Genomic DNA, 72089 nt, shown 5'->3' with positions numbered 1-72089 from the left:
CCAGGGCTGCTTCCAGTGTGCCAAGGATCAGATACCAGCTGCTCCTCCTGGCTCGCTCAGCCCAGGTTCTCAGCGAAGGGCATCACTCGCTACTCATCAAGCCCTGGGATGGTCACTGTGCAGGAAGAAAGGGACCCAAGGTCTTGGCGGAGGGCAGTGGTATCTCTGTGCTTGGAAGCAAGCAGGCTGGTAGGTAGGGAAGGCTGAGCACTGCTGCTTCCTACAGGTCCAGGAGAAATGCCCACTCCATCCGGGAAGACTCGCAGTTAAGGGGCTGGGAAAGGCTTGAGCGAGCAGCGGAGGCAAGCCAGGATTAAAAAGGTAAGGCTCCTCTTGTGTCTGACCTTCCTTAACCCGTGGCAGGAATGTCGGGTAAATACAGGAAAAGAGAAGATGGAGGAGAGGAGTCGTTCCCTGGCTTTCCGTGACCTTGAAGATGAGAGGACGAGATGAAAGAAGCTGCAGCTGCTAAGAAGGATGAAGTTAGACCCCGGCAGTGTGCAGAGACAGCAGCTGGACCCTCTGGAACATTTCTGCTCCGATGAGCAGGGTCTTCTCTTTTGCAGAAATCTCGCTCTTCCAAATAGTGTTGGAGTCAGGCCTGCCAAGGGGTAGAGGCTCTGATGGCCTCCCCCGCCCACCGCCAACTCTTCTAGCTGTCTGCCATGGTGGAAAGGGAAATTTTATGAGCTCTTCATTCCTCAGGTCCCATGGGGCTCTTGCCTTGCTCGAGACCATCTCTGATACACACATATATCTTAAAAAGAAAAAGAAAGAGAGAGAAAAGCTATTTTATTTCATTGCCAAACTATCCACTTTAAATACCCTTTTTATTACAGTATCTGCATAGTAATACTAATAATAGATCTTGTTGGCAGCTCTAATGAGGCTGGAGAATATAAGGTTTCCAATAAAGTTAATTGTTGCCTTTAATATTCTCATACATTTATACATGGTAAATCTTTAAAGGAGAAAAAACACTCCATTTCATTCCTGTTAAGCAGCCGGTCCTAGACTGGATGGAGACCAACTACAGTAGCAATGTGGGCTGGGAGTTTGACTCTCAGGGAACTTGGATCGTGATCTCCAAACTTCTTTGGAGCCGGAAGAGCATGCAATTTGAGACAGCAAGATCTGGATTTCCAGGTGGGATTGGTTGCTTTCTAACTTTGTAGCTAGGTACATTGCTTAACTTCTATCAACAGCATGCTGCGTTGCACACCTGTAATCCCAGTTACTTGGGAGGCTGAGGCATGAAGATCACAGGTTCGAGGTCAGCCTCAGCAACTTAGACCCTGTTTCAATAAACAAATAAAATTAAAAAATTAAAAATTAAAAATTAAATACAGTCAAATAAAAAATAAAAAGGGTTGTGGATGCAGCTTATGGGGAAAACACCCCTGGGTTTGATCTCTAGAATTGGAAAGAAATTAACCTTTATCACCCTCGGTTTCTTAGTCTAAAAGGTGGGACACATGATAAACGTAGCTCGACTTTAGTGCTCCCCATATTAGTGTTCCATATGAGGAAACTGTCGCTATGCTGAACTACTTAAGCATGATATTTTATCCTCCTGCTATGTGTATCATTAACTGTGAAGTACATCAGTACTACAATCACTATTTGAACTTGAGAGCTGACTAAAAACCTCCTCCTGTCAATCAGCTTCTCAAGGTCACAGGGTGGAATGTGATGATGGAGGTTGGAACCCTGGATTCCCAGTCCCCAGCCACATCCTGTGTCCGTCAGTTTTTAGACAGGCTCTGATCTCACATTCAGGACTCCAGGCTGAGCGCTTCCTCAATCGCCTTGCGTTCTGTCCACCTTTTGACCAGACCCAGGTCTACCACCTGGCCCTGGACCCATCTTGATTACAGTACTGGTGGAAGGGAGAGCTACTTCCCCCAATCTTGGGACAGACACTTATGATTCCTGTCCAGCCTCTCTCAGTGGTCATCAATTTTCTTTGTTTTCACTTTTTCTTGAAGAAAATATCATGATTTTTGCAGTCACAGAACAAAGAAGAATGTAGGTTTCACCATTTATTCTATTGCCAATTTCATGTATTTTTGACAGTTCCATCACATTTCTGACATTTACAATGTTTTTCTCCCAGGGGGGTAAGTAGAAGGAGATGTTTATCCCCAGGCCCCTCCCCCATGGTCCAGGAACGGGAGAGATGAACCGAGATGCCCCAGGTTAGGGACAGGCTTATGTGACCTTGTGTTTCAGCAAATGGATCACAAACAATGCAACCCCCACTCCCGACCTTCCCCACCCAGCCAGGGTTCTCCTCTACACATCAACGCCTCTCCCGCTGGCAAGTGGTAAGAAATACTATGTGACAGGATGGTTGCCATGGCAACCCTCATTTCCAGTTAAACAACCGGGCACTGATGAAAGGAGTCTCGTTTGCTTCGGTTAAAGGGTTTGTAGGGAAGGGTGTGGGGCTTGTTTCTTCCTCCCTCTTGTCTTCTTCTCACTCCTTGTTTTTCCATCTCTTTTTAGGAACAAGGCAGGGGCTCCGCCTGGCCAGGGGCCACCCTGGCCCTAGGGAATGGGAAGTGTAGTTTCAGGCTGGACCAGAGGCAGCCAGGATGGGGGCCCAGGTCTGCAAGCCCAGAATGTGCCTCTTCTCTTTGCAGCTGTGATTTTCTTCTCAGCCCCTCCTGCCTCGGGTCCCCAGGTCCCCTGCTCTCCCAGAGAAAGGAAATGTTGGGGGAAGAAATGGGCTGGCGGAGGACCCTGTGTCCCAACAGGTGGTTGGGTAATTAAGTGAGCTTTATGCACACAACACTGTTTTGCCCGATGTAATTGCAGTTTCCATATAAATAATTCACGGGAAATTATTAGAGTGAGGACATCGCCCGCCTCCTCATAATTTGCTTAACCGAAATAGGCTCTTTCATCATCCGCGTTGATTTGCCTTAAGACCATGCACTCAGCATCCTTCATAGGCCTGCTCCTCTGAAAACGAGAATGCAGAATTTAATTAAGTTATGCAAATCGGGCGTCCCCTGCCTGGGGAGAGGCAGGGTGTTTGCCCACACGGCTGTGGGGTGGTGCAGAGGAGGTGAGGAGGGGCCGGCATGTGCCCCAGGGGGTGGGCAGCTGTTTGGGGCGGGGAGAAGGAGCTCCCCCAGAGAAAGAGCATCACTTGGGGGCTGGGCTCCGTGGATGGGGTACAGCAGACTCAGAACTTGAACTCCGGGGTCTGCCTCCTGACTCACCAGCTGTGTAACTTGGGGGAAGCACTTAACCGCCTGAACTTTGGCTTCTTTCTCTGTAAAATGAGGGTAACAAAGACACCGATCAGGAGTTGATGTGAGGGATACATGAGAGGCTCTGTAGAAAGCACTTCATATGCTCCTGGCCATAGGGCTTCATAAACACCTGTTTTGACTATTATTACTGGTATTCTTATTATGATTGCTGTTGCTATTCTTATTAAATATTTTGGGTTCTCAGCTTGTGGCTTCCATTGTTCTTCAAGGAAATGTTGGGCTGAGTCCATCTTGTCCTTCTGCTTCAGGGAGGATTAAGTTTATGTCTCCCTTGATTTTTGGAAGGAATTGTCAAGTCTGAGGAGAAAACCTGGCATTTCGGAGCCAGGTAGATCAAGCTTCCAATTCCATCCCACTGCATGCAGCCTGCAATTGTGGGCAAGTTGCTGCCTTGGTGAGCCTCGAGGGCCCCTCAGGCACTATGGAGAGTATTCCTGTCCCTCTTGGGTTTTGCGAGGATTAGGAGAAACTTTCACTGAGCTCCTGGCACCTAGAGTTTATGCTCTACAAATGGCCAAATGAATCTGCAGGACTGGAGACTCTGCCCGCTCAGTGCGTCCGGGCAGGGTCTGCCTGTGCCTCCTCATCTCCACCCTCTCTTTTTCTTCTTGGTGGTCATTTCTCCCCTCCCTCTGGGCCCCTTTCTTTCTTGCCTCTGTTAAAGGATCAAAGGAACCAATAAACTCATCCACTCTAAGGAAAGTAACTGATGGCCTTAAAAGCTCTACTCTTCCTGAGGGAATTGCCATTTATCTCAAGGAAATAAAAGGTTTAATTGTTCTAAATCCAAAGGTTTGGTGCTCTAATGGGGGTACTCTATAAACCACTCATAAAGCAGAGAGGTGCTCCCCGAATCTTTACTAAGAAGTTCCAACTTCTTTGCATTACTTGACCCCTCACACCTACACTCTCCCTCTTGCAAATATACAAGCTCTGTCACAGAGGGAGGTGTTTCATTCACTAAACAAATATTTATTGATCATCAAGAATTGGGTTTATAGTGATGAGCAAGACAGACACAGTCCTCTCCTAATTGAATTGAAAAGCCAGTGGAGGTGACAGTTATAAAACAAAAGGCAGCATTTCTAATTCCTATATTCAATAAAGACTATAAAAGAAAAGATCAGGGGGCCTGAAGAACAAAGGGCCTGAATTTAAATGGGGGTGGGTACTCAAGGTGTCTAAGAGAAGGAAAGGTAGGAGTGAACTTGGTGAAGTGTGAGAAGAAGGGCATTACTGCAGAGGGAAGCACGTGTTCAAAGGCCTGGAGGCAGGAAGAAGCCTGGTGTGTTTGGAGGTGAGATGATTCACCTGTGACCTGATTGGTTTATTCGAGTTTGAATGGACTAATTGAGTGGTAACAGTAGGTAGTTGGGGCATGATTAGAGTAGGTGGTCATTAGGGGTGTGTCCTAGAAGGGTTCATCCTCCCGGTACCCCCTACCCTCTTCCTCTCTTTATGCTTCTTGGCTTCCGTGGATCCAGTAGTGGATCCTCTACCACACCCTTTTGCCATCATGTTCTGCTTCACCTTGAGCCCAGAGCAATGGAGTTAGCCTATCATGGACTGAAACTGTGAGCCCCAAATAAACTTCCTCTTCTTATTTATTCTTGTTGGGTATTGTGGTTTCAGTGATAAAAAGCTAACATAGAAATGGAACTGAGAAGTGGGGCTGGTGCTGACTAACCTGATGATGTGATTCAGAAGCTTTTGGAGCTGTTTGAGGGAAGAGTTTGGAAAAGTTTAGGGTTGCAAGCTGGAAAAGCTTTAGAAAGTTGTAAGCAGAGCTTGATGGACAATTCTGGTTGGAGCTCAGAAGGCAAGAATGCCTATAGGAATGTGGATTGGGCTCATTACAGAAATAAGGACTCTGTTGGGAATTAGATAAGAGGCCACTCATTTTCTTTTCTGGCAAAGAACTTGCCTACATTTTGCCCATACCCTGAGACTTTATATAAGGCTTAGTTTAAGGGTGATGATCTAATTAATCTGATGGAAAATATGTCAAGTCAATATAGTATTCAGTTAGTGGCATGAATGCTGCTGGTAGTTTTTAGCTAGGTATACTGTGAGAATTAAGAGTAGAAAGGATTTAAGGATTTAAAAAATTTAGTTTGACCAGAAAAGTTCTTGTAAAACTGAGGCCAAGAAAGGTGGTTTGTTGAAGAGATTAAGACCCCCAAAGAGAGGCTAAGTACTTTGCACAGAGACAGTAGGAAAGGTGACTTGAGGACATCTCAGGAATTTGCAAGAGCACACAAACTGTATGCTCTCAAGGCATAGAAGGGAAAATTCCTTTGAGAAGAGACCATGGGTGCTCTACTTGCACAGCAGAGTCTAGAAAATTTTTCCTCTGTATTTAGCCACAAAGGCACCCAGAGGCCAGTGAAGCCATGATTCCAGGGAGTTCAGCTACTGTATGAGTTGGTAGCAGACCTTAGCATCATCCACAGGTGAGGGTTCTCCAGGAATGCAGATTGCTAAAATTAAGGGGTCATGGAGGCTTCTACCAAGATTACAAAGGAAGGTCTGGGAGGCCAAGGCAAAGTGTAGCAGGGTCAGAATCCCTGCAGAATGCCCCATAGAGGGTAATGTGTAAAGCTGCAGAGACAAGCCTGAAGCTGGAATGGAGACCCCCTAGAATTAAGAGAGATACAAGAAATGTGGACTCTCTGTTCAGAAAAGCTGCTCACCCTGGAGACAGTCAAGCTAAAGGAGAACACATGTGTGCTGCAACTGCAAGACTAAACAGCAGGGATGCCCAATCCCTTTGGAGAGGAAATGATCAGACCATGTGTCCCAGATGTTGTATGTGGAGTTATGGATGTAGTTAGGGAATCTGTTTGTCCTGCTGGGTTTTGTTCTTGTTTCTGTTCCATCCCTTCTGTCTATACCCTATTCCTCCCATTTGAAATGGGAATATTTAATCTGTGCTGCTATATATTGGATATATAACTTACTTTGGATTTTTACAGGAGTTCATAGCTAAGAATTTGCTTTGAGTCTCAGAGGAGACTTTGAACTTGGACTTTTGGACCATGCTGGAACTGCTAGGACTATGGGACTCTTGGAGGTGGACTAAATACATTTTGCATTGTGAGATAGACATGAACTTTTGGGGACCAGGGGTGAAATGTTAGGATTTGGATATGAGGTGTTCTCCAAAATGTCCTGTGTTACTGCAGGAATGTTCAGAGGTGAAATGATTGGATGGTGGGAGCTATAGCCTAATCAGTCCCTCTCAGTTTGAATGAATTGGGTGGTAACTACAGGCAGAGGGTGCATGGCTGGAGGAGACCGGTCTCTGGGGGTGTGCCCTGGAAGGATTCATCTTCCTTGTGACTCCTTCCCCCTTCCCCTCTCTTTGCTTCCTGGCTTCCATGAATCTAACAGCACTCCTCTACCATACCCTTGCACCATGAAGTCCTGCCTCATCTTGGACCCACAGCAATGGAGTTGGCCTACCATGGACTGAAACTATGAAACCCAAATAAACTCTTCCTCCTCTGAGTTGTTCTTTTCAGGTATTTTGGTTGCAGCGATGAAAGACTTTCTTACACACCTACTTTAGGGGAAGAAAGAAACAGGCCTATTGGAAAGAAGAAGAACTGGGGGAAATTTCAAGTTCATTGTCAGAAAAGCCAATTTGGTTCTGGTTCTGTTAATTGCTAAATTAGTGATTTGAGACTAGGGTCCTCATCTACAATGGGGTGCACTATATATTTCCTATTGGCCTCCCCAACTTTCTCTACCCTGCTCTAGACCCCAGGAGGCCGACCTGTAGGACTGTGTGTTATCTTTCCATCACTTTGACAAAATACCTGAGAAAAATCGACTTAAAAGGAGGAAAATGGGGCTGGGTATATAGCTCAGTTCGTAGAGTGCTTGCCTCTCATGCACAAGGCCCAATCCCAAGCACCGAAGGTTCGATTCCCAGTCCCCCCCCCAAAAAAAAGAAAAAGAAAGGAGGAAAATATTTATTTTGGTTCATGGATTCAGAGGTTTGAGTCCATGGTTGCTTGTCCCTGTTGCTTTGGGCCTGCGACACAGGAAAGCATCATGGTGTCAGGAGTGCATGGTGGAGGAAGACTGTTAACTTCCTGGTTTCTGGGAATTGAAGAGATAGGAGGGGGTCAGTGTCCCATATCCCCCTCAAGGGCATATCCCCAATGACCTAGCTTCCTTCCAACAGGCCCAACCTCCTAAAAGTTTTACCGTCTCACAACAGAACCATCATCTGGGGATCAAGCCTATAACACTTGGCATTTGGGGATTATTTAAGATCCAAACCATAACAGACTACATTAATTGGATTCTTTCCTTCTGCCTGGCTAATTGGAAGAACCAGTATAGAGATTGTCTGGCAGGAGAAGAATGAGGTTAAGTTACTTATTTCTTCTGCTCTCTTCCTGCTGGACTGTGGGTTTTCTACTCCAATCTTGTGTTCCATTCCTGTAGATCCTGATTCCAGGTTCTGACAGCTTCTCCCCCAGATACCATTAGCCTAAGAAAGGCACTGGCTCCTGGCTATCGCTGGACTTACAGTGCTTTCAAAGTTGCACCTCTCTTGTTACTTCCCTTCAATCCTGCCCATATCTTTAAAAAGAGTTCCCCTGGTGAGTGTGATAGTTAATTTTAGGTATCAACTTGATTGGGTCATGATGTGCCCAGATAGCTATCCAAACATGGTTCTGGTGTTTCTGGATGAAATTAACATTTAAATCAGTAAACTAGTAAAGCAGATTGCCTACTCTCTAATGTCATGGGTCTCATCCAATCAATTGAAGATCTGAATAGAACAAAACTGCTAAAGAAGAGGGAACTTCTGCCCAACTGTCTTGAACTGGGACATGAGACATCTGCTGTCAGATTGGAACTATACCATTAGTTCTTCTGGGTCCTCAGCTTGCCAACTGCAGATCTCAGGGCATCCAGCTTCTATAACTGTGAGCCAATATCTAACGCACCTCCTCAATGTATAAAGCACTGATTGGTTCTATTTCTTGGAATACTACAGTGCTCAACAAATGTTTGCTGCCTGTTGCATGACTTCACCATCTCTCAGGTACCTCCTAATTGTGACACTCCTCAATTTAATAAGCAGGCAATGGAAAGAGAGCACGGTAACGCGAAGGAAGTACAGGAAAGCAACTTGCTGCTCTGGGGATGGACAGAGTTCCAGTGTCCTTTCATTTTCCAAATCAATCTCTCTCGGTCTCTTTCTCTTTCTTTCTTTTTCTGTCTGTCTCTCCCCCTCACCCTCCATCATTCCCAGGGCATGACTGGGAAGTTAAATTCAAAGAGAGGGGAGAGATAAAATAATCATCTTCCCTGCTGCTACCATATATCTTCCTGCAACTTTTACCTTTTATTTTCATTTTATTAAAACATAATCGGCATACAATAAACTGAACATATTTAAAATGTACCATTTGATGAGTTTTGACATATGTATATGCAAGATAATGAACATATCCATCATCCCCTAAAGTTTCTTTGTGCCCCTTTGAAATCCCTCTTGCATCCCACCCCCAATCCCTAGGCAACCACTGATCAGCTTTCTGTCACTATAGATTCATTTGCATTTCCTACAATTATATAAAAGGAAGCATACAGTCTGCACTCTTTCTGCCTGCCTTCTTTCACTCAGCATAATTATTTTGAGATCCATCTGTGTTGTAGTATATATCAATAGTTCATTCCTTTTCATTTCTGATAGTATTTCATTTTGAGAATATATCACAGTTTGTTTATCCCTTCACCAATTGATGGACATTTGGGATGTTTCCATTTTGGGTCTATTACAAATAATGCTGCTGTGAACATTTGTGTAGAAGTCTTGCTATGGATACACACTTTCACTTCTCTTGAGTAAATTCCTGAGAGAGAAATGACTGGATCATGTACTAGGTGGTTGTTTCAAGTTTTGAGAAGTTGCCATACTGCTTTCCAAGTTAGTTGTACCATTTTATATTCCCCGAGAATGTATGAGAATTCCAACTGATTCATACCCTTGGCAACATTTACTGTGTTCAGACTTCTGGATTTTAGCCATTGCAAGAGATGTACAGTATCTCACTGTGGTTTTAATTTGCAATCCCCTGATGTATAATGATGTTGAATATCTTTTCATATGCTTCTTTTTTATCTGTATATCTTCTTTGGTGAAGTCAAACCTTTTACTCATTTTAAATTGAGTTATTTATGTTCTTATTTTTGAGTTTTGAGAGGTACTTATATATTATAGATACAAATCCTTCATTAAATGTATGATTTGGAAATAGTTTCTCTCAATCTGTGGCTTCTACTTTCTTTCTCTTAGCTGTGTCTTTGAAGAGCAGTAGTTTAAAATGCTGATGAAGTCCAATTTACCAACTTGCTCTTTTATACAGTGGTAGCTAATAAATCTTTTCCTAACCCAAGATTATGAAGATGTTCTTTTATGGTTTCTTCTAGAAGTTTTAAGGTTTTAGATTTTACCTTTAATTCTACATACCCTTCTCAGTTAATTTTTGTATATGGTATATGGAATAGATTAAAAATTTGTGTTTTAGCATGTGGATATTGAGTTGGTCTAATACTTTCAGCTGAGAAAATACAACTTCCTCCACTGAATTGCCCTTAAAATTTATCTGAAATCAGTGTGTGTGTGTGTGTGTAACATATTTTGGTCTAGTTTTGAACTTGATCCTCCTACATGGATCTATTTATTTAGTCTTTATACCTATGTCTCACTATTTTGATCAGTACTATTTTGATCAGTACTCTTAGAAGCAGGTAGTGTTAATCCTCCAACTTTGCTCTTCTTTTTCAAGGTTTTGTGGCCTATTTAAGGTTTCTTGTATTTTCATAAAAATTTTTAGAATCAGTTTGTCAATTTCTACTAGAAAGCATGTTGAGGTGTTGGTTACTAGAACACCAAATCTACTAATGGGTTTGGAAAGAATTGGCATTTTAACAATATTGAATCTCCTCACCTGTGAACAGGGTATACATTTCTATTTATTTAAGTGTCTAAAATTTCCCTTGGCAATATTTCAAGCTCTTTGGTGTACTTGTCTTTTAAAATTTTTGGAATATTTTGCTTTAAATATTTCATATTATTGATGCTATTTTAAATATAGTTTCCTTAATTTCTGTTTTTGACTATTCATTGTTAGCACACAAAAATCACTGATTTTTTGCATGTGTATTTTATGTATCTTAACCTTGATAAACCTATTTATTAGTTCTAGTAGTTTTAAAAATTTTATTGGATTTTTATATGAACAATCATGTCGTCTATGAATAAAGACAGTTTTCTGGGGGCTGGAGTTGTGGCTCAGGGGTAGAGCACTTGCCTGGCATGTGTGAGGCCCTGGGTTTGATCCTCAGCACCACATATAAATAAATGAATTAAATAAAAGACCCATTGACAACTGAAAAAAAAAAAAAAAAAGACAGTTTTTCTCCTTCCTTTCCAATATTGATTCTTTTTCTTTTATGTTTACTCCTAATACTGGCTGTGATTTTCAGCATGATATTAAACTGAAGAGGAAATCCTGTGTTATTGTTAATCTTGGTGCTGTATGTGGGGGAAGCATGAATCTTTTTTAGAGTTACTCTTTATCAGGTTGAGGAAGTTTTCGTCTATTCTTACTTTGGTGTGAATTTTTGTCTTGAATAGATGTTGAATTTTTGTCAAATACTTTACTGGCATCTCTTTATAGCATATAGTTTTTCTTTTTAATATCTGTTCCTACACTGAATTAGATTGACAGATTTTGAGTGTTAAACCAACCTTACATTCCTAAATTCAATCCTACTTAGTCAAAATTATTACCTTCTTTCATATTTTCTCCTATTATAAGATTCAACTTCCTAAAATTTTGTTTAGAATACGTTCATGTGTGATGTTGTTCCATAGCTTTCTTTTATGTACTATCTTTGTCTGGTTCCAGTGTATGGACAGCACTGTCCTAGTTGAGTAGATTGAGAAGTACTTACTTTCCTTTAGTTAACTAAGATGATCAGTAAAAATGAATAGTGTGTAAAATTTAGTACTGTTTTTCTTTAAATATTTGGTGGGGATTACCAATGAACCAACCTGGTCCTGACGTTTTATTTGTTAAAAGATTTTTTAACATTAAATTTAATTTATTTAATAGATGTAAATCTTTTCAGGTCATTTATTTCTTCTTCAGTGAGAGTTAGTAGTTTGTATTTTTTAGCTTAGTTTTCTGAGTTGAGCATCTATTGCCATATAGTTGTTTAGGATATACCCTTATTATGGTTCAATGTGGAATCTGTATAGTTGCAATGTTTCTCATTTTTTATATTGATAATTTGTGTTTTTTTTTTTTCATTTATACTGATCAGCTTGGTTAAAGATGTACTGATTTTATTGATAATCTCAAAATAGCAAATTTGGTTTCATTGATTTCCTATATTAGTTTTTTCTGTTTTTCATTTTATTGATTTCAGTTCTGATATTTATGAGTAGGTTTCATTCTACTGTTTACTTTACTTTGCTCTTAGTTTCCAAGCTTCTTAAGGCAGAAGTTGAATTATCTGATTTGATGATTTCCCCATTTCTTCTTTTCTAACATAGGCATTTAGTACTATAAAACCCTCTTTCCTCCACCAAGTACTGCTTTAGTGGCTTCCCACAATTTTGATTAGGTTATGTCTTTTTTTTTTTTTTTTTATTTAGCTAAAAATATTTTCCAATTTTCATTTTGAGTTCTTCATGATCCATGAGTTATTTAGAAGTATGTTATTTATTTCCCAAGTATTTGGAGATTTTCCAGAAATACTTCTGTTATTAATTTCCAATTTCATCAAGTTAAATTGAGAAAACATTTAGTCTTGCTTGAACCCTTTTATATTTACTGAGACTTGTTTGCCATAGAAAATATGTTCCATCTTGTGAGATATTCTTTGTGCACTTGAAACAATTTGCATTATGCTATTGTTGAATGGAGAGGTCTGTAGTATTAATTAGGTCAATTTGTTTGATACTGCTATTCAAATCTTATATGATTTTTTGCCTACTTATTATAATGGTTACTAAGTCATGCACTGCATAACTTAGTAACAACATAACAACATTTTGGTCAGTGATGGACCATGGATTGATGGTGGTCTCATAAGATTGTAACGAAGCTAAAAAGTACCCAGTGATATTGTAGCATTGTAAAGTTGTAATGCAATGCATTAATCATGCATTTGTGGTGATTCTAGTGTAAATAAACCTACTGTGCTGCCAGGTGCATAAAAGTATAACATATACTTATATACAGTATATAATACTTACTAATGAAAATAAATGACTAAGTTACTGGCTTATGTATTTGTTACACTGTACTTTTCCTCATTATTTTAGAGTGCACTACTTGTGCTTACATAAAAATAATTTACTGTAAAACAGTATTCTGTGTTATGCTGGCAGCAGTTTCAAACATCCCTTCTTTATAGACTCTTGATTGGATGAAGCAGCCACATGGATTGATTGACCTGTATCATCTAGGTTTGTGTAAGTACACACTGTGATAGTCATACAAAGACAAAATTACCTAAGGAGGCATTTTTCAGAATATGTACTTGTCATTAAGAATCACATGAATGTATTTTAATCTTTTACTGTAATTACGGATTTGTCCACTACCCCTTGTAGTTTTGTTGGGTTTTGCTTTATGTCATTTGAAACTTTCTTGTTAGGTACATAAATATTTAGGGATGCATGTCCTCTTAATAAATTAACATGCTTTTCATTATGAAAGAACAGAAAATCCCTGGTAATATTTTTTTGCACTGAAGTTTGCTTTGTCTGATGCAATACAACCACTCTGGCTGTCTTTCTTTCTTTTTTACAGCTTTATTGAGACATGTTACCCAGTGTAAATTGACCCATTTCAAGTGTACAGTTCAGTGGTCTTCAGTATATTTAGAATTGTGCAACTATCACCGTGATCCAATGTTAGAACATTTTCATTATCCTCAAAGAAAACCTCATATCCATTAGCAGCCACCCCCATTCCTTTTTTCTCCCACCTTCAACCCTAAGCAACCATGTGTATGTTTTATAGATGTGCCTATTCTGGACATTTTATATAAATAGAGTCATATAGAATGTGGTCATTGTATTTGGTGTCTCGGAAACTATTTATTTATTTATTTATTTATTTATTTTGGTGGCAGGGATGGAACCCAGGGGTGCTTAACCACTGATCCACATCCCCAGCCCTTTTTTATATTTTATTTAGAGACAGGATCTTGCTGAGTTACTTGGGGCCTTCCTTAGTTCCTGAGGCTGGCTTTGAACTTTCAATTCTTCTGCCTCACCAGAAGGGATTATAGGGGTGCACCACAGCACTCAGCTTAGAACTATTTTTAAGGAGAATTTTATTTTGACATAATTACAATTATCTACAGATTCATGTACATTTTCAAGAAATAGTACAGAGAAGTCACGTGTATGCTTACATCAGTTTCTCCCAATTCGAATGTGCTATCATAGCTTGTGCATCCACACAAAAATAAAACAGTTTCATTGCCACAGGATACCTCATTTTTTTTTTTTTTTTACAATCACACCCACTTCCCTCTTATCCCACCTCCTTCTTAGCCTTTGACAACCACTAATCTCTTCTCCATTTCTATAATTTTGTCATTTCAAGAGTGCTACGTGAATAGCATCATGCAGTATGTGGCCTTTGGGACCGCCAGTTATTCACCCATCATGATTCTCTGGAGATGCACACAGGTCGTTGCATGGAGGAATGGTTTTGTTCCTTTTTATGGCTGAGTAGTGTTCCATGGTATGGATCTGCCGAGGTTATTTAACCATTCGTTTGGTGGAAGACATCTTATTGTTTCTGTGCTGTAACTACTATGATTATGGTTGCTATCAGCATTGAAGTGCAGATTTTTATGTAAATAAAAGTTTTCATTTCTCTGAGATAAATACTCAAGGGTCCAATTGCTGAGTTGTATGGTAGTGGTAAGCTAGCTTGAAAAAAACACAGAACAGCTTGAAAACAGGTTTCCAGAGTCTCTGTGCTGTTGGACACACCCACCAGCAATGTGTAGTCATCTGGTTTCTCTACATTCTCACCACCATTTGATATTGTCTCTATCTTTTCCATTTTAGCCATTTTTAACAATTTTAGCTATTTCGATGAGTATATAGTGATATTTCACTATAGTTTTAATTTGCATTTCCTAAAAGGGTAATGATGTTGGACATTTTTTCATGTGCTTGTTTTCCATCTGGGTATCCTCAATGGTGAAATGCCTCTCCATGTCTTTTGCCCATTTTCTAATTGGATTTTTTTAAAAACTGTTAAGTTTTGGGAGTTCTTCATGTATTCTAGATAGGGTCCTTTGTTGCATATGTACTTTATAGATAGAGTCTTCCTCTGTAGCTTTTCTTCTCAGTCATTTCACAAAGTCTTCTAAAGAGCAAAAGTTTTTTTGTTTTAATTAAATTTAATTCATCAATGTTTCCTTTTTCGATCTTGTTTTGGTATCAGGTTTAAGAACTCTGCCTAGCCTTAGATGCTCTCCCTCTTTTTTTTTTTCCCCTAAATATTTTGTAGTTTTACATTTCACATTTAAGTCCGTGATCCATTTCAATTACTTTCTGTATAAGGTGTAAGATTTAGGTCAAGGTTCTCTTTGTTTGCCTATGGATGTCCAATGACTCCAACACCATTTGTTGAAAAGGCTATTTTTCCTCCATTGAATTGCTTTTGCACCTTTGTCATAAATCAATTCAGCATATTTGTGTGGATCTATTTCTGGATTCTCTATTCTGTTCCATTCATCTTTGTGTCTATCTCAGACAATATCACACAGACTTGATTATTATAGTTCTATTAGTCTAGAAATCAAGTAGGCTGATTCTTTCCTCTTCCTCTTTTTTTAAAACTAAAGCTATTTTAGTTCATTTATCTTTCAACATAAATTTTAGGATAGTCTTCTCTGTACCTGTAAAAATATCAGTGGGATTGTGATAGAAATTCTGTTAAAGCAATGTATTAATTTGGGGAGAATTAATATCTTTATTCATTTTTGTTGCACTTTTAAATCCATGAACACAGATGTCTTTCCATTTACTTAGATCTAGTTAATTGATTTCATCAACACTAGTAGTTTTTAACATGTAATGACTGTACATGTTTTGTTTGATTTACAACTAAGTACTTTTTATAAGTGATTTTTAATGGCATTGTATTTTTAATTTTGATTCCCATGTGTTAATTTCTAGCATATAGAAATATAGTTGACTTGTTTATCTTACATAATATAATCTTACTAAGGTTATTAATTCTGAGAGTTTTTTTGTAGAATCTTTGGGATTTATACATAGTTCCTCATGTCATTGATAAATAGAGAATTTTTTTTCTTTATTTTCCAAATGCGTATGTATTTCAATTCCTTTTCTTGCCTTATTACACTGGCTAAGAACTTCCAATTATATGTTGATTGAGAGTGATGGGAGTGGAGAGCCTTTTCTTATATTCAATTTTAGGGGGAAAGCATTCACTTGCCTACAATTTAGTATAATGCTACTGGTTAATTATAGGACTTTTTTGTACTTTTTTATATAGTTAAGGAAGTTCCCCACATTCCAATTTCTATGAGATTTTTAGAAATTAAATGACATGAAATTTCGTCAAATGCTTTTTCTGCCTTGATTGCTGTGATCGCATGATTTTTACTTCTTTAGACTTTATCATGGTGGAAAATCTATGGAAAGCATGTCATTATATTAAAAGTAAAGTACAATTCAGAGCAAAGAAAATTACTAGAGATAGAAAATTCATGATATAATGATAATAGAGTTAATCTTTTAAGAAGACACTTAGCAATTCTAAAAGGATGTGACCCAAACAACAAGGAAAGCTGCTCAGCTCCTAGTGACCAGGAAGCAGAGAGTGTAGGGGAAGGGACCAGGGACTAGATATACCCTCCCAGTGACCTTCTTGCTTTAACTAGACCCCACCACATACTGTGTTGGAACCTCGTAATAATGGCATCAAATTATTAATCCATCAGTGGGTAAGCCTGTTGATGAAGCCCTTATGATCCAATTACTTCCAAAGAGAACCACCTCTAAACATTGCTGCCTTGGAATCAAGACTTCAACACACCAGAAATTCCAGATCCAAACCCTAACAATTTTACAGGTCTCTAAGATTCCATTCATTTTTTTTTTTTGTCTATAGTTTTGATTTTTAAAATGATTCCATTTTATCTTTCTTATTTTATTTACTGAAAAATTATTTTATCTTTATTGGTTATTTTAGGACTTATAACACCTTTATCTCATCATAGTTTACTATCAAGAAACATTATATCATTCAAAATATGGTATAAGAATGTAACAGTAGTAGAGCTTCTTTTCTTCCATATTTTGTGTTATTAAAGTCAGACATTTTTACCTATGTTTCAAATTTCATACTCTATTGCTATTATTTTTGTTTAATCAATTATTTTACACAGATATTTAAGCAGAAGGGAAGAAACTGTACATATTTATCTCATGGTTCTCAGTTCTGGATTCTCTTCATTTTTTGTGTGTAAATCCATATTTTCGTCTGGTGTCTAGAAGATATTCCTTCCACCTAATGGATGACCTTTAATATTTCTTACAGTGTGGATCTACTAAAAATGTTGGTTTTGTTTTTGAAAGATATTTTTCTTGGGTGCAGAATTCTAAATTTCACCTTGTTTTCCCTTCAGTACTTTAATGGTGTTCCTCCCTGGTCTTCTCATTTGCCTTGTGAGAGTATATGCCTCACCCTTTTCTTTGTCCCTTTGTACATAGCACTTCTTTTCCTTCAGTTAAGAATTTTCTTTTTATCCTGAATCTTGAGCAGTTTGATTTTGATGATCCTTGCTGTCATTTTCTTCATATTTCTTGTACTTTAGGTTCTTGCAAATTCTTGGGTGTGTCAATTTATAATCATCATCAAATTTGAAAAATTATTGGCCATTACTCAAATACATTTTTCTGCCTCTCTTCCCTTGGAGACTCCAATTACATACATATGAGGGTAGTTGAAGTTTTACAGCTTGCTGAGGCTCTGTTCATTAAAAAAAAATTGTTTCATTTCTTTTCTTTTGCTATGTTTTAAAGTTCACTAATATTTTCTTCTGCAATGCCTAATCTACTATTAGTCCTACTATGTGTACTTGCCATTTTACATATTGGAGTTTTCATTCTTATAAGTTCAGTCTGGGCAGGGTGTTGTGGCACACACTTGTAATCCCAGTAGCTGGGGAGGCTGAGGCCAGTTCAAAGCCACTTAGCAAGGCCCTGAGTAACTTAACAAGACCTTGTCTTAAAATAAAAAAATGAAAAGGCTGGGGATGTGTCTCAGTGGTTAAGCATCCCAGGGTTCAATCCCTGATACCAAAAAGAATCTATCTATCATCTATCTCATCTATCTATCTATCTCATATATAAACACACACACACACACACACACACACATATACACACACACTGAATTTGGATCTTTTTCTGTACCTTCTACATCTTTGTTTTCAGCATATAAAAAACTGTCATAATAACTGGTTTAATATTGTTGAGTGCTAATCCTAACATCTACGCCAGTTCTGAGTTGATTTTAATTGATCAGTTTTGTTCCTCATTACGGTTGTATTTTTTATTGGATGCCAGATTATGAGTTTTCCTGTTGTGTGTGGGATAGTTTTATATGCATTACTTGTTACTTCACCATGGCTGAGATGTCAGGAGGCACGGAGCTGGGCGTTGACACACCTTGTCGAGTTACGGCAGGTGAGTAGCTTTGGGCTGGGTCTGCAGGATGCCCAGAGTTTCCTCCTTGCCAGAAGCCTGTGGTCTGTCATGCTTCATCTTCCAGTTCACATTTCCTAGGGCACACTGGCTTCTTGTTTGGAGAAGGAAGGTAAAGAAGCCTAAACCGATACTCTGTTCGCCTGCGAGATGACAGGGGCAAGAACTACTTCTGCTACCATATGAGCTGCACTTTCTTTTTGCATAATCCTTTTGATCATTTTTAGTGTTTATGCATTGAGACTTCCATAGTGAAAAAAGGCAGGCAAAATCTGTAACTTCTTGCAGTTTATGTTCCAGTGGGGGAGGTCATGGTAGTCTGCATAGTGGCTTTCAAAGATGTCCTTGTCCTAATTCATAGAACTGGACATAATTATGGATTTTTCCAGGAGAGAAATCATCCTGGGTTGTCCAGGAAGGCCCAATGTATTCACAAGTGTCCTTAAAAGATTGTCAGAATTACAGAAGATGTGACTATGAAAGCAAGGGTCAATGTAAGAGAGAGAGAGAGACAGAGAGAGAGACAGAGAGAGAGACAGAGAGAGACAGAGAGAGAGACAGAGAGATTTGAAGATGCTACGTTGCTGACTTAAAGAGGGAGGAAGGGGCCATGAGTCAAGAAATGCATGCAGCCTCTAGAGGGTGGAAAAGAGGAAATTTATCTCCCCTAGAGCTTCCAGATGGAATAGAGACCAATCAAAACCTTGATTTTAGTCCAGTGAAACAAGTTTCAGACTTCAGACCTCCAGACCCTAAGAAAATAAGTGTACCTTGTTTTAAGCCACTATATTTGTGATAACTTGTTATAGTAGCAATACAAAACCAATATGTTGTCAAATATTAAACAAATGATAACTTACAGGGAGTGGTTATTGCTTCAGATGAAATCAACAGAGTGTGAATGATGCAGTGATAGAGAAAAATGCGTGTATATCATAGTGTTGGGGGGACCTAGTTTGCACTGGGTGGTCAGGAAAAGTCTTTTTGAAAAGGTGACATTTAGTCTGAAGTGAAAGGGTGAGAGGAACTGGCTGTATTAAACTCATTCCTCTTTCTCTTTCTGGTCCAGCATGAGTTCCTCATCCGACTCTTGGCAACAACAGTGAAATAAGAGAGACATGAGGAGTTTGCTTCTAACTCAGAACTCAACAGAAAATGAGTGAGTTTACTTTGCAGGTGGAAGTGTTGAGGTTAGATTTGGGGAAAAACTTTCTGGCTGAAAGCTGGTTGAGAAATGCCTTGTTGATCCCAGTATACCAGTAGCACTCACCTTTGAACCTGGAGGATAGCTCATAGGGCAGGTGAACACCCTGCAGCTTGCAAGGAAGAAGGGGACTTGGTAAAGGAAGTACTTTGTCCCCAGTTGCTCAGATAGTTATCAGTATGGCTGAGCTTGGAGCCCAGGGGTCATGTGTCCCAGTCCTATGCTGTACTCCTCATGACAGCAGGATTAATTTTAGATCATTGGGTTGGGATACTGGAACCAATTACCTGCCTAAGAACACCAAATGCCCTTGGGCAATAGCATCTTGGAAGAGGAAGACCTGAGCTGGGCTGGACTTCTTCAGACCCCAGGAGAAAGAACTTGAGACTGGTAGTAGGGCCATCTGATAGGTGAGGCATTGGGTGGGAACCTGGGCACCAATACCACTGCCCATGGAAGGGCTGGGGTTGCTCCTGCCTGCTCCAGGCCAGAGAGGCTGATAATGCCTCTTAGCAAAAATCCTGCTAAGATGGCCTGTCACTGCCTTCCTGCAGTTACCTCCTGCCCTGTGATTCAGGCCAGGCAGGGAATGGGAATGGCCACTGGCTGACTCAGGACATCTAGGACCTTCTGGTCACTAACTGTGCCCACAAAGGCCAAGTGTCCTAGGAGCTGTATGGAGGATGCAACCTCATGTCCACAATGGTGACAGATGTTTATGAATGTTTACTCTGTGCCCATCATTTGGTAGGTCCAGTGGGCAGGAAAGGGATGTGGTGGCAAAAGGAATAAAAGGAGCATGGAATGGTAAATAAAAGGGCTCGTCAGTCTGTCTGCTGCCCTCTTGACCATGGGAGCCATGTGGGTTCTCAAAGAATGCTAATTCAGTCACTGGACACCTGCCACTTGGCTTCGGCACTTGGGGCAATGTTAAATGCATCCATAAACACCATCAACACCTGTAAAGCTCACGGCCAGATTGGTCCTTTCCCTATCCTATACATTAGGGCAACTGTAGTGAGGGGTTGTCCAGCGACTTCTTCAAGATAGTGTGGTAGGCATCCAGGCCCACCGCGATCTACCCCACAGAATCAGCGAGGGGTGAGTGCAGGAGAGAATGGGAAGTAAATATTCATGCCAGCTAGCTCCAGTGTCTGAATGGGCAGTAAGGATCTGAGGGAGGAAAGATGCCCCTGGATGGGGTTTGTCAGGAAGGGCTTGACTGGGAAGAGGCTCGGCCCCTGCCATGCCAGGCTGATCATGAACTTGTTGAGAGGAGACATATATGAAAAGTGATGGTGTCACTTCAACTCATAAATATGTCAGGAAATGTGAATTGATCCTAGTGCAGGATCAGAAAAAGCTCCCAGTTCAGGAAGTGGTCATACCCAGAGTTTAAAGAGGGATCCTTAGGGAGGGGATGTGTGTGGGAGAGGAGTTAGTGATATGCTTCATGGAGGGGTGGGCGGGGGAGCACATCCTGGGATGGAATGTTGCATATGAAGCCAGGTTCTGGCAGGGATTGGTGATGCTGGGGTGCCATGCTGGGCACCGCACGGAGGAGGAGGTAGCTGTGGAGGGGGTGCCATGGGCAAAGGGGACTAAAGCCTGCAAGGGTCTAGAGGGGAGTGCTGTAGTTGAGATCTGCAGTGCCCCCTCAAGGGCCGTGTATATGTTAAAGGCTTGGTCCCCAGCCCTTGGAGCTTTTGGGTGGTGGTGAATTCTTTAAGAGGTAGGGCCTAGTAAGAGGTCTCTAGATCAATGGGGGAATGCCTCCAAAGAGGATCAAGGGACTCCAGTCCCTTCTGGACTCTCTCTTGTTCCCTTGTGATGAGGAGAGTGATTTTATTCCACTGTGTGCTCCCGCCATGACTCACATACCTGTGGCTACAGCCTTGCCACAGGCCCAAAGCAGCAGGGCCAACCATTCATGAACAAGAACATCCAAAACTGTGAACCAAAATAAACTTCTTCTTTTTATAAGTTGATCATTTCAGGTATTTGTTACAATGACAGAAAACTGACTTAAACTCAGGATAAGTTGGGTGAAACAGCCCTGGGGAGCCTGACCCTTCCCTGAAACCCAGCGCTAACTCCAGGCCCTTCAGCAGCCCTTGCTGGATTGCCTGGGTCGTGAGTCCACAAGATTCTCCTCCCTGCTAGGCCTCGTCTTCGTAGCCCTGTATTTTTCTCTCAAGTATCTTGTGACTCCCAACTCCTAGAGGCTGTGGCCCTCAGTCTTCAACCTGGCATTGGCTGCTCTCCTTAGTGTTTGTTCTTATTCACCCGCATCCTGTGTCCCCCTGCTCCCATGCTCCAGTGTACCTGCTCCCAAGAAGACACTGTGGTCTTCCTGTTGTGGATCTACTGCGGGCCCACCCTTCTTCCTGGCCTCCGAGTCCTTGTGTCTTTTCCTTCTGTCCATCTTTCCAAACCCTAGTGTTATGTTTTGGATCTGAAATGTCTCACAAAGTTGCATGTGTTCAAGGCTTGGTCCATATTACAGCCAGCATGTGGCTTTTGGGAAGATTGGATCATGAGAGCTCTGACTCCATCAGTGGATTCATCCATTGGTAGCTGAAGGTACAGCTGGGAAGTGGTGGAACCTGTAGGCAGGTGGGGTGTGGTTGGAGGAAGTATGTCACTGGGTGCATGCCCTTGGACACTCTATCTGGTCTCCAACCCTGACTTCCTGGATGGGCTGGGCAGCTTTTCTCCACCATGCCCTTCTGTCATGAAGTTCTTCCTCAACCCATACCTAGAGCAATGGAGCCAACTGACCATAGACAGACCTTTGAAACCATGAGCCAAAATAAATCCTTTCTCCTTAAAGTTGCTCACACACCTCCTCATCCCCTGGGACCCAGCTCAAGGTCCACCCCTTCTAGGCCCACACTGACTTGCCTAGTTCAGAGCTGCCTCTACTTTCCTTGAATTCCTGTAGAATTTTCTGTCCACACATCTTTTCTACACTTGACACATTGCCCCTGGGTTGTTCATTGTACAGCAATGTGGGAATGGTTACTGGACTCCAAGATTTGGCTGCAGACCCTGTGTAAACTTTTCTGTATTATGATTAAAAAAAAAAAAGTGTTGAGGGTTACTGTTCTAATTCTACTGTGAAGATTAAAACAGCCTATTATGCCAGGCGCTGTGACACACACCTGTAATCCCAGTGGCTCAGGAGGCGGATGCTGGAGGCTGAGGTAGGAGGATTGAGAGTTCAAAGGTAGCTTCAGCAAAAGCGAGTCTTAAGCAACTCAGAGAGACTCACTCTCTAAATAAAATACAAAATAGGGCTGGGGATGTGGCTCAGTGGTTGAGTGCCCCTGAGTTCAATCCCCAGTATCCCCCAAACCCCCAAAACATCCAGCCTATTATGTAGAATATGGCTAGTAAACAGAAGGTATCCAATAAATGCTTGTAGAATGAATGCAGATTTTTCTCCTTTCATGAGTTCCTCTTAGGCTTGGTGTTCCAGTTACTGTGAGGGCTCAGCCACTGCTTGCCGATGACATGAGAACCTCAGAGCCCAGCTGGACTGAATGAGACTCAGCAGAGGTCACTGGCTGGCCTCCCTAAGTGCCCAGGTCCTTGGGGCCCTTTTCTCGCTGGTCTGTTTATCTAATCCACACAGGTGCAGGCACAGGTTCAAGGCTCACTGTGGAGTGTGAAGAAGTTGGTGTTCTCCTCCTGGGATTACTGCAGAGGCCCTGGAGATCTTGGTCCCTGTGAATCGGTGTCTGCTGTTTTTCTGAGATTCTTAAACAGGTTCTCAAGGACTTGCCCACCCCCAGGGATTTGTTCCCCTCTTTTGTTGGTCACAAAGAGCCCTACTTTCCTAATGAGCTGCTAAGGAGCTGTCAATTATGGATGCAAATAAAAAGGCCGGAAACCATTACTAGCCCAGAAATGAACTGAGGGAAGCCACTTTTCTTCAGCCTCCTGGGCTTGTCCCTGCTTCCCTGGGAAAGCCCAGCAGGAGCAGGGCGGGAAGGCTGGCCTGCAGGCCCCACTGCCTGCAGCAGTACAGGCTTGCTCGCTTCTTCTCACTCTGAATATTGACCCTCAGCATCAGGTCATAGTGCAGGAGATTGTCCATGTAGGTTATATATAACTTGATGGTATATATGAGGTGTCTCACATACACAAAATAAATTTTCAGGTGTTGAACAAATGTGGTAGGCATTTATATTTTCTTCTAGGAAATTTCTTCTTATTAGCCTTTTTCCCCTTTTATCTGGCCATATACATAACTGCCACAAAAATCTGGGAGAATAATTGCTCAATAAATTATCATGTAACTTAACTGGTGCGGGGAAGAATACATGAGCCCACTGGGCTAGGCAAGCAGGGACAGGAGGTGGTCCTTGGACAGCTTATCTTCCTGGCCCCAGGCTCCCAAAAGAACCCTCTTCTTCAGGTTTCCTGGGGCCACTTGATTTTCACAACCTAAAATACACAAAACATTACAGTAAAATATTTGACCAGGATTCCATGTGAAGTCTTAGGAGTGTGGGTTTTGGTATCAAAGTCCCTGGATTTGGATGCTGTCTCCCCTATTTGGAAAAGCAGCTCAACCTCTCCATGTGGCAGTTTCTTTATTTGTACAGACAAGAAATGACTTGTCTTCCCGTCTTAGGTCCATGGCTGAGGTCCCCAGAACAGAAGACAGATTAACAAGGGAAAAGCACACCAAGTTGTTTAGTATGAATTTTGATGACATGAATGTTGAGAAATGAAGACCAAAGAAGTGAGGAGACCTGTGAATGTGTGTGCTGTTTGAGGAGGAAGGGGACAGTTGTGCAGAAACGTGACTAGACAAAGGGGGTGTGGCCTGATGAGGAGAACTTGACAGAGAATATGTTTGTTCATATTCTTCTCTGTGTCCCTGGGTCTTCAAAAATAAGAATGTTCCTTTCCTCTGGGTGTAGCTTGGGGACTTTTCACATGAGAGTCTTATAAGCTACTTTTGGGGAAGATCAGAAAATTCTTCTCAGGTTTTAAGCTGGAAGAAAGCACGGGGGACGGTCAGAGTGAACTTCCTGCTTCTGTTGTCTTCTTGAATACCAAGATGTCATATTTTGTGGTGTCCTAGACACCAACGTGGGCAATCATAGCAGTGCTCAGACAGAGATCTGTAAAGATGACAAGACAGGTGTGTGAATAGTCATGTGGTACCTAGCCTCCCGTCAGCCCTCAATCAACCCAGTGACCTCTCACGACAGTCACAACAGCAGCTCCTCACAGTGAGGGAAGGTGCTGTGTCCCTGGGTCCTCACCAAGGTCCCCTGAGGGAAGGCCTCTTGTCCCTATTTGCCCGTGGAAAAACAGAGAAACTGAGGCTCAGAGAAATTAACCTGAGGCCACTAGCAGAGGGGGGAGACCCACTTTCATCATCTGAGCCTAGAAATCCTGTTCTTTCCAAAACGTGTGCTGACTGCTAAGCCTTACTGTGTTCCCTCTCCCAGGGGATTTGCATGTTAATGGTGGCCAGAGGTCCTATGTTAATGCACAAAGCTGTGAAAATCTAATTGTGAAAACTTAAAATACCACCTAGTGGCTGGGGAAAGTGGGCAGTGTCAGGTAGTAAGGTAGGGGAGAGGGAGGCTTATTTTGGTTTGTTTGTGTGTTTGTTTTAATAGCAATGAAAGAAAGAGAAAATTTTTACTGCTTTTGAAATCATTGTACACAGGAATAGCTCTTTGCCCTAAACTTACTTAGAGGAATCTCAACCAGGAAGAGCTGCAGCCGAGAAGGTAGGATTTGAACCTGTAGGCTTCTCGTTCGAGGACCCTTGTACTTGGGACTTTGGGATTTGAAAAAGCTTTAGATGGTCTGAGGCCTAGGAAGGGGCTTAGGGGGGAGCCAGCTGGCCACAGAGTCCGGGGAAGATCTCAAGACAGAACCCCAAAGGGCGGGGACAATGCTGAGAATCCACAAAGAGCCCTTGTCTCAATAGGTCTCTTACGGGAACTGTTAATTTCTGGTGTCTCTGCCTGGATAAGGTGACTATGCCTGGAACACATGACTAGGCTGGATATGACAGGTTTTTAAAGGTGCATCTGAACCACAAGGTTGCCTGAAGACAGAAGTTGAGTCAATTCCAGCAGAGCACATGGGCTAAGGGAAACATGTCTCTTGAAAGAAAATTTGGGATGTTGTTACTACAGAAGAAGGAACTGATACTCAGGAACCTGAAAGACATTGATTATAATTTCTATTTTGGACAGACAATTCAAAAATGGACTTTAGGGCTACATGCATGCTGAGTTCAAATGCCTGTGTGATTTGAGCAAACTTCTTAAACTAATTGGAGTTTAAAATCCTCCTGAGAGCAATGGAAGGATGCTATCTGGTTAAGGTTTGGTGTAGGAGTCATGAATAATAGATGTCCATGCTCCTACTCAGTATAGAATATATGCACAAAATGTTAGTCTGTGCCCTCTCTCTTTCCATTCATTTATTGATTAATTCAATAAATATTGAGAACTGACTATGTCTAACAGCACTGTGCTGCATGTTAGAAATCAGAGATGAATTTGACATGTTTTCTGATCTTTATTAACTCAAACTCTGGGGGTAATATAGTCATACATAAGTACAGATGTCTCCCAGTGTTTGTGGAGAATTGTTTCCAGAGCCCCCTTTGATACCAAAATCCATGGATGGTCAAGTCCCTCATATAAATTGGGATAGTATTTGCATGTAACCTCTGCACATCTCCTGTAGACTTTATGTCCACATTAAATTAGAATACCTACTACAATGTAAATGCTATGTAAATAGCTATTAAATTATACTGTTTAGTGAATAATGGCAAGAAAACAAGTCTATGTACATTCAATACAGCCACATTTTTTCAAATATTTGCAATCCACAGTTGTTGAAAATGTTGACAGGAAACCCCTAGAAATGGAACACCTACTGTACAAAAAATTGTAGTAAGTGATAAGATGCATCATAACACAAGGTCTCTCTTTTCTAATGTGTACATGCAATGAGATACATATTAAATGCCATTTCACTATATATTTAATAATGTCATTACATGCAGTTAGGGCTCCTTGGGAAACCCCAATTCAAGGTACTATCACTTTTCTCCTTTCTTCTGTCCCCACTGTGATCCAGAGCTACACACAGCCACGGGGATGACTCGATTCTTTGCTGTTTCTTCTTTTCGCTTCCACATGCCTTGCAGCTCAGTGCTCTGTCCCACACAGTAAGAAACGAGGGTCTGGGGATGCCTGCAAATAGGAAAAACAGCCCCTGAATAACCAAGCTGACCCTTCTGAGTTGGCTAGTCCCCTTCTCTGCTTAGTTCCCTGTTCTTCTCTCTCAGTTGGAATTACGCCTGGCGCCGGCAGCCAGTGGGGCATGGGGACAGGCAGGTTGTGGTGCCTGGTCTCCCCTGAAGGAGACTTCCCACCACCTGGGAGAAGCATATTCTAAGTTTCCCTGTGACTTGGCCCCAGAGGGCTTGAACCAAAGTAAAAGTTCCAAGGGACCCTTGCTGCCCATTTCTTCACTTCACATTGGTAATGCTATTTTTCTGCAGTGACCTTTGATCTAATTGCACACTTGCCATCATTCAGTGGGACTCACAATTCTTCATCCAGTAGGGAAATGACAAGAGACCGAAAGGCTCTGAAAGTTCAGTCCTTGATCCTGTGGCTTTTTGCCTCAAATGCCACCCAGGCCCCTACAGAAGAGTGTGTGAGAGTAGCTCCAAAGTCTAAATGTCTTAATAGCAGGGGTGCCAGGGGTCAGAACCCAGTAGGGAAGGGGGAAGGATGAGAGAGAGGCGAAACTGAGGACGTGGTTCTAATGCCAGCTGCCACAAAGGGGTGTTGAGAAGGGCACTGGAACTCAGTAGTGACTAGGCTGCGACCAGCGCTCAGCTGCATCCACCAGGGGGCTGCCTGGGCAGGTCAGAAAGGGTGAAGAACCCGGGGCACCTCCAGGTAAGAAGAAGTCAGTGGGGAACGAGATGGAATTCTGCCTTTTGAGTCTGAAAAGAGCAAGTCAGGCAATGGCAGCGGGCCACCAATGATGTGGAGTGTTGCCTCCGTCCACACGGGCTCCAGTGTGGGACCTGCCACCTTCTCTCAGGCCTCCAGCTGAGACCACGGGATGTGGTCACAGGGAGGCTCACAGACCAGCCTCCCTGCTGCCACTGCACCCTCCCTGCTGTCAGGAGTGACCTTTGAAAAATACAAGCAGAATGGTTTACCTCCCCCCAAATTCTTCAACAACTCTCAGAACCCTAGAGAATGAGTTCAGACTCTCTGGCGTGGTTTTTCGGGTCCTGCAAGGACTGGCCTAACTACCTGCCCTGGTCTTGGCTCCTGGCACAACCCTCCCCACACCTTGAACTGTGACCACCCCACTGAAATCTCAGTGTCCTCAGCATACCAGGTGCTGCCTGGTCCGTCCATCTGTGCTCCTGTGGCCTTCTCTGTCTGTGTCTTGATCATCTTCTCCCCTTTGCCCATGGCCATTTTACCCATGTTTCAAGGGCCACCGAGAAGCCCTCTCTTAGCTCAGATGAGAATTTCTGGCTCCTTATACCTCCTGACTTGAACCCTAACTGGGGACATACTCACCCCTAGGAAGCTGCAAGCCTTTAAGGTCAAGACTTACATAAAAAACATGGCGGACTGTCCTTGTACCAGTCCAGTGCCAGACTTGTAGCAAGTGCCCAGTGAGCCATGAGTAAAGGAACCCGAAGCCCTTGCTGGAGTGAGTGGTAATGAACCCCAGAGCTGCGTCCAGGAAGGGCAAGGCAGTAAAGAAGCAGAGAAGAGTCATGCGTCTCTTTTCTCTGACTATCATCATTCATTTGCCAGGCTGAGCTCAGCAGCTTTGCCACAGAGGGATATAGAGCTTGAGGCCTGGAGGCCTGTTCCAAATGGGCCCAGCTATTCTTGGGAGCTTTTTGTGTAATAAAGAGAGTCTCCTAACTGGCCTGCTGACCTTTCCCCAGGCCTCCTGAAGGCTGAGTTATCGCCTGGTGCATAATACAAGAGCCACCTCCCCAGAGAAAGAAGAAAAAGCATGTAGGAGGGCTGGTAATAATAGTTTCCACTTACTGAGCATTTACAATCTGCCAGGTACTCTGCTGAGCACTTTGGATATATTCTCCTTTTTGATCTTTATGGCACTGGCACCATAGTAAGTTAGGAATAGCAAGAAGGTGAAGTTCAGAATGGACAAGTCACTTGTCTTAGATCACACAGCTAGTAATTGGTGGGACTAGAATCTAATTTAGGTCTGTTTGACTCCAGAAGTCCTTGCTGTCGGCCATGGCACTTACATTCTTGGGGTGGAATGGGCCATCTGCAGCTCTTCCTGTTCCTTGGGAAGCTATTGATCACCCACAAGGACTCTGGATGGGCAGTTGGTTTGTGAGGGCCACTTTATCCCCTTGGGTATCTGGAGAAGGAGATAAAGAGAGGGGAAGAAGATGAGGATTCTTTTCCACTGATTTGCCACACATTTTGTCTGGATGACAGAAACATGCATGTCAATGCAGAATGTCCTTATGTCACCTCTAACTAAAGGGGCGAGAGAGTCTCTAGCTGAAGAAAAAGTCAGGAGAGATGGATTAGACCCTGTCAGGATCTTGGATGGCAGACAGCAGGGGCCCAGCTCAGCTGTTCCTCCATGGATGCTGAGGTGGGTCACAGCATGGGACCTGGCCATGTGGGGAAATTTTCCCTCGTGACAGAGACTACTCTTCCAGGAGAAGGGGCCGCCTTCCTGTGTGTGAGTGTGTGCCCATGTGAGCCTCTGTCTGCCTCTTTCTAAGAAAATTCTGGTGTGATATGAAGTGCATTGTAATCACCACATCTAATTACAAAAAGAGAGTAAATCACCAAACAAATTTAATTTACAGAGTCTTAATTATCACCAGAAAGAATAATTAATAAGCAAAACAGGAAGTGACCAAGACAAGTCTTATAGCCAGCAAAGATGTGTTTTTCTTCTTAGTATACAGGAGGTGGGGAGAGAGAGGGAGCAGACAGATGGGGTGTGCGGTTCCCAAGATTTCAGAGCCCCCGTGGGCATTAAAACTGAATGTCCTAGGGCCCCACACATTCTCAGAAGTTTGCGTGCCTTTCAAACTTGGTTTGCAAAGTTTCTAGGTCATTCCTTCCAACCCCCTTCCTTTCCCAGGCCTGGAGGCCAGAGTAAGGCAGCAGAATTAGAATAAATAGAGAGACCGTCCTCCCCTCTCCTCTAGCCCAGTGTAACAGGCTCTGGGCCAGAAACTCTCAAACCAATTGATGATAACAAGCTCAAGTTCAATGCCATTGGCTGTCTCTTGGCCTCCCTGGCTTTTCTTGTCTCTTCTCCTTGGCTTGTATTTTTTTATTTATTCATTTTAGTAGTAGCATCATATAAATAAAACACCATTACAAAAATGTCGCAGAAAGTTCAAAACTATTCATTATCCATTTCATACAGATTAAAATTGCCATCAAGGCTGTTTGGATTTGACTTGCGTTCCTTTCCTTCTAATGAGCCGGATAGAGAAGGCAAAAGATGCTAATTCATCCTTACATCTCTATCATATCTCGGCTTTTACTATATAAAGCATCAAGGTCGCATTCTGGGGAAATGTCTTTTTACCAAAGGTGCTATAATAATAATGAAGAAGCAATTTGTTTCAGCAAACTGCCTGCAGTAATGAGGCTTAATTATAACCATGTTATTAATACCGCTGCTTAAGGTAATTCACTTCTGAGCGGGGTGCAGAACAGTAAACTATAATTTAAACAAGAATCGAGACCTAATTTAAATCATCGGATCTACTGCGGAAAAAGGCAAACAGAACGACTGTAATCCGCACGTGATTTAGAGCTTCCCCTTGGTGCCATTTCCGGAGACTGAGGTGACTGTCGGAGGGGCAGGAAGCCTGGGTCCTCGATTCTGCTAGGAGACTTTGTGGGTGATGCAGCTGTGTGGACCTGAACCCAGGCACCTGCTGCCTCTTGACCTCTCCCCCATATAGGCAGAGGAGGCGAGAGGAAGGTCCTCACCATATGAAGGACATCTTGAACTCACTGTCATTCTCTCCCTACTAATTTCCTATAAAAACGTGGTAACTTTTTTGACTCAACTTCTACAGAAGACCAGGCCAGGAAGCAGAAGGGTCTTGCTGTCCAAGAACACACAGTTGGCTTCCAGGTATAAGCCAAGGTCTTCCCCTCGCTGGTCCAGTGCTTTTGCAGCAATATTGCTTCATCTGTAGGTCTCAACCGCCCTAGGCTGCTGCAACACATCACTAACTCAAGGATCCCAAGAACTAGCAGTTCATCAGAATCTCCTGAGATGCTTGTTAGCAAATGGAAGCTCCTATGTCTTACTCCACCACCTACATTCTGATGTTGTTAGTCTGACTTTGGACCGGGGGGTCATGTATTTACCAAGAACTTTGGTTATCCTGATGCAGCTGGTCCAAGGGACCATGTATGCAGTTCCTTTGCTCTTCTGCAGTGCCAGTGTATTAAAAATATACAAGATATAGGATGAGCGTGTGTATTTTCTTGATTACTCTTCTGAAGCACACTTATTCATTCAGCTATTCAACACTTACAGAGCACCAATTAGTTGCAAACCACAACACAGGCACACCAGCTCTTTGTATTTGACTATGCCTAATCCCCACTGCTGAGTTCTCAATTTTTCCCTTGTCTTAATGCCCAGTTGCATTCTATGTTACTAAATGAAAAGAAAGAAAATTGGGAACAGACTTAAGTGTGTGGTGAATGTAAAAAAGACCATGTGTAGTTCCAGGTTTTACATGAGTGTCCCATGGATGTCAGATGCCACCAAGGTAAAGAGCCACCTTTTCTGAGAGTCTTCATCGATACTAGCTAAGATTCAAGAGTTCCTGGCAGTTAAGGTTAAGTTAATGAGGTAGTTATGAATACTCCACCACTGAAAATTTACAAAAGCAGGAGAGATTTCTGGATTCGGAGTACTGAAGACACTATTTCCAGCCCTGACTCCATGAGACATCATGGGGGTGCCATCTTTGACTGGTACCTGCCATCCAACCACCTGATCATCCCATCTCTTTCATTATCATAAACCAAGCCATAGTTCATGGAAAACGTACAGTGGTAGGCTGGAGAGTGGAGGGAATCCAGCAGCCTGAAACCCAAGGCTCCGAGGGATGCTCATACACCTGTAAGGACCAGGGCTGCTTCAGGGTGGGAGCCCCTCACCCTCCTGCCCTTGTTTCCTCCAAGCCCCATGTTCAGAGGCAGGTCCAAAGGGAAGCCAACTGAGGGACTGAGTGGATTAAAATTTGAACATATCCCTCAAAGGAACACATGCAGTAACCTGTCTCCAGAGTGCCTAAGAATTTGCCTAACAGGTTTGCAGTTTTATGAAATGTGAAGTGGAAAGGGGGAAGGTGAACTTTCAAATGACTCAAAAGACAACAAAAATTCTCCTTTTTTTTTTTTTTTTAAATGGATACCGGGGATTGAATTCAGGGACACTCAACCACTGAGCCACATCCCCAGCCCTATTTTGTATTTTATTTAGAGACAGGGTCTCACTGAGTCGCTTAGTGCCTCACTGTGGCTGAGGCTGACTTTGAACTCTTGATCCTCCTGCCTCAGCCTCCCGAGCCACTGGGATTACAGGTGTGCACCACTGCGCTTGGCAAAAATTCTCCTTTTTATCTTTACTATTTTTATTTTTATTGAATTGGGCACATAATAATTAAAGGCCTCTCTTTTTCCATAGGTCAACCTCCTCCTGCCCCAGCCTGCCTCAGTTTACCCAGAGGGTTGCCTGCATGCATTTCTCCATCTCTGCTCTCCTCAAGAAGCCTGTGATTCCTCCCCTCCCTCTGCCTCCTCTGCTTTTTGTTTCTCTCACTTTTGTTCTTTTCCAAGACAACTCTCCCCTCCTGGGTTTCCTCACTGGTAGGAGCTTTGCAAAACCAAATGACACCAAATGATGTCTCCAGCTGGTGGTAATGATTGGGCTCTGGCTGAACTGCAATAACAAGGCACAGAGCTGCAAGACAGAGCCCAGCCTGGGCTGTGCTGGGAGGAATTCTTTCTCTCTCTCCCTTTCCTGCCTCTTTCTCTCTTGCTCACACACACACTGCATCCCCCCACACAATTACTTGCATACACATATGCATACACATGTCATGTCATGCAAATTCACACACATGTGTGCACTCATGCACACAAAGTAGAGACACGAAGACCTTGATGCTGGTCTGCCTGTGCAAAGGCTCATACCCATGCTTCATGCTGCAACCCTCCCTCCTTCCCCCTTAATTAGCTCTTCTTTCCTCCCCAAGTGCTGCATTCACCCCACCAGTTATGGGGCAGGTGTCTGGAGACACCAGGAACCCTTGCAGATAAAATCGTGGGCAGAACAGCTGGCAGCGAGGGAACCGGGGGAGGAGGGTGTGGCAGCGGCTGGAGAATTCCCCTGGGGGGAGTAAACCCCGCCCCCAAGTTCTACTTCCTCTCAGGCTCCCACAGGCGGTTTCATGTCATATTCTGGGAGTTCCGCGGGGGTGTCCAGTTTGATGAACGATAACTACGGAGTCATTTTCAGTGCCCTGCTGTGACACCATGTCCCACTGACCTGGCTAACACTGCACTGTTCTGCCTCAGACACCCTACATACAGCTGCCCCACCCTTGGGACCCCCTGTTCCTGGAGTCTAGACTCAAGTCCTTAGAGCAGAGCCTCCACTTGTGACTTTGGGAGGAAGGCCAGGGTAGACTCATCCTGCACAAGGAACTGAGAGGAGTAGGTGGCTGTTGGTGACCCCCCCGAAAACTTCTGGGCATAGACAGATCCTGGAGGTGGAGAAGAGAGGATACCTAAAGAAACCTCCTCACCGCTTTAGTCTGAAGACTAAACACCCTATGGAAACCTAGCCCCAGGGCTGCGTTTTAAAAGCCTGGAAATTGGAATCCCTTTAAAATGCTCCTGCTGAGGGGCGGTGTCATGGGTACAGGTCAATCGGGCTGTCCCCTGGTTTTGCGATATATTTGCTCCTCCTCTGGCCGGTGTTCCTGGGATGATCTCTGCTACTTGAGAGTGCCATTCGGCCTTCCTGGGTCACTATTCTGATGATAAAAATCTCTTTCATCTTCTACTTTTCAAAGCACTTTCACATCCATTAGCCCATTAATTGATTCATTCATTGTGCACATTTATTGAACACAGGAGGCACTTCAAATCTTTTAAGAACAAGGCAGGATCTAGATAAATATATGCATGCATATTGAGTATCTACAAAGAGCAAGCGGCTCTGACGGGCACATGAGGAGTGAGGAGGGTTTTGCAGACAGAAAGGAGGGGCAGCCTTCCAGGAGCATCCTGTCCTAACTCCCTGTAAGTCAGATGGCAGACCTACCCTACCGATTTCAGAGGGAGCTTGAACAACTGACTGATGTCATGACGTTAGAGGCAGATCCCGAGCACACGCACCTCCTGATTCAAATCAGGCACACCCTTCCATGTTTTGAAATATTGCTTTCCAGAAAGTTCTTTCTGTGGTCAGATCTCCCCTTTCCTTCCACTTTTCTGGACCTCTCTGGAATAAGCTGTCTCCAAGGAGGAATAGTCACATCACAATTCTTTCTGGGCTCACAGATATATTGCTTCAGGGACAAGAAGAAAAAAAATGCACTTGTCTTCTCTATTTCCATAAGAAGCCACCAAGACTGAGCAGTGGTTTGCATTTCACATGCAGCCTCTCCAAGGACGTTCGCTTTCCCCAGCGGAGCCCTGGGCGGGCGAGGCAGCCAGCTGTGCTCAGTGTCTACGGTTCCTCCATCCCAGCCTTTCTTTGCAGCCAGAATAGATGAAGGAGTCCCCCCACCCAGCCTTCCAGCCAACAGGCCTGGAGCTCGGAGAGGTCAAGGGACTTGCCAGAGTTGGCACTGCTGACCTCTCACCTCTACCTGACACCTGCTTGTCTTTCCTCAGAGTTAAGATGATGATGATGACGATTGTGTGGTGTGTGTTTGGGAGCTGTATAAGGCAAGTTCAAGGTTGGAGGGGGAAACACTATAGCTGTTCTCTCTTTGTACATGTCATCTTGTCAAAACAAAAACAAAACTGAAACTCTTGGAGCCCTGGGCGCTTCAGGAGTGAAGCTAGATGTCTGCACCGGCTGCCGAGTGACAGTGGAGCTGCCAGGCTGCGTGGTGGGGCGCTGGGGCCTGGAGCACCAGGGTGCAGCCAGCCCTCAGGGAGCCACTCTGGGGCAGGCTGGGCACATCTGGAGCAACGTGTCTCACCCGCTTGTTCTGGTCCTAGTGACAGAATGGCCTTGGCCGTGTCCCCGCCTGGAGGGAGGGGCAAGTACTTGGTTGTAAATGAACTCTGGGTGAAGTAAACCAGGGGACATTTGGGGAAGGGCTTCAAGGGTCAGGGAGTGCTCAGGTGCTAGGGGGGTTCTGGACAGGAAGAGGCAGTCGGACAATCATTGCTGTTTAGGGGGAGAAGATCCCCCCTTTTTAGAGGGCCATGATGATGGAGGGCAGGACATCACCCTGCTGCCACATGGGACTGTCGTCACGGCCTCTGTCATCCACACCTTCCTGTCACTGCCACAGGATGCCTCTTCCCTGCATCTCCGTCTCCAGGACTGGAGCATCACTCTTCACCTGACCCACCCAGAACCAGAGGTCCCCGTGGGAGTAGGGGATAGGTTGGGTCCAGGCCACGTGCCAAGGTGGCGTGTGCCAGGGTCTGTTCCTGTCTTATTGTAGGAGATTGGATAAGGAATAAAAAGGCATGTGTCTATCTGAGGGATGCTAGAGAGTCTGGCACATCTTTTGAGAGAGAATTAATCAGAGTAGCAAGACTGTGAGACACTTATAATACGTTTTAAATAACAGAAAGATTCCCCACCCCTTTCCTTTCCTGGTTTGGACAGATGGCAAATGGAGAGTGAAATGGGCTTAACTCACTGTGGGAGGGTGAAGGTAGCTGTGGGGGGGGGGGGGTCCTGGCAATGGGGGCAGGGGTTCTGGGCCCAGGGGAGATGACTGTAGGATACTAGGCTCTCCCTGGGAGGAGTAAAGGGGATCTTACAAGCTACTCCTTTTCCTATTGCTTCTCCTGGGAGGCTCAGAGCTCTGAGACATTAGAAGAGTCCTTTCCTGGAGTTGTATAGAGGGGCATATTGATGGAGGGCAGGCCAACAGAGACTGAAGGATGGAGGGAGGGTCTTCGTCTGGGATACAAGAAGACTATGTGGCCTTCACTTGTAGCCCCAAGGAAGTGAGACTGGGAGGAAGATGGAGAGGTGGCATTCTATAAGACAGAAAGCGTAAGTACCACTTTCTGTATCCTAGTCTGGGGGATCCCATGGGTATCCTGGAATGCTCCAAGCCACCTAGGAAAGAGGCCCAGGATGCACAGACTCAGTGTCCCGCCCCTTTAAAGCACTTCCAGTCAGATGCCACGGCCCACATAGAGATGGGCCAGCCCACCGCTCTCTCGAAGGAGCCGGAGAAATAAATGATGAGCATCTCTCCTGAACTCATCTCCCTGCACCCGGTGTTTAAAGTGAATTGAAACGAATATCTGATAAATGAATAAACCTGTAAATGGAATCAAAAACCTTATGAACCTGAAGGAGAAATAGGAGTCCCAGGTCTGTTAAGTCTAAATTGAATAAATCTGATCAACTCCCTGACAATTTCTGCCAAGGCTCTGGAAGAGGGGTGAAGGAGATCCGGTGGAGGAGGGAGAGTGAGGGAGACGCGGGGAGGAAGGCAGGAGTTGGCTCAGTAATTAAGCTCTCGCCAAGAGCCAGCAGAGGAGAAGGCCCAGGTGCTCCCAGGCACACTCCGCTGGTCTGAATAGGTGACAGTAGGGGGCCCCTGCAAGTTCAGCTGCTAAGGGGACACCTCGGGAGGGCAATAAGAAATCTGCACAAAATGGACGGAGCCAAAGCCTCCTATCAGACCCCTCTGGGGGAGCAGCTGAGGCGGGCCTATGGCAGCCTGGGACTCAGCTGCTGGTGGGGGCATCCATTTGATTGGGAAGCAGGTATCAGAAGTAGGGAAGTCACGTTCAGAACGAGGGATGGTGTACTTGCGCCCGCTAACCTCTGACATTTTTAGTGAGGTTGGTTACTTTCTGCAGTGGGTAATCATTGCAGGGTGAGGGGTAGTGAGGGGTCGTGGGGGTGGTGGGTCGACATCCCCTCTGGAGCCCAAGTGGGTTTGTGACTGTTTCCATTAACAGAATGGTGGCACGGATGCTGTGTATCAGGAAAAGTCACACCTCCAAGTATCTTTTCTTGGAATACATTCTTGAGGGGGAAGCCAGCTTCTGTGTAGGAACTCCCAATTATCCTGAGACAGCCACGCTGGAGAGATGTTCTAGGCCATAGCCTGGCTGAGCCCCCAGCTGTCAGCTGTGGGAGTGCACCCTGCTGGCGATCCAGCCCAGGTGAGCCTTCAGGTGACTGTCACTCCAGCCCACCGTGGACTGCAACAGACTAGTGAGAGGTGCCCAAGCACGTCCTTCTCAAGTTCCTGACCTGCAGGATTTGAGTTCTATGCTACCGTTGCTTTAAGTTGCTCAGGTGTAGAGTCATCTGTTAATAGTAGCCAAAATACATCCCCTGTTGGGTCACTTCTCTCAAATGAATGGGTGGACTAGATAACTTTCAAAACCACATGTTGAAAATTATGTAAGCAGTACATGGACTTTTTAGTTTTTTTGTTGTGGTAATACACATGTAACATAAATTTATCACTTAACCATTTGTAAGTTTACAATTCAGTGATATTAAATACATTTATGGTGCGCAATCATCATTACACCATCCAGCTCCATAACTTTTTTCATTTTGTAAAACTGAAACTCTTACCCATTCAACAATTAAGTTTCTATTCTCCGTTTCCCCCTACTCCTCACAATCTCTATTCCATTGTCTGTCTGCATGGTTTTGACTACCTTGTGTAACCGAAATCATATGGTATTTGTCTTTTTCTGTCTGGCTTATTTCACTTAGCATAATATCCTCAAAGTTCATTCACATTACGCCATATGTCAAAATTTTCTTCCTTTTTAAGGCTGAATAATATTCCACTGCATGGACGTACCACATGTGCTTACCATTTGAGCTATGTGAAAAAGACTGCTATGAATGGAGGTATACAAATATCTCTTCGATTCTCCACTTTGAATTCTTTCTGGTATATACCCAGAAGTGGAATTGCTGGGTTCTATGGTGATTTTATTTTTAAGGTTTTGAGGATGTATCATTCTGTTTTCTAGCTGTTGTGCTGTTTTGTATTTCTACCAACAGTGTGCAGGAGTTCTAATTTCCTCACATCCTCACCAATGTGTTACTTCCCACTTCTGAGAGTAGCCATCCTTATGGATGTGAAATGGTACCTCATAGTTTTGCTTTTCATTTCCCTAATGATTTGTGACATTGGGCCTTTTCAAAACATGGTTTCAGAAAAGGAGTTCAAACAGCACAAAAGGATAAAACCAGAAGTGCAACAATTTCATTCCTTACACTTGAACTCTTCCCACCTTTGGGAGATAACACCTTCAACAAATTATTGGTCCTTCTAGAAAGCTTTTGTGCTATTGCAATAGGTATGATTATATCCTTATAAAATTACACAGAGTTATATTGTGCTTAATTTTTTTGTAATTTGCCTTTTACGCTAACCAACACAGATCAGAGTTTTTTACTCTCCTTCCACATTCAGTCCCTCTCTCCCTTTCTATGACTGCATAGTATTCCAGGGCATTTCATAATCAATCTCTACTTCCCTAGTCACTGTGGATGAATATTTAAGTTGCTTCCAGGTTGGTTGGTTGGTGGGCATTTGCTATTGTAGTGGATTGGCCATTCTTACACATTTATTTATGTCATCTTGTACATAAATAAATGTGTAAAAATTTATTTTTAAATAAATTCTTGTATTTATATAAGATTTGTAGCTAAAACTCCTAGAAGTGAAACTCTTGGGTCAAAAGATATAGGCACTTATATTTCTGACAGTTATTGCCTAAGTGGCCCTTTAAAGAGATAACAAGAGCCCACCATGAAAGGACTCCTTTCTGCCTCTCTGATCTTTCAATGTTTATCTATCTGCTGGAAGGAACTGGTGTAGTTTTTAAGTTTTCATGGCTTTCATTGTGAAGGTGGGCATTTTTATATGTGCATTGATGATTATTAATGTCTCTTTTTGAATAGTTAGTTTACATCCTTTGCCAACTCTCTGGAGTTGTCCATCTTTTAAAAAAAATAAATTCTGGTATGTAAGAGCTTTTCTTTTTTTAAAATATTTTTTTGGTTGTAGATGGACACAATGCCATTATTTTATTTATTTACTTTTATGCTGAGGATGGAACCCAGTGTCTCATGTGTGCTAGGCGAGTGCTCTACCACTGAGCCACAACCCCAGCCTGTAAGAGCTTTTCTTATTTTAAGAAGTTTAAGTTTTTGTAATATGGCAGTTATTTTTCCTGTGACACTTATGGTCTTTTGATAGTCAAGTTTTCTTGTGTACAGACAATTTTACTTTATATATCATAAAATTTATCAATCTTTTTAAAAAAAGTTTTTGAGTTTTGACATGACTCTGTAGGTTTTCTACTCCTGGCTCATTGAGTAAAATAAATAATCCGTGTTTTATTCCAGGGTATCATATTTTACATTAAAAGACTTGATCTATTTGAATGCTATTTTCAGTAGAAGGTATGAGATAAGGATCCAATTATACCTTTTTATTAATGGTCTGACTAGCAATATCCAGTAGAAATAGAAGGTGAGTCACACATGTACCTTAACATTTTCTATTGATTGCATTTTAAAAAGTAAGAAGAAACAGGTGGAAATAATCATAACAACATCTTTTTAATCCACTCTACCCAAAATATCATTTCATCATATAATTGTTATAAAAATTATTGGTGAGTTTCTTGATTTCTTTTTCATATCACCTGTTTAATCCAGTGTGAATTTGGGACTGGCTGCATTCCAAGTGCACACAGCCACATGTAGCCCGAGGCTGCGACCCTGGAGAGCTCAGAGTTCAATGATTACCCTCATGCCATCGATCGAGTCTTTCTTTCCTGCTATTGATTTGAATGCCACCTCTGTCACTGGCTGAATTGTTTGTGTATTTGGCTTATTTCTGGTCTCTATTCTTCTCCACTGAACTGTCCATCTCCACACTGATAATATATAAATATATATTTTATATATAAATATATAAAATAAAAAATGCATAAAAATAAATGGAACATGTGTTTAGGGCCTCTCCAGGGATAGCCCAACACCAGAGTTGCTGAAGAGGGACTGGGAGGAGCCCCAGTTGCTCCCTGGAGACACTTTGGTTGTCTTGAAGGATGAAAAGGGGAGGCAAGGGCAGAGTTTAGGTCAGCTTTTTCGCTGCTGTGACTCAATGACCCGACCAGCACAACTGTAGAAGAGGAAGAATTTATACTCAGGGCTCACGGCTTCAGAGGTCTTAGTCCACAGAAGGCTGACTCCATTCCAGGGGGATCGAAATGAGGCTGAACATCATGGCGGAGGAGTGTGGCAGAGGGAAGCAGCTCACATGCTGATCAGGAAGCAGGGTCTCCACTCTAGAGATACAAAATTTACACCAAAGCCACGCCCCAGTGCCCACCTCCTCCAGCCACACCCTGCCACCTCGGTCACACTCAGTTAGTCCCTGTCAGGGGGTTAATTCACTGACTGGGTTGAGACTCTCACAAGCCAGTCATTTCTCCTCTGAGCCTTCTTGCATTGTCCCACACGTGAGCTTTTGGGGGGCACCTCACATCCCAACCATAACAGGCAGGGAAGAAAGCAGTGCAGAGCTGGGGTGGGAAGAGGAGAGGGACGGAGAGAAGGGAAGGGAGGGTAAAAGAAGAATAATGGAAGGAGGAGCGCGGGCAGGAGCAGAGGGGGGTGCAGGGGAAGGCTTGTAACAGGGCCGTGGGGCTGGAAGAGCCGGCGGGGTGGAGCAGGGACACCCCAGGAAGGAGGAGGGACAGCACTCTGGAGAAGGTGTGAAGACTCCAGAGAATCAGGGCAAGCTGGGCCCACCTGGAGCTCCTGAGACTCTTGGACTGGGACTTCTCTTCAAGGCAGCATCGTGGCAAAGGAGGCTCCGAATTTCTAAAGGATGAGAAGTGACCCTGGGGGATGGGACTAGTGGTGTAGGGGCGCCATGACCACATTGTCAGAATCCACTGTGCCTTTGGAGCTGGGCCAGGAACCCAGAGCAAAAGTTGGCAATTCCCAACCCTCTACTGTGCCTTGCGTTGGGGTGTGGAGACTCTTCTTTCCCCTTGGTACCCGACTGTCCTGGGTAGGAGAGAAACGGGGACGAGAGACAGGTGAAGTAAGGGAGTGAACTTCACGGAGCCACCGAGCCCCTGCTGCCCCTACTGAGCCCCAGTCAGTGCAACCGTCTGATTAGTTAATAGCAACCTCAGGCTTCTTTCAGAAATGTGTCACCTCCAGATAACCCTCTAGACTTCCAGGGTCACCTCTCCTCCTGGGAGTGTGGACAGAAGGACAGGCAAGTCCAGTGCATATTGCACCCAGAGGCTTGATCCCACTTGTCCAAGGCCACCACTGGTCCAAGCCAGAAACCTGGCTCTTCATATCTATCCTGGCTGGATGCCCTTGCTAGATATTTGCTTGTTCCTTCTCTGTCTGGAGAAGCAGAAAAAGGAATGTCAGGCATTCACTCTGAGCCACTGGATTTTCAAGGAGTCACAGGGTCACACTGAGCCGGAAACAAAAGGGAAAAAAAAATAAACCCACCTTCACAGCTTCCAGGAGATGCGCGGCCTGTCTCCCCGGACTGCTTGCTCCTCATCACAACTGCGACAAAATGCTATTTTCCTTTCAGTGGTGTGCACAGGTGCCAATCCAAATGAATATTATTCACACACTTCTGTCCAAACACTGTGAAGTCTTCGAAGGTTGATTAAACCTCTGACATTGTTGCTTGCTTTCTCCTCCACTCTCCACCAGGTGAAGACCTCCCTCCTGTGACCTCACCCCTCCTGCCTCCCTGTCCTCCTCTATGGCCCCAGACTTCCTGCGCGGGAATGCAGGTGTCCCAGGAGAGGAGGGCGTCTCATCCCCTGGGAGGGGAGAGGGCGTGGCTGGGAGCCTGGCTTGGACTCTGGTTTGCTGAGGACTCAGGGATCAGGGTGCCTGAGGGCACCCTGTGTGTGGTGGTGGCTGGTGAGGGGGCTCTTAAGAGTGGGGAAAGTGTGGGATTTGGCTTTGATTATCCTGCAAAAATCCATTTCCTGCTAGTAATGACTGGCTGGTGCATATTGGAAATCACAGCCTTCCTGCTCGACTCTCCCGTGTCATTAGTCCCCAGTGGAGCGATGTCTCATTGGAAATCACACCTGGTGAAATGAGGCATGGTGCGCACTCTACAGACCTGCCATCCTTGTGCAGGCTGACGGTGGCAACTTGGAGGGACCCACCCAGCGTGGGCCAGGGATCCCTTGATAGCCCAAGACAGACGTCTGGTCATGCTGGATCACTTCTCAGGCTTCCTTAATCCCACCTGTCATAAGGTGGGGGCGTTCCGAGGGTCAGAGCAGCTCCGTACCACCTGCGGCACTTCCCCTCCGAGCACCCTGTGCCCACGGGTGCACCGCAGTGAGTCAGTGCAGGAGAATGACAGCTTGAAAGGTCGAGGGCTTCCAGTTCTCAGGAATCTCTACTGTCTGGGGGGATGGGTGTGCTGGGGATGGGACTCAGCGCGGGCGCGCGCTGGGCTAGTGTGCTGCCGCCAGCTACAGCCCAGCCTGCGGTCTCTAAGCTGCTCTGTCTTGTTTGCCCTTTCTCTTCCGTAGCCCTTTCTTTTGGTAACAGCATCCCAAGTTTCTCTTGAACATTCACACCTTCCCTAGCCCAGTCCAGAGGTGTGGGTGGGTTTCCTCTCCCCAGCCTCCATCCCACCTCAGGGATGCACATGAGGTCACACGTTGGCAGATCAGCACTTGGCCATGATGGTTGATCCAAGGGTTAGTAAGGAAAACTGGGTGCGGTGCTGGACTGTGGGAGGGAGAGAGGCTTTCTCTTCACGGAGGCTGCTAAGCTGGTAAGATCTACACTGGGGGCCACAACAGACTACCTTGTCACCACATGGAGTAAAGACACCAGTGGCTGGTAAAGGGGAGGGAAGCGTGGAGACACCTGTACAATCACCTGATTCGCAGCTGATGCTCCAGCAGGTTCAGAAGAGGCGATGATGAGCTTTTCAACAGATGGTGCTGGGTTAACCACGTATTCATGCGGGGAAAGTGAACCTTCACCTCTAACTCACACCATTCACAAAAATTGATCTAAACACATAAACTAAAACAATCAAGTTTCTACATGAATATATTCATGACTTTGGGATAGTCTATGTTTCCTTCAGCAGGATATATATGCACACACAAACACAGAACTAAGCATGCAATAATGTTAAGTTGGATTTTATTAAGTGAAGAACTTTTGTTCATAAAGACACCATTAAGAGAGAGAAGCAGCTAGCTAGACTGGGCAAGGTAGTTACCGCTTATCTATCTCAAAAGGAACCTTAATATTCAGAATATTTAAATAACACACTACAAGTCAATAAGTAAAAGAAAGGCAGGCAATCTAATTAAAAATGCAGGTAGGGGTATAAGTTGGGATAACTACTTTGGGAAACTCTTTGGAAGTACCACTAAGACTAAGTGTGTATATGTGTGTGTGTGTGTGTGTGTGTGTGTGTGTGTGTGTGTACACACTCTATTTTCTGGCATCTCTACTCCTGGGTAGACATGTCATATAGAAACCAGTGGCTTTCATCTACCAAAATAAATAAGCAAATATGCTCATAGGTACTTTGTTTAACATAGCTACAATTGGAAACAAAGTCATTGTGTTCATCAGTAATAATCTGTGGTATATTCATATAATGGAATACTACACAGCAATGAAAAGAATAAAGTCTTGTTACATACAGGAAGCATACATTTCATGGCTGTGATCTTGACTCAGCCATATGAGAGTAACACAAGCTACCCTTAAGGGCTTGATGATCATGGTGGTGCCAAAGAAGATGTATGGGATGTGGAAATTCTCCATCTTGATCTGTGGTAATTTTATGTAGAGAGATTCACTGAACCATGCATTTAAGATCTGTACATATCACTATACTAAATTATTCTACAACTTAATTAAAAAGAATAGTAAGGAGAAAGAAGGAATTGATTCTTGAGAATATCATGTGAGCACCTGGATCCAGCCATGCCTGAAGACAAACTCCTAGGCTTCTTAAGAGCCAATTAATTGCTTTAACTCCCATGCCCCAGTTATTTTTCTTAAGTCAGTTTATGCTGAATATTTCTCACTTACTACTAACACTGTCTCGTGACTACCAACCCCCAGCTTCTAGGCGAGTCTTCCTCCTTTAGCCCAAGTAGATGGGGGAAGTCCTACATTAAGATGGTACTTGAGGGAGGCAAGACTCATCTCCCTAATTCCGCTAGCAGTACCCCTTCAGGCAGGACTCCTGTGGGAATCCTTTGTGCCTGGGACTGAAGTCAGTGCTTTCCTCACACAGCAGGTCAGGTGTCCCATTGAGGAGTCCCATGCCTTCCAGGCCTTTCTGGTCCTCATTTGATTCTTACTGGTGACCGTGACTGCTGTGGCCAGTGTCTTTTCTCTCACTACCATCTTGAGTGTCAAGGTCATCTGTAAGGTGTATGAAGTCCCAGGAAGACGTTTTGTGGAGCCTCTGTCCGTATAAACAGTTTAAGTTACCTGGGGTCAGCTCCTCAGCTGGTGTCCGTATTTTTTGGGACCCCCTGAAAGAATACTGCCACAGCTGGAGGAAGCAGCCTGCTCCTGGCTCCATACTCCGGGGAGAGATTCCATAGGTGTGAGTTGCCTCCGGGAATCTGGTTGCCCTGGGAGCGAGTGTGTGTGTGTGGGAGTGTCTGTGTGTGTTCGTGTGTGTGCATGCTTGGAGGTGGGGTGGGGAGAAACAGGGATAGGGTTCATGTGAAGCTCAGGATTCCCGAACTGGCCAGCATGGACAGCTCCAGCAGGTACCAGGCACCAGAGAGGGACTTAAAAGGTCCCAGGAAGATGTCCAGAGCATGAGGGTCCCTTTTGCCAAAGTCCAAGGTCAAGACTACCTACCCTGCATAGCATTCAACACATCAGAAACGGCCGGTTCATATCCCTTTGAATAAAAGGGTGAATGGGAGGTTTCAGGAGGGTTATATAACACATGGCAAGCACTCAGCATCGCGGGGTGCTTTATTATTATTCCCGAGAGGCAGGAATCCTTTTGGCTCCCATGTCCCTAATGCAAAGGAGTTGGGTAATGGGGTCTTGTGACGTTGGCTTGCTTGCGTGGGTAGGCTTCTCACGGGGTCAGGGTTGGGAACAGTCCCCATTGTGGCCCTGTCACCGAGGAGAGATTCCCAAGGAGGAACAAAGGGGCTGGAAATCAGGTCAGGGAGCAAAACACCCTTTTGGGGTTATTTAGCGCTTGTTAATTGGTCACCTCGTTAGCAGCCCGTGTGCAGCTGAGTGCGGCAAGTGAGCGGGCAGGGAGGGCCGCCCTGGCCAGGCGCTCAGGCTGGGTAATAAGGAGCGAGCAATTACCGGGACTTCCGGAGCCAATTCCCGTCAGGAGCGCGCCAGGCCCGGCTTTGTCCTGCGGAGAAGAGGAAAAGGTCAGCGTGCTCCGTAGGAGGAGGAGAAAGAGCCCGTGGCCACCAAGAGCCTGCCCGGGGAGGGCCCCGTGGAGGTGAAAAACGAAAGAAAGAATGACATTTGGAAGTTTCTCCTAAGGAGAGGAGGAGAATAATGAAATAAAAATTACAAGGGAGCCGGAGCCGGTGAACAAACCAGGAGAGGCCGAGGGGAAGAGCGTTGGAGGGGCAGGACCGCGGGGGACGGCCGCGGAGCAGCTGGCAGGAGCCCTGCGACCCCAGCCCATCACAAACCCCGTGCCTCCCTTTCTCCGTGTGCCCGGTGAGGTGAGGGGCTGTCCAGGCCTGACACCCTGTGGGTCCCCGCCTGCCTGTGTGCTGTGCAGGGATGGGAACTGGGCCACAGCAGGCTCCACTCTGTTGCCCCCCACCTGCTGCGCTCCCAAGTGTCCCTCTGTGTGTCCCAGCCCTCTAGCACGAAGGTGGAGCCCTGTGGCCAGGTCCTGGCGATGGGATGTGAACAGCTCAGGTGTCATTTCTAGTCCCGAGCACAGAAAAGTCAGCAGATGGCCCTCTGGTTGTCTCTTCCCCACTTTGACAAATTCCAAAGCTGAGATGGGAGTGACCGAGGGGAATGGAGGTCATTGCTGCCCCAGCTGGGATGTGGATCCTGATGGTTTGTGAGACACTGAGATGTGGGCTTGCTTGCTACTTAAGCACACCCTAGTCTGTTCTGAAGACAAATAGTAGTAGCCACCCAGTTGCAAAGGACCAAGACTGAAATGGAGGCCCAGGGCTGGGCCATGTCCTGAAACAGGCATGGTCTCTGCAGGGCCTGGCTGTTCACACCGTTCCTGGGAGTCCCTCGCTTCCTTGATTTCCATGTACACTTGCTCAACACACCCTCGTTCACTAAGATGAAAGGATGCCTGTCTCCTTGATCGGATGGAACCCAAGGAACTGAAAGAAACATCAATCTTTGTGAGATCTGCCTGTGGATCAGCCCTCTGGGCCTGAGCGCCATGGCTAGGGTGTGGGGTCTTTCTCAATCCAGGTGCGGCTGTCTTTCATACCGTGTGGTCTGCCCTACCAGGTGGAGGCCTACGGGGAGTAAGTGGAACTGTGTCAAATCAGCGTTCTCTCTTCCTAAACGCTTCAGAACCTCGTGGGCTTGGGATCCCTGAGTGGATGGAACGGTTGGTTTCCTCCACATTTCTTGGCCCAGACACCAGATCAGTCTCCCATATACTCCCTTCTTTCTTGGGAAGAAGCAAGACACCATCAACAATAAGTGAAGACTGTCCAGATAGACCGGGCTTCAAGACCTGGGGGAGGCATGTGGCGCTTTCTCCTGACTCTTCCTCTGACTCTTTCATGAACCTTTTGTCATTGCTTCCCAGGGGACTGTGAATGGGGCTGAGTGGGTGAGGAGATGGACATGCATTTTTTGCATGGAAACAGGAACAGGTGCAGAGGACCCAGTGAGTGAGATGGGGACCTGCCAGCCCTCTTCCTCTCCTTTCCCCGTAGCCTTCCTGCCTGCACCCCCAGACTGCCTCCCTCCAGTTCCCTCCTGATTGCTGAATCTGTTCCGAGGCTCCGAGCACTGTCCCCGGATCCTTTGCTCCTTGGTTTGCCGGCTCCCCTCCACCCTTCTCACCCACGGCAGTGGGTATTCATTATTTAAACAACCCGGGCCTCTGAAGTCTTATTTATCCAACATCTTTCCACAGCATATGTCAAAATTTACAGTAAGTGCATTCATCCCATAATAAACATTTGGCTTTGCTGGTCTACCAGCGGCAGGGCTAATTAGGGAGAGCGATTCCCTTGTTATCTGAAGGGAGGTCAGATACAGCAATTAGCATCCTCGCATAGCTTTCATAATTGTGACTTGGAGGCGAGGCCCTTTGGTGCTAGGTGGGGAAGAGAAGTTGGCAGGGATGAAAGGGGAGCCTTCCCCAGCAAGTTCTGGGAATCCAGAGCTGTTCCAGTCAAAGCAGGCCAGCTACGTGGTTTTCTGGACTCCCGAGTCTCTGCTTGCAGTCTGAGGCCCCTGTTTGCCTCTTGACTCCTGAGAAGGTTCTGCCACCCACATCTGTCTACCCAGCCCTCTCTGTGAGCGTTCGGGAGAACACTTCCTCTTGGAAATTCTACCATTGCTTCAGACTCAAAGCATCCAAAGCAAATGAATATATCTAGACATCGGCGCTTTAGGGACTGAAAGAAGTTTAAAGATCATGTGGTTACTCTCTCACCTGCTTCCCTTGATGGTGTCTAGGTCATCTCTTCCAAACTGTGGTTCAGCTTTTGGGGGACCACTCTCTGCCTTCCCTGGGGAGGGAAGAGCTGAGTGCTCGGACTGGGGTTGGGTTCTCTGGAATCCAGACTGACCCTGGACGTGACTGGCATGGTTCTTGAGGTCGGCCGTGTTTGCCTGGACAAGGTGAACTTGGTTGGAGGCAGAGAAACCAAGGGGTAGGTGCAAGAGAACGTGTGGAGAGCCAGGCCCAGATCTGAAGTAAAAGGAGGTAGACAGTAGGAGCAGACAGGAGCAGCAGGGTCAGGAGGACTGCTGCTCAGGGGTTCTCAGGACTCTGAGGTTCCACAGTTCACTGGAAGGACTTGCAGAGCTCAGCAGAATGTCTGCTCACCGTTAGGAATTATTCCAACAAACGGGAACAGTTGAGGTCATCAGCAGCAGGTCAGGTGCAGAGGCTGAGTCCAGGAGAACTTCCCGCCCAGGTCTGTGGCTGTCCCCTCCCAAAGGAGTCATGCAGATGGCAATTAATTCTTCTAGCAACAATGCGTGGCACAAGCTTTGCCAGCCAGAAAAACTCACGTGAAACTTGGTGTCTAGTTTTTATTGGGGGTTGATCATGTAGACACAGAGGTTCCCTCCCCAGAGCAAGGCAGGGTCAAACCTTTTCCACCCTGGAAAATACCTAATGAAGAGGCTGAGGAAGTATCTGAACAGCAGGCCTCAGGGTACATGGAGGTCTAATCCTGCCTGGGGAGAAACCACCCTCATTTCCTCAGGAATGGGCAGAGAGACCAGCATCGAGTCCAGAAAAGGTCTTCCAGTGACTTCTCCACCTGGGAGTGGGCTGCTCTAAGAGGAAACCCAAGGGAGGAGGCCACCTAAACATGGCCCCAGGGTGAGGAGGAGTCAGGGCCCGGAAGTGTGCAGTTTAGAGGTGGTAAGTGCACTGTGGTTCTGGAACGTGGAGAGTCTGGCTTTTAAGGCCTGTCTCTGCAGTTTATCAGCTTTATCATTTGGAGAAGTTAAGTAACCACTCTGAATTGACTCTCTCACCTGCACCATGAGGTTGGTGGCCGTCACTCCTGGGTTATCAGGGTACAGCGAGGTTGCGCGGGATGAACACGAGGTGATCGGTAGCTCTTCGCCGTCACCAGCCTCATCTCCTGGTGGAGCAGAGTTCATCTTTTGATGCTCTTGGTCTCTACTTTTTTTCTCATGTTGATATGAAACCTGTTTCTTCATTTTTTACATTAGCTTCCTCATCTCATCACCCTGTCCTAGCCCTCCTTTCTGATCTTCCATTTCTGTCAGTTATATTATGATTTTTTTTTCCAGGACTCTCAATTATTCATTTGTTCATTTATTCCTTCCCTCGTTCATTCAACACATATTTCTTGGCATTTGTCTTTTGATAGTGATATTGTGCTAAATGCCAGGGATAGGAGGAAACGTAAGACACTTCTAACTTTCAAAGGACTTATAGCCAAGTGAAATCACAACCAATTACATTAGATAAACAGCTGAAAGGGTTTGGTTGGCAAATGTACCAAGTTCTTGGGGGGTGAAAGAAGCAGTGATCTGTTTTATCTGTTCCTTCACCTCCCAGTGCATCTGGACACTTGCCTTATTCCCCACTGGAGGCCGCTTCCGAACTCTCCCCTGCCTTTCTGTTCTTACTGCTGTGCGTTGAAGGACTGTGAACAGGTTGAACCCCAGGTTGGAACTCACAATGACTGCCAGCGCTCCCCTCCAGGGCTGTGTGCAGGGTGTTCTAAGGCTGTGTCGGGGTCAGTGAGACCTGATAACGCTGCCTATCAGAAGAGAATCAAAAAGCTGTGAGCATTTACAGCCTGACCCGCCACCTGCGCGCTCTACGACTCAGACAGGGTGCACGCCTTTGTCTGCTCAGGCAAGCCCCCTCAGTGCCTGCTCTCGCTCTGCCACGCTCCGTGAGTCATGTCTGGAGTGATTCTTGAGATAGTACAGTTACTAGTCGGGAATTAGCCTTTGATATCTCTGGTGTCCCCCTTGCCATCCCCGACCTGGGTTACCACAGGTCTGTGTTCCTTAGTGCTAACTTGTTGACAGACAAGCATTCTAGATTGTGAAGGGTCAGTAGAGCGGCATGTTATGTTGCCCTAAAGCCAGTCCCTGAGGAGATGATATGAGGCCAGTGAGAAGCACACCTGCCCTCCTTTCCACCTCTCTGCTGCTTGACTCAGCCTCGTGTTACGGCAATACCCGCTGCATCTTCTCACTGTGCAACCCCAAGCAAAAGAGCCAAGTGGATCTGGGAGGGCTGCCAGCCTGGCTGGGGCCCGAGGCGTTGGAGTGGATTAGGTTGTGATGTCACTGTGTTCAAGCTGCCTTCAAAGAGATGATAGCTCAGAGAGTAGCCTCTTTGTGAAGAGGGAGGATTGGAGGAGAGGTCAAATGCAGAGAATTTGAGAGCCACTGTTGCCGCCTGCAGCAACAATCCCGCGGTGATTTATCGGAGCTGGACTGGAACTGAACTACTTCTATTATCTTTATCTGGACTACTTCCTTGCTTGTTTGCTTGTTTGCTAGTTTATAGAGGAAGAGAGGCTTTGCTTACTTTTAGTTTTAGAGGAAGAGAAGCTTTGAGAGGAAGAGAGACTTTGCTTAATTTTAGAGATGCTACTCTTTCAGAGAGGCTATGCTTATCAAAGAGGCTATTTCTTAGAGGTCTGCTGCTTCTTCTTAGTTGTGCATCCTTAGTCCTCCATGCTGCAATCTGCAACCTGCGACCTAGAGGTTTGTTCTTAGTTCCCTGTCCTGCGATCTCCGCGTTCTGCAATCCGTGAGCTGCGTTCTGCCATCCACGATCTCCTCCCAGGCGAAGAGAATCTCTTATATACCCTAAGGCAGCCAATCATCTTAGGATTAAGTAGCACAGTTGGAGCATGCACCATGGTAGCCATGGTACCAATCAAGAATGAGGAACATCTGTTGACCACTAGCGCAGAGGAGACATTAACTAATCAGGCAAAAGTAGATCACGCCTTGTTAACACTAATTATGCGCCACCTCTTGACCCAACACCAGCCGCCATCCTAGGGCTACCTAAACATGTCTCTGCAAGCCACAATCATTCCACAAATCAGACCTCCTATGATCCTAGCACAGGAGAACCTGGAGGTTTTCTGAAACAGGGAAATGTGTAGTGTGGGCAAGAGCCCTTGGGAGCTAATCCTGGTGACAGAAACTGTGGCTATCCACTCCCTAGGGAAGCTGGAAGGGCTGAAGAAGACTGGCGGGCCCTTGCTGTGAAGATCTGGAAATAGGGTGTTCAGGACACTGATGAAGTGAATCCAAAACGTCTAGAAGCTAGCATTTAGGAAATGTGCAATAGGCAGGGTTCAAGGAGAAAGAAGGAAACTGCTGTTGAAAATTTTATGTGCACTATTCATCCCACACGTCTTCGGTCACGTGATCTGAACAGCTACTATGTACCAAGAATGGCATCAGTCACTGGGGACAGGAGGAGAATCAAGACACAGTCTCCGGTGTGGAGGTCATAGAGGCCAGTCAGGATTCTGAAGCATAGGCAACAGGACAAGGAGGGAGGGGAAGACACGGATGTGGAGAAGTCGACTGGGGAGTGAGTGACGAACTTAGAGCACCATGCTGGAGAACACCGCCTGTCCCCAGCGGCAGATGGGAGGCCCGGGAAGTCTGCACATGGAAAAGACGTGTCTGTGAAGGCTCTGGTGGCAGCAGCAGGAGGTGGCTTATCAGGGAGCAGGCTGAAGTCATGGAAGCAATGAGAAGAGAACAGGAATTCAGGGGACATTTGGAGGAAGAGTTGATTTGAGGAATATACAGAGGGCTGTCCTTCATAAGGAACTTTTCCCATTGAAAGAAACCACTCAACCCTGGCAGGGTATGGAAGCCAGAGAAACTAGCAAGAAGAATTGTGAGCCACATTACAAAAATAAACAAGGAGCAAATTCACTCACCTCCTGTGAAAATTCACTTGTAGTAAGAGGAAGGGAGACAAGTAGTGCCAGCAAGTAGCTCTGGGTTTGGATACACACACAGTTATTTTTAAAAAAAATTTATTTGTTCTTTTTAGTTACACAGGACAGTAGAGTGCCTTTTGACATATTATACATACATGAAGTATGACTTCCCATTCCTGTGGTTGTATATGAGGTGGAGTTCACTGGTCGTGTTTTCACAGATGAACACAGGAAAGTCATGTCCAGTTCATTCTACTGTCTTTCCCATTCCCATCCTCTCTACCTTCTCTTCATTCCCTGTTGTCTAATCAATGAACTCCTATTCCAGCCCCCTGCCTTATTGTGTGTTAGCATATGCATATCAGAGAGAACATTTGGGCTTTGTTTCCTCGGGATTGGCTTTTTTCAGTTAACACGATAGTCTCCAGTTCCATCCATTTACTGGTAAATGGCATGATTTTGTTCTTCTTCATGGCTGAGTAATATTCCATTGTCAGGTACACACACAATTTGATATTTACAAGTTGTGCATTTCTTAACTTCCCTGAGACTCAATTTCTTTATCTTCAAAATTGGCTCAAATTGTATTTGTCTGATATAGTGGTTTTGAGAATGAAATGAAGTATATAAGTGTTGCACTTAGCATATGCTTAAATGGAGCAAGTTCTTAACAAATGCCACCCATTGTGGTTGTTAAAGGGGATTAGTTGACAACAAGAACTTTCGGTGTCCTTTTTCTTGGAAGGCTGGAAGTACATCAGAGGAACTGGGAACAACCTGGCTAGCTGAGGGTAAGCTTGCCAACAATAATAAAGTAGTGTTAAAATCTAAGGCCTGAGCACAGCTGAATATAGAAGCAATTCCTGGACTTTGCTTTGTGCTAAGGTTTGAATGTATCCCCTAAAAGTTCATATGTTGGAAACTTTATCCCCACAGTCATGTATGAATGCCAGTTGGAGGTGGGGCCTTTGGGAAGTAATTAGAATTAGATGAGGTCATGAGGGTGGGGTTCCATGACAGCATTGGTGACCCTATAAGAAGAGGAAGAGAGACCTGAGCTAGCACGCTTGCTCTGCCTCACAATGTAATGCCCTCTGCTATGTTATGATGCAGCAAGAAGGTCTATTAGATGCCAAGGAGGTGCTGGAGTCATACTCTTAGATTTTCTGCCTCTGGAAACATGAGCAAAATAAACTTCTATTCATTACAAATTATCTTGTCTCAGGTACTTTGTTATAGCAATAGAAAATGGATAGAGATACCTTGTATTGCAGATTTTTCTGCACCAACTTCTCTGAGAGAAGATCTGTGTCTCCTGTATTTCTGGAAAAAATACCATAGAACAAGAGAGGAGAAACTTCAGTAAAACTAATCTGTTGTCTTGACTCCATCTTGAATGACAACACAAAGCACTTTAGTTAGAGGTCTCATGTTAATCAGACCCATATCTCAGTCATTCGCTCTCACATGGTGGCTGTCCTTATTGAGAGGTGAAGAGAAATTCTCTTAAGATATATATCCAGACCGTCTGTGGGTACCTTTGAAAGAGCACTAGGGAGTGGGTGAGGCACTTACCAGGCCGCCCTGGGAACTTGTTTTCTTCACCAACGTGTCAACTTCTCCAAGAACATCTGTGGATGGGGGAAGAACCCCAGCCTCAGGTTTATCCACTATAGCTCAGTACCTTACTTTTACCATATGATTTCCTTTTGCCCCCACTATGAAGTGGACCCCACATTTTTCACTCTTCCATATTCTTCCCTTTACTGAGAACTTACAATATGCTATATTCTCGTACCATATCTCATTTAATTCTTACGCATCCCTGTGAGGGAGGTAATCTTGTCCCTCCTCTTTTACATATGAGGAAATCAAGATATGGAGGAGTGAATAAATTGTCCAGGGTCACCTAGCTAAAGATTGGCAGTGTTCAGATTCAGACATACTGTGTTAATTCCAAAGCATATCTTCTTCACCTCAAGGCCAGCAGCTCTCAAAGGGTCACTCATGGATGGCTAGTTCCCTAGATTCTTTACAGGTCAATGAGATCAAAACCATTTTCATGATGTTTTTTGTCTTTTTTTTTTTTTTTTTTTTTTTTGCTGTGCTAACTTTTAGACTGATAGTGCAAAGTGAATAGCGGGTAAAATTTCTGGAAACTTAGCCTAAATCAAGTTAGTGGCCTCAAACTGTACAACTAAATATGATATCCCTTACTAGAATGCATTTGCAGGGCAAAAATTCCACTTGAGAATACCTTGAGGAGGCAAGTAAAAAATGTTAATTTTGTTAAGTCTTGGCCTTTGTGTACTTGTCCATTTGATACTGTGCAATAAAATGGGAAGTATATAAAAAATAATTTATAGTACATTTGTTTGTCTTGAGGAAAAGCAGACGTGTGAACCAGGATCACTTTCTTCATAAGATGCCCTTTACTTGAAAGAATGACTGACAGGCAAATGATGACTGTCCAGGTTTGGGTATTTGGAACACTTTTTCTTGCAGATGAATGGAGGACAAAAATGGAATGGGGACAAAAGGAAATCATATGATAAAAGTAAGGTACTGAGCTTTTGCAATTGACAGCATTGGTCATCACTGGTAAGATTCATATTTTAAAGTATATTAGAGTTTGGGCACTTTTGCACTCAGACTATGTCAGTCATGGTCTAGTCAGGAGAGAGGAAACTACCTAGCAATGTGAATAGGGAAGATTTAATATAAAGAAGGAACTATTTATGAGACTAGAAGCGAATAAAGAATACTCTCACAGTAAGGAGTACCCAAAGAAGGGAAAAACTTGGGAGAGGACTATCTCCTTTAGGCTGGGATTCAGAGTCACTGGAGCAGATGTCTACGCAGCCCACTGAATGTGGAGGAGTTACTTTGTTTGGGACAGAGCCCATTCAAGTTGGTGGATCAAGTTTGGCAGGCAGGAAACTGTTGTGTAGCGTCAATGGAACTTGCCAGAAGCTGTTGTGAGGGACAGTTGAACGTTCTGGAAGGCCAACAACTGTGGGCACCACACAGCTCCCCAAGAGTCTTCTCTGTGGTTCTGGAGGCTGCCCCAGGAGAGGTGCTATAGCAGCGGGCAGCACCTAACGTGAGACGTCAGAACCACAGTGAACGTCACCGTTCAACGTCCTGTGTGCCGCTGGCTGCCATGCTCCAGAGGAGCCTGCGGAGAAGCTCACTGGAATCAGGAAGTAAAGCCTTTTCCTTCTTCCTTGGGACAGCCTCCTCCCAGTGTCGTCTACTGCTGAAACCTCCACCTGGTAAGGAAGAAATGCTCCAGGATCCAGCAGGAGAGAAGTGGCTCTAGGCTGAGCAGGATCATTTGATAGCTGACAGTCCACCCCTTTGCCTGCTCAGCCTCTGCACGTCCTTGAACTTCTGTGTAGCATTGTGACATTCTTTTTACTTAAGGAGATACAACTACCCTCTGAACAAGTGACGCTGTCACCCTCCACCAAACCAGAGGCTCAACACTTCCTGTGTCCATTGCTGGCTATATTAACATCTCTCTAAATTGAGTCATGGTACCACTAACTAATCTCTAAACACTAAATTATGAAGTTAATCTCCAACAGCTCGTATACCGTCTGATAATGGGGACTCATCCCCAGCAACCTGCCATCTCCCTGTCGCAGGCCTCCCGGGGAACTCCCCTGTGTGGTGTAGCGCTTCTCTGTGGGCAGCGCTCCCGAAGGAAGCTTCCTGGTGAGTGCCGTAGGTTCCCCAGATGGACTGCCAGTTTGTTCAAGGACACCCCCGATGATGGCTTCCCTGCGAATTTCATCAGCATTCCTGCAGGGCTTTCCTGATTTCCAGCTCCCCATTTCCCAGTCTCGGCCAGATTGTGTCCAGGGCTACTCAGAGAACATCTCCGCCATCCAGGGGGCTGCAGCCACACCTTTTGCACTGGAGCCTGAATCCCAGCGGCGCTTACACTGTGAACTTCCTATTGTTCAGAGACTTTCCTTGTGTGATCATAGGTGATGTTAACAAGTGTGATTTTCCAGTATTGTGTCATGAAATACATCAGCATTTGCAAGATCTGCATAACTCAGTGAACCAAGATTTCTAAATGATCGATTCATAACGTATAATTCCATTGAAAGAGTGAGATCGATCAATGGATTTTAATGTGATGGCATATGAAAAGGTTTCTGATTCCAATCTGCAGCTAACCTTTGAGAAACCACTATTTGTTGAGTCTTGATGTGATTTCCATGAACATCAACAATGCTTGTAGATTGTAGAAGAAAGTATTAAAATACTCTTCCCTTTTTAAATTACGTATTTGTATGAGGCTAATTTTCTTCAGATACTTTTAACAAAACAGCATATCACAACAGAATGTATCTTGAAGTAGCTACGAGAATCCAGCTGTTTTTCTATTAAGGCAGATATTAAAGAAATTTGTGAAAATGTAAAACAAAGCCACTGTTGTAATTTTGTTCTGTTTTGGAAAAAAAAAATTAAAACCCATATTTCATATATTAATGCAATGGATTTCTTCTTGTTATATTTAAAACAATAAATAAATATTTTAAAGTTTCAGCTCTGGTTTCTGGTATGGTAAATATGGATAGGTATAACCTACATAGCAAAAGCTCTTTGGGACCTTGATAATTTTAAGACTGTGAAGAGGTCTGTTTTGGTTGGGATGTGAGGTGTTCCCCCAAAAGCTCACATGTGAGACAATGCAAGAAGGTTGAAATGATTGGGTTGTGAGAGTCTTAACCCAATCAGTGAATTAATCCCCTGATAGGGACTAACTGAATGGTGACTGAAGTGGTAGGGTGTGGCTGGAGGAGGTGGGCACTGGGGCGTGGCTTTGGGGGTAATTTTCTATCTGGAGAGTGGAGTCTCTCCCTCTTTGCTTCCTGATCACCATAATGCAAGCTGCTTCCCTCTGCCACCCTCTCCTGCCATGATGTTACCTCGAGCCCTGAGGAATGGAGCCAGCCTTCTATGGACTAAGACCTCTGAAACGGTGAGCCCTCAAAGAAACTCTTCCTCCTCTACGATTGTTCTGGTCCGATCTTTCAGTCACAGCAGCAAAATAGCTGACTAAAACAAGGTCTTAAGACCACAAATCATGAGAGCTGCTGTTCTAAACTGGAGTAACTTTCCTTCCCAATGTGAAGCCCCTGAACTTGCAAGCGAATAGCAGGGAAGGTCCTGTGGCAGGTCAGTCATGAGGATAACTTTGTGGCAGGGATTTAGAAATTCGTAGATACTGGTATTCGGTGGCCTGGAGATGCCTGGGGGAGACTCAGCCCATTTCATGGCCCCGTACAGCCTTCGTGGCGTTTTCCTGCCGTTGATGTTCCGTGCTGGTTGCCTGTGCTCAGCCTGAGCCCTGGAGAGGAGGATCCTGTTGTTTAGAAGATTGCTCTGAGGGTGGGCTGCTGATGACCTTGTAAGAAGGGACTTCGGTTGGATGGGGGGGGCCGTTCTAAGGACACCTGGCGTGAGCCTCCGAGCCATCTTCTACTCTGGTGAACGTTTCTTCCTCTTGTCCCACTAGGTTTCCTGACTACCAAAGAGAACCTGCTGCTGCTGCTGCTGCTGATCTGCACTCCCTTTTGTCTTAAAACGTGCGTTTTCTCCTACCCCCCCGTGAATGTAGGTATCTATGTACCTTTTTGGATTCTTCCTGCTGGACTGTAGGGAGGTTGCCAGAGATTCCCTTGGCACAGGAGAAATGAATAAAGACCTGGTCACTCAGCACTCTCAGACAGGGGCTCACTGACCTGAGAGGCCAGTTAAAAGTCTGGGGACAAAGTCTTTGAATTGAAAGCAATGTAGAGTGGCAGGCTATCTCATCTTTGCTTGTTGTGTCAAGGGCAGAAGGTGCTCTTGGAAGGGTTCTTCTGTGAAATTTGTCGAAATGTGCCCCATCCAGCCACGTTGGAGATGTCCACAGTCTTACTCCAATGATTGGGCAGGCGTCATGGCCTCATTGAAATCTCCTAAAATTCTGCAGAAGCCTTCCCTACCTCATCTCAGGTCCTTTAAGGCCCAGAGCTACCAAGAAAGGGTGCCCAAGAATCTGCAAGGAGGTGCCTCACCCACACTATAAGGAGAAATTCCCTACACCCTTCATAACCTCAACATCAGTGTGTGATGGGTGGAGTGTCTGCGAGAGCAGCCCCAAATCACACCTCCGCCCCAGGTCCGAGGCTGCCTGCGAGCTCGGCCTCTGTGTCCCAGGGGAGGCGCACCCACCCAGCAGATAGGAGAACAGAAGGGGGGAAGCCTCCTCAGTCACTTTTGAGATAAAAAGAAAAAAAAAATAAGAGAGAAGGAGAAAGAGAGAGAAAAAAGGAGAAAATCAAAGACTAATCCTAAAAATTCTCCTTTAATCTTAGAGCTTCCAGACCTAGTTTCTCTTTCATCTAGGACTTGGAAGTTATCTAGTTATTTTATGGGTAGAGAAACCACAAGGCGAAGAGAGGGTGGTGGGGGGAGATTAAATTAATGAGCAGGTAAGCAGGTTTATTATTTCGTCTGATCCTACCTTCCTTCCCGCTAATTTCTCTGAGCCAATTTGGGAGGCAGAGCCTATCATGTTAACTCAGAGACAGACTATTGTATCCATGTTCTTTCTGAAGCCATTTATCTGAAGGATATTAAAGATCCAATTTACATAGACATTATGGCATTGTGAGGAGGGTGTGTGCACAGGCACGAACCAGAGAGGGAGAGGGGCAGCGAGGGAAGAGAACAAGGACGAAGAGCAGCCTCGGTCCCATCCGCGGGGTCTGTGGTGCGCAGGGCTCTCAGGAGTCTCTCCAGGAAGTTTGTGATCACTCTGCAAGGCGGTTTCAGAGGTCACCCGGCCTTGACAGAAGCCAGGCTACAGACAATGGCGGATGCTCCTGCATTTCCGTATCATTATCGCTGCGCTCAGTGAACTAGATGGGGCCCTCTGGGGCTCCACAGCTGCCTAATTGGCGCTCCATTGTGTTGTCCGGCCATGTACAATGAGGGACAGGGCACATAAGGGCAGAGCAGAGACTGGATTCCCTGTTAACCGTCAGTGCTGAGGGCTGGACAAGGTTCGAGTGTGCCCCCCAAGGGTTCATGTGTTGGAAGCTCCGACCCAGCCCGGGGATGTTCAGAGTGGCGGGATATTTGAGAGGCAAGGCCTCCTGGGAAGTTTTTAGATCACTGGGCTCAGAAAGGATGGCCCCTTCCATTCTCTGGCTTCCTGTTGCACCTCATGCTCCTACCGAAATGCCATCTGTTATGATGTGACACAGCCAAAGGAGTCCTCAGAGGCTGAACAATGGAGTCATCTGATCTTGGTCTTTTCAGTCTCCAAGACGGTTAACTAAATAAACCTCTTTTCTTTATAAAGTATCAAGCCTCACATATTTTGTTATAGCACTAGAAAATGGTAATACACTCAGCTCCCAGATTAACTCAACCTAGTGCATTGAGCTTTTGGTTCCATTCAAGGGAACTGGGTGGCCTGGGACATGCCACATCATCTTGATAGGGGCAGAAGTCACTTTAGTCATTTATGAAGCATGGTTAACTATGCCTATCCTGTCTATAGTTCTTGTTTTTTTATGAACATGAAACGGATACTTATGCCTACAATCACTCTAACCAAAATTGAACAGAAACTAGAGGATAATAGACTTGCTATACTAGATTTTTGAAGACCTTTTCAGCGACAGTTTCTCTTTGCTGATATTTATCTCACTATAGAAACTTCTGATGAGTAACTGGCCTCGGGAGAAGACTTGTGTACCAGCCTGTGCCAGTGGCCAGCACCAGTGGTCCCACAGGGAAAGTCGCCGTGAATGAACACACTGGCACCACCTCTGATTCTCCAGTTCATTCAGTGATTCACTCATTCAGTTGCCGATCACTGGTAACTTCGTGTAACGGTTCACCGTTTTGTCTTTATTTAGATCACCTGGGTAATTATTTAAAAAACCACTTACGCCTCAGTCTGTCCCCAGTAAATTCAGAGGCTCTGGGAATGACTCCAAGGCACTGGATTCTTTATAGAGCATCCTGGGTTGTTCTAATGGGACCCAGGACTGAAATCATTGACCTGGTACATGCCAGGCACTGTGCTTGTCTTCAGAAGATACAGAGGTGACTAAGATACTCTCCGCTCACAGGAAATCATCTCCATAGCCCTGACCTTTCCCCGCCCCAGCAGACTTAGGGGATCATATTCCTGATTTTTCAAAGTCAAGGGTGAGGGCGGGACCCAAACTCCCCGATGACCCCTCTGAAGGTTTCTTTTACCCTTGGCTCATGAGCCCAGCCTGTAGACCTTACCTCTTTAGAGTCAGGGGCACTGACCAAGTGACGGGCACCACTGGGAACACCATCGCTTCCCAGGGGGCCTGTGTCTGGTCTTTTGGTCTGTGGGGTCACTCTGCCTGTAGCACAGATGGTGAAGCTGGTTTGATGACTCTTGGTCTGTTCTCTCTCCAGAGTCTGAGCCAGTTCATTCCTTCCAGAATCTACCAGGAGACCATAGACTCAAGAGCCACTACCTGCCTGGTTCTTCTGTTCTCCAGAACCTCCCAGAAGACCGAGTCTTATTTTCCATCTTGACGCCTGGCCTCCCATTAGAACTGCAACAAATTTCATGGTTTGTTTATGAAACAATTAAGTGCCTTTAAAAAGGCGAGAAAATGGTTGTATCCTCACCAATTACTCTAGATCAGGTGAGGGACTCCATGGTCTCCAGGCATATATGACTGTGTCCGGGATGCTCACTGCAGGCAGGAGTCTTTGTCCTGGGATCCTCCATGCCTTGGTCGGGTTTGCTTCCTGTGTCATCCCAGCAGCCTGCACCCAGCATCCTTTGTCCCGCACCTACTCTAAGTCAGGGAAGGGGTACCCGGCAGCTGAGGTCAGCATCCGGTGTTGGCTGGGAGAGAGATCCGGCTTCCCCATCAATTGTTTCTTCCTTTACGCCCTCTTCAGAGCTGGCTGCTACCGTCAGATGAGATTGTGATATTTTATCATTCAAGTCGGTTAAGAATCTGTTTCTTTCTGCGATCAAAACTTTGTTCTCGTCTTCTCAGGGACTTAAAATACTGTCCTTGAACCAAGACAGGGCCTTTGCGCATTAAACACACTCGCAACTTCAAAGCTGTGCGTGTGTTGCCGCCAAGGGTCCCCGGGGATCGTCAGTAAGAGACGTGTGTTTGCTATAGTACAAAGAGAAGCCTTGCTTCTTGATGGAGTTGATCTGAGGGGTGGGGCGCTGGAGGGGTTTGCTGTCTGTCTCTAAAGGAGGGAGGATGAGAGGAGGAGAGGGCTAAACTCCGGGAGGAGTTGCTGGAGTAGGCAGCTCCTTTCCCAAGGAGGATCACCGTTTCCTACTCCCAGACCCCGGAGACTCTACTGGGCCAGCTGTTTCCACCCTTAGGATAATCAAAAAAGCACCCCCATTTTTTTGTAGCCCTTTTCCATGCGTTGTTTCTCGGATGCTCACGCTGCGCTATAGGTAATGTTATTTTCACACGGGTCTGTTGAAGAAATACTCAGAGAGAAAACACTGCATGCCTGAGATTGCCTGGCCAATGATAGACTGATGTTCCCTTTTCTATCAAAGGTGGCAAGTAGATTTCAATACCTGACTGGTGACTGAAAAATGAGACTGTGTAGAGAAGGGTTTTGAGATTGCATCTGACCTCAGTGTGAGAGAAGTCTGCCCTTGATGCCTAATACGAACTTATATTTTATCAGCCAAAACTTGGTCACTTTTTTGGGGGAGGGGTACCAGGGATTGAACCCAGGGGTGCTAAACCACTGAGCCACACCTCCAGCCCTTTTTAAAAAATTTGTTCTAATCGGTTATACATGACAGCAGAATGCATTTTGACTCATTGTACACAAATGGAGCACAACTTCTCATTCCTCTAGTTGTACACGACGTAGAGTCACACCATTTGTGAAGTCATACATGTACATAGAGTACATAAAGTTCATCTCATTCCACCATCTTTCCCACCCCGATACCCTCCCCTCCCCTCACACCCCTCTGCCCAATCCAAAGTTCCTCCACTCTTCCCTTGCCCACTCCCACATCATGGATCAGCATCCACATATCAGAGAAAAACATTAGGCCTTTGGTTTTTTGGGGATTGTCCAGCCCTTTATATATTTTATTTAGAGACAGGCTCTCACCAAGTTACTTAGGGCCTTGCGAAGTTGCTGAGGCTGGCTTTGAACTCGCAATCCTCCTGCCTCAGCCTCCTGGATTGTTGAAATTACAGGCGCGCACCCCCACACCTGGCCAAAATATGGTCACTTTTGAGAGTGAAAATCATGAGATTAATAGTTATGCCTGAATAACAAGGGTACGCTGGGACTATCCTGGGCAAACCAGGATATTTGGTCACCTAATTAAGTAGCCATGTGTGGTCTGGGTCTCTGGTGGAGTGATAGGTAGAATCACCAGGGTGTGCCGAACATGTCAGCTCTGAGTTGTGTCTATGATTTCTAGGAGGACTTTTCTTATCTCATTCCCAAAAGAATGAGCACATGTCCTAAAAAACTCTGAAGGGGGAAGTCACAGAACACAGGTCATCCACAATGACCACAGACAGGGCCAGTATATGCCTCACCCATTTGAACTTCCAAATCCCAATCCCCTCACCTTCTGCGGGGAGAAGAGTCTAGTAATGAACATGGGAAGGAGATGTGCGAAGCTGCATAGATAGTCTGTGACTGCTTCATCACTTGATCGTCATCCTTATCCAGCCCTGGCTGGGCGATAGCTCAACATCTCTTGAAAAACTCACTCTTGTGCCCATTACTGCTGGAATTCACTGCCAGACCCACATCAGCTCTTGCTTCCACTACTCCAGGAGCCTCCTAACTCCTAACTGCCTCCACTCTTGCTCAATCCTTTTCACGATGACTGGTATTTCTGAAATTTGTATCTATATAACTTCCTAAAATTCTTCCTAAAAATTATTTTGTGGTTTTCCACATCTAAAACCATTAGGCTCCAGCGTATAGTCTTTCATGACCACTTTCTATGAGTTCCCCATTCAGATTATACCCTGACTTTACCACATTATTCACCACTTTCTGAACATATGCATGACATAATCTTCATGCCTCTATACTTTTATAATGCTGTTTCTGCTATTGCAATCTCTTCTCTCATCTCTTTTTCTATCTGGCTAATGCATACTTATCCCTTAAAAACCCCAAACTCAGAGGGTGGTGGAGCATACCTGTAATCCCAGCAACTTGAGAGGCTGAGGCAGGTGCATCCCAAGTTCAAGGTCAGCCTCAGCAGTTCAGCAAGTCTCTAAGCAACTTAGAAAGAACCTGTCTCAAAATAAAAAAATAGAAAGGGCTGTGGCTGTGGATCAGGAGTTAAGCACTCTTCAGTTCAATCCTTGGTACCAAAACCAAAACAAAATAACAAAACAAACCCACAACTCCTAATAAACCTTTGCCCCTCCTACCGCAGACAGAACTAGTTTCTGCATGCACGTGGCGTGCCATTACTTGCAAGCCTACCTTCCTACTAGGTATGAGCTCCAAGATGAACGGGTTGCAGAGTGCTCATTCCCAACATGGCGCCTAGCATGCCAAGTGCTTAAGTGTTGCTTGAGAAATTAACAAATGAATAAATGACAGAGCTTCATTCTTCTCAAGTGTTCAGGTCCATCAGAGAAATGCACTCATGGCTTGGCTTCTAGAGACTTCTCTGACTAAAAGACACAGAGAAGAATGACATCAGCCATGGAGACTGAATAGATCTGAAGCTTTGCCTGTTGGCCTCTGGTGACTCATTTGAGGTAGAGGCCAGAGGACAACAGCAAGGAGCGGTGAGGCCGGAGAATTTTAAAGGGTGCTGTCATGTCCCATGGTCCACCTGTCTTGCTAAGGAAGCTCTGAGGAGAGTGGAGAGTGGTCTTGGAACATAAGCTCCTCTCTTTACTGTCACATACCTTGTTCTCTTCCTTAACACTTCTCTTCTGCCCACAAGCTGCGTGGCCTTCTTCGCTTGCCCTTAGTAGCACTGTCTATCCCTCCTCTTCTTCCACGACCCTGGTCTTGCCATCTGGAGATATGTTTGGAGCTTGCTGTTCTGACTTTCCCTCATCCTCCCGGTGAACACATGCTTAGTAACACGCCTCTCCTGTTTCCCACCAGCAGATTCCTCCACAGAGACATGCGGAGGGGCAGGGGTGGGTGGAGATACCTGTCTTGGACCTGGGCCTACAACTGGAAGTTCAATGGCTACCAGAGCTACCCCAGCCTCCTTCTGAAATCACTTAATCCCCAGACCCTGGTTGGTGCAGGGGCTCTGCTGCCCCTTCCCCCTGTCCTCACCACTGACCCCTTGCTGCAAAGCTCTTTAGGTGCCTTTCTCCTCTCTGCCCCAGCACATTTTGGCAGCCCAATTAGTGCCTTGCAGATAGTTTTTTGAGTCTGAGCAATCCTCCTCGCCAACCTTTGCTCTCCCAACTTCCCTCTCCTGCCCTTGTAGGAAGATGTTTGACAAGCTCTTTCTATTTCATCTTCAAGCAGCTGACGTGCTCAGAAGCTCTGCCGCTGTCTTTCAAATGAAAAGCAGGTTAATTAAGGCAGATTTTCCAGCTTGCTCTTAAAAGGGAAAACAAAAGCGAGAGAACAGGTATCCTAGTTAATTGTTTCTAATTGTTTCTTTTCCCCCAAAATCTTCAGTGTAAAATAGCCTAATTGAGTATTTCCTAATCTGGCGTTGAAGGATGGAGCGGGACCCTTCGGGGCCCAGCAAGCTGACTCCCTCTCACCCCTCCAGATCCTGGTCCTCTGCCATCTCATCATGGAAACATGCCCTCCCCTTGGATTAGGTCAGGTGATTGTAGGGAACACTGTGCTGTGCAGCCCAGAACCTTCTAAACTGGAGAACTTACTCTGCCAGCTATGAAAAGAGCTGTGAGAGATAGCCCTCACCTGTCAACCTTCCATGATGAAAGCCATCTTACCCAAGGTCATGTCCCTTTCAGAGGACAGCTTGCATGTGATGGCGGACCACTCATTTTAGCTTGAAACAACTCTGAAATGGCATGTCAGTTTGGCGTCAGCAGAGCCCACTGACGAGACTGAACGCCAGCCCGCCTTCTTCCTCTGCCCAGTCCTGCCTCTGCTCCTGTGTGCTACTCTTCACCTAGGGGAACCTGACCTGTAACAGTGATCCTCCTTGGTATAGTGTCCTTTCTAGCTGTGCTCATCAGTGTGCAGTAGTATGTCAGATGCCAAGACAGGGATGATAGGAGGGGCCTAATGCAACAGGCCATTGTTTCCCATTTAGCAGAGGCCTGCTGGATTGATGTTTGCAAACTTCTCTATCTATCTCTATCTTCCTATCTATATCTATCTCTATCTACAATCTCTAACTACCTATCATCTACCTACCTATCTACCAACCTACCTACTTATCATCTACTTATCTATCCATCTGTCTATCTGCTACCCCTCTATCTGCAGTGGATGTTGTGGGTGTCCTGCCCAGATCCCCTTTTCTAGTGGATACACCTATCTTCCAGCTGCTACAATGATTGGCTCAAAGTAATTCATGTCTGCACCCTTTTCTGGAAAATTGCCCTTGACCAAAAGGAAGCTGCTTCCCCTGGAGGCTGTGCACCCACTCCCCTTCCCTGCTGGTAGACCTCAGTCAATGACAGAGTAGCGTGGGCATAAAAGGGTAGCTCTCTTGCCTCAAGGTTGTACAAACCCTACAGAGCCACCCATGGGTTTGAAGCTAGTTTTCATCCAGAGCACATTCTTGCTTAGCTTTCTCCCAAACCCTACCATGCTTCCCTCAGTATTCTTTTTCTGAGTATAATATCCAATAAAAAGCTTGAAAAGGAGTCCTCATCTCAGGTTCTGTGTTTTGGGTAGCCTGACCTAAACACTTGGTATTGAGAGTGGTCCTAAAAGCAAGCAAAACAAACAAACAAAAAAGAAAACACGCTCTAAGAGAGGGAGTCCAGAATTGGATTGCAATGAAGACCTCCTGCTGCCACTGAGAGTCCCTGGCCGCCACACCACTGTGACTGCTATGATCTGTGCTTAGGTGAGCTGGGAAGGGATCCACTAGCTGGTTCGATGCCTTGGAAACCTGGAGGGTGTATTAATCTGCTGGGGCTGCCGTGGTGAAATACACTGAGTGGGGACGAAACAATGGAAGTTTATTTCTCACAGTTCCAGAGACTGGAAGTCCAAGATCAAGGGGTCTGCAGGTTTGCCTTCTCTCAAGCCTCTCTCCGTGACTTGCAGACAGCCACCTCTCACTGAGTAGTAACATGGCCTGTCCTCTGAGCATGTGCATCCCTGTTGTCTCCAAGAGAATGCCAGTCCTCTTGGAAAAAGACTCGCACTTGCTTTAACTTGAGTATCTCTTTAAAGCCCCTATCTCCAAATACTGTCACATTGCGGGATAGGGATAAAACAGGTGACATTCCTGGGGACACAGATTCAGTCCACAGCAGAAGGTTTGGGGAGGGGGAGAAGAATTGTGGGGAATGGGGTGGTTTTTGCTAAGCACCATCGATTTGTTGAAGAGAGGAAATGGCAGGCTCAAATCTGTAATTAACAATTTAAAGTGCCAGGATTTCGAGATCCTTCATTCCACAGCCAGAGCAGACAGGCTGGAAGCCAGGCACAGGGCTTAATGGCAGAGTAGCAGAACTTCAAGATGACGACTTCTCAGCCTCGGTGAGTCGCTTCGGCTGATGGCAGGACCCTGAGAGGAAGGTGCAGGACCCTCACACTCGGAATGGGACCACCTGCATAGAGATGGTGAACACAGAGCCTGGGTCCCCACCGGGTGACCTACTTCCCCTTGTTAGAGAACAGAGGCTCCGGTTTGCTAAAGATCTTGCAGAGACCTCAAATGAGGCCTTGTGACAGGCCAATGCTCACCCTCCCCAGGATCTGTTCCCACCTCCCCTCCTGGCCAGCAGATCTGAAATTTGGGTGAAATCACAGCATAGTCAGACTGGGGAATTCCTGGGCCTGCTAAGGGTTTAGAGGATTATATCCAAAGCTGCAGGATCTGGCTATCATATAGTAGAGCCAGGAGCCAGGAGTGGATGCAGAAGGGCTGGATTAGGGAGGGGACCATATTATAAAGCTGGATAGGGAGATTATCAACATAGGGCACTCACCCATGACACAAAATATAGCACCCTGGCAAGGACCCCCAGTTATGATTCTAATACCCTGCTGAGATGGCTCTTGAGAGCTTGGATAAAGAAATGGCCCATATGAAACAAAACAGTTCCAGAATTGCCACAGTAAACTGGGTGGTAGAGATCAAAAGGCTGAGAGAAGCAGGCATGTGACAGTGGGTCTGTTTTGTAATACTAACAGGTCTAACTGGCCATTCCTCAGGAGGCCCTGGAGAACACTCTGACCACCAGGGTGATACGTCAGTGAGGGGTACCAGCATGGCCAGAGTTCAGTAGTAGGACCAAAAGATGGCAACATTCCAGAATGTCAGGGCAGCTGGTAGCTAATCTAATTGCCAGAAGCAAGGTGGACATGGTGCTATTATGGTCAGCAAGCTGGACTGGCAGCCAGGAAAGTTGGACCTGAGGGGTTTCTGGAAATGGTACATAGATCATGGTATTCCTAGAGGCAAGATCCCTGGGTAGCCAGCAGGGATGCCCCTTTATGTAATAAGAAGAGATCCAGAATAGATGAGAAGAAAGTCAACTTCAGTCTTCCCAATATAAAGTCAAGATCCCTTGCCTGATTTCTGGACCTGAGCCAGTTCTCACACCCAGAACTCTGATGAAAGGTGAGGCCAAGTTCCCCTGAAGAAGGATCCCACAATACCATGGAAAGTGTGCATAGTAGTGATTCCCCCAGTTCTTCCCCAAAGACCTATAGTTACTTACTTGTACAACCAGCACCGGAAAAAGGTAATACCCAGAGTCTGTTGGAGTCAAGAGCCTAGTTGACACTGATCTCTGGAGACACAAAGCACAATTATGACATCCTGTTAGAGAGGTCAGAGGATCTAGTTAAGAGATGGAGTTCTGGCCTTGGCATGTCTCAAAATGGTCAACCCATTGGTTGTTTCCCTGGCTCCTGAAATATAATTGGAATAGACATATTTAGAGGATATATAAATTTTATATCAGTACTTGGACCTATAGAACTGGTACAGGAAAGGTCAGCAGAAGGCCCTGCAAGTTCCTCCTCTCTAATAGGAGAGTAAATGATGGATCACCTTCCAGGGATATGGAAATGATCAGTGATGTCCTAACGGATTTAAAAGATACTAAGGTGGTGGTGCTAATCATCATATAGGACAAGTGGTTCCTGTCCTCTATAATTCATTAGTCTCGCCTCTGCCAAACTCAGGTGGATCATGACAGATGACAGTGACTACTGCAAAGTTGGCTGAATAGTAGCCTCAGTTTTAGCAGCTGTGCCAGTCATCATACATTTTACTAGAGCGGATTAACATGGGCTTGGGTCAATGGTATACGGCTATTGATCTGGTGAATGCATTTTTTAATCCATCAGCAAGAAAGATCAAACACAGTTAGCATTAATATGTAACAGATAACAATATACACTCACTATCCTGTCTCAGGTAGAATGTTAATTATCTGTTCATAATGCAGTCCAAAGAGTCTAACTCTCCAGACATCTTACAAAACATCTTAATAGCCCATTGCATTGAGGCCACCATGTTACCTGGACCAATGAGAAGTGACCAATATTCTGGATGAAATGGTAAGATATGTACTTTGCAGAGGGTTAAGGTCTGCCAGTCTATTGAAATTTTTAGGGGAGCAAGGACTGAGGGATAGCTCCTCCCCAGGACAAGCTATGGCTCCCTGTGCCCTCCCTCACTAAGAAGGCAGCATAAAGCTTTCTAGGCTTCCTGGAGTTTGGAAGCAGCCTATTCCGCACCTGGGGATTCTGCTACAAACTATTAATGAGGTGATGTTCGGAAGCTCCGAACTTTACACCAGGAAAGTCACTTGGACCAAAAGAAGGACTCACTAGATGTGCAGGGTGTGAAGGCAGAAGAAAACGAGTAGTGGTTATGTCCTTGGGAACAAGCATCAGGGCTGTGGTTCATCTATTAACCTCTGTTGTGGTCTGAGTGTGTCCCCTGATGATATCCATGTATTGGGAGCTTGGTCTTGGGCGTATCCTTGGTGCGGTGGTGGGTCTTTTAAGAAGTGGGGATCAAGGCACCCTGATTAGGTTTCACAAGAGGGCGATTGTAAACGCCTGAGCAGGCCCTACCCAGCCTCTGACTGGCTTCCTGTTTTGAGATGTGACCTCTTCCTTCCACCTGTGTTCTCACCATTGTGTTCTCACCACAACGTCCTCACTAGAGTCGAATCAACCTGGTGACATTCTCTTGAACTTCCAGAACTGTGAGGTAAATAAACCCCTTTACTTTATAAAGTTACTCTTCCTCAGGTATTTCTCCATGGTAACGAAGAACACCATAGAAATTTGTCAATATCTTCAAGACTTTTTAGTTCATTGAAGTATAAATTTTGAAAATAGTTTCTAACAATCCTCTGGACTTCAGAAATATCTGAGGTGATATCTTCTTTTTCATCTTATTTTGTCAATTTTGGTCTTCTCTCTCTTTCTTTTGATTAGTTTGGCTAAGGATCAATATCTCTAAGAATCAGGAAAATACAAGACAAAACTTCATTGAAATTTTATCTCACTACAGTCAAAATGGCAAGTATCAAAAATACACATAATAATAAATGCTAGGGAGAATGTAGGGGAAAAAGGTACACTTATACTTTGTTGGTGGAACTACAAATTGGTACAACCACCCTGGAAAACAATATGGAGATTCCTAGGAATGAAACTACCATATGACCTAGCTACATCAACATTTACAGCAACACAATTCACAATAGCCAAATTATTTTGGAACCAGCTCAGATGCCTGTCAACAGATGAATGGATAAAGAAAATGTGGTACATACACAATGAAGTTTTACTCTGTCATTAAGAGGAATGAAATTATGGCATTTCCTGGCAAATGGATGGAACTGGAGAACATCATGCTAAATGACATAAGCCAGACTCAGAAACCAAGGGTTGAATGCTTTCTCTCGTATTCAGAAGGTAGATGAAAATAAGTGGGGGAGGGGAATCTCAAAGAAATGAAAGCAAGCTCAGTGGAGTAGGGGAGGGGATTAAGGGGGCCATAGGAGGGGTGGGAAAGGATAGGAAATGAGAGGAACGGTGGAATGAAATTGACCAAACAATCCTATGTGCATGTCTAAATGTACCACAGTGAATTTCACCTTTATGGGTATCTGTAAAGCACTAATTTAAAAAACTACAAAGAAGTAGAAGGAAGACCAGCAGAGCAGAAGAAAGAAACAGGAGGTGGGAGGGAAAGGGGAGGTCCTAAGGACTGAATTGAAGCAAATCATATTCCATGATTGTATGATTATGTCAGAATGAACCCCAACATTATGCCATTATGCATAACAATAATATACTAACAAATATGCACTGTGTGTGTGTGTGTGCAGACCTTTCTTTTGTATGTCTCCCAGGTAATTGTGACCCATGAAAATTCTGGAGATGCTGTGTCTGAATGGAGTAAAGTTAGTGAGATAAGTCAGGACCACGTAAAGGGTGGACAGCAGCAGATGCTGTTGGTGCCTGACCCAGACGCCCTTAACTCCTTGTGAGTTTTGGCCACCTGAACCTGACTTGGGAGAATATAGCCTTCAGACTCTAGGAGTCACTCTCAGCCAATCACTGGCATGGAGGGTAGGGGGACAAAAGTCCCAAAGCAGGGATTGGTTTTGTGGTGAATTTAGTGCTTTCAGTTAGCCCTTGCCCATGGCGTTGATCTAAAGCCACTTTCCAGCAAAGACCACATTTTTACTTAGCTCCCCGCTCTCCCGCCATGTCCTGCCTCCATTACTCCTAGGAATGCATCCTCAATAAATCATGGCAGCAAGAATCCTTTCTCAGAACCTGCTTCCCGATAATATAAACATTTCTGTGTTTTTTTTTTTTTTTTAGCACAATATCTCTTTCCTCAATGCCAGCACCCAGTGCCTACCTCATGAGCACAGATGTCACTTTTGCATCCCTGGATCATGTTCATTGACTACCTAACCCTCAGAGAGCTAAGCCCAATTTACCTTTCGGTTCTTCCTGCCTCAGTTAAGTAATTACAATCTACATGTCTTGAAAAATGGAGGATTTTGCTCTAGGAAAATTTGACTAGTTTAAACTGAGTTAGTAGGTGGAGTCAAATAGCATAATTGTACTTCAACTTCCTGAATTCAGAGAGAGAGAGAGAGAGAGAGAGAGAGAGAGAGAGAGAGAGGCTTTCATTTAACTATTTTCCTCTCTTCCATGACTCAAAATCCACGAGAAATAAAAGGAATTAACTTTTGGCTTTAGAACTTCTGAGAACCCAGCTTTTGGAAGTTTTAAGGATTTTCATGGAGCATTTTGACAATACCTATTTTTACCTTGCATGTTTGATTTTAAAGCGGACTCTCCTGCTTAAGATAAAATTCGACTGTGATAAACTGTTACATTATTCTCTAACCTAGACTCTTCATTTCAGATTAGGCTTCCCTGCTTTGGTCTGAATTAGTGAAGTTTAACTAAATGTGGACAGCAAATGAATTGCAAATTATATGTAAATGTGTATAAATTAGCACCAGTTATTAGAATAATTTGCATCTACAGCTCTATAATTAGGCAGCAACCTGGGAGAGAAGGGCAGTGGGCAGGGGCCCCAGGAAGCTGGGAAGACAGCCCAGAAGTCCTGAGGTCCCCACCTCTATGTTAATGAGGCTCACTGTTCCCTTCCCCAGGCCCCTTAGCCCGAGGCCGAGGGATCTGAAATCCATACCCTGGCTTTTGGACTTCTGGTTCTTGAGAAGATTGAGGAATCTCGTTGGTACTGCTCAGGGGATTTCACTTTTACCATTCGCTGTAGCAAAGTGAGAGGTCATGCCATTTGGAACGAAGAAGTCTCAGATCTATTGCTTTCAGGGTGACTTTGGCCAAATCACTCTCTGATGTGCAGTTTCCTCATCTTTAAAAAAAAAAAAAATTGCAACACACATTTGCTGCCCTATTATCTTCTAGTACTACGAGCTCGGATGAGGTTATATGTGTGAACGGTGTCACCTCATGTGTTCAATTTTATTATGATACCTGAGTTCACCCAGCCAACATGTGGCAGATCCAGGATTAAACTCGGGTTTTTCTGGCTGCACGTCCTCCTGTCTTGCCGCCTCCCGTTGCCTCAGCAGGAAGCGCCCTGAGAACACTTACCCCTCACCATCCACCCTCCTGGCTCTGCTTGGCCTCCTGCCTCCTGAGGCCAGCAGCAGGGCCCTCGATGTGCTTTTATTACACTTCCTGGTAGAACTGTCCAGATCTTGGGGTCCATGTGTGCCCCGTGGGCTTACGTTGCTTGTTTCTCTCCCGGTTTCCCTTTAGCCTGGAACCACAAGGGGAATGGCACCCATGTTCGCCTTCTTGTCTGTGGCCAGCCTTGGACAACTCACCTTGAGGCACATGGAGGTGGCTACAGGGCCGCAGGCCTGGGAAAGGCATTTGATGGAACAGGACCACCTGCTTGAGCAATTCAAACAGATTTTCTTTATAATAGATTTGCCATCTTCATTTGCCATGAAAACCCATGTCTGTGCTCTGACCCAGCCTAGTGGGCAATCAGTGGCTGAAGGAAAGGTGCTAAGAAGCGGAAGTCATCCCTGGGGGGACATCTGAGAGGGAGCACCTGTCATGGAAAGACTCAGGTACCAGCTCCT

This window comes from Sciurus vulgaris (genome assembly GCF_902686455.1).
Source record: "Sciurus vulgaris genome assembly, chromosome: 11".
Lineage (NCBI taxonomy): Eukaryota > Metazoa > Chordata > Mammalia > Rodentia > Sciuridae > Sciurus > Sciurus vulgaris.
Note: the sequence above shows the minus strand (reverse complement) of the source record.